The following is a 72,089-nucleotide window of genomic DNA, read 5'->3' on the forward strand; positions in this document are numbered from 1 at the left end:
TTTGTCCCGTTCCCTCCTTCCAAATATTACTCTGAATCTGCACCCTACTATTCATCTGTCTCCACACCTTCCATGCACATGATATCTGCACTTCATACTTGACTATTGCACTTAAACACACGGGCTGATGACCGGATCATGCAGCTTTGTATGAAAATCCCCATTTATTATAATTGCCAGACCTGAAATAACAATCACTTTTCACCTATTGTGTCCCCCCATTTCCTTGTAGATTGTAAGCTTGCGAGCAGGGACTTTACCCCTAATGTCACTGTTTAAATTGTCTTATTCAATTTATTGTCTGTACATGTCCCCGCTTAATTCTAAAGTGCTGCGGAATATGTTGGCGCTATATAAATAAAAATTATTATTATTATTATTATTATGTGGTTTAAATAGCAGAAAAAAAAGTTTCTTGTTTGGATATTGGTCATTTTTGCATCTTTATTTTTTCGTGATATGTTTCTATGTCACCGTCATATTTTCTTTTTTTTATTTGCTGATATCTTTAAGCAAATAATGAAAATAAGTGCTTTTCCTATATTTTAATCTTAATCTTTAGGACAAGTAATTACTTTTAAAAATGTGTCCTCTATTCTGTAATTTTTTTTATATAAAGGACACTTTTTTTTTACAGGGATAGTAACCTTGATTTGGAATGACAGAGGCAATTTTATTTATTTTTTATATTTATTTATCACCTGAAATTCTTTACAATTTATTACACACAGCGATCACATGAAGACTGTCTATGGGGCGCTGTGCATACAGTGATAGCGGAGGCACAGAGGTTAATAAACTATCTGTGTCTTCTCTATGGGGATCCTGCCTCCTGCAGACACATCATCATGTGCAGCTGCGATACTATGCAATGACATTATAGAACATCACTGTAGAGGAGGAGCTGGATCACTGGGACATTTATTAAGGTTTAGGCCGGCGTCACACTTGCGAGTTTTACGGACGTAAGAGCGCAGAAAATACGTCCGTAAAACTCGCAAAACAAACGGCAGAATTCTTCTCTATGCCCCTGCTCCTATCTGCCGTATTTTACTGATCAGTATTATACGGCTTTCTACGGCCGAAGAAAATCGCAGCATGCTGCGTTTGTCACCGTATTGCGCAAAAAAAGCACCAATGAAAGTCTATGGAAGCCAGAAAAATACGGATTACACACGGACCAGCAGTGTGACTTGCGAGAAATACGCAGCGGTGTTAGAGAGAAAAGCCGGCAATTCAGTGCGGTGTACAGTAAAATCACACTGACAGCTTACATTAGAATAGGTAGAATAAATGTGTACACATAGAATAGGTATATATATATATATATATATTTATATATATATATATATGTCAGTGAGACACATATATGTAGATATATTATTACTTCATACAGCGCTAGATAGCTTTAAAGCCGGTAATTCAATTGCCGACTTTTGCTATCTCCTTCCTAAACCCGACATGATATGAGACCTGGTTTACATCTCATATCACCTTTTTTTTTGCATATTCCACACTACTAATGTTAGTAGTGTGTATATGCAAAATTTGTCCGTTCTAGCTATTAAATTAAAGGGTTAAATGGCGGAAAAAATTGGCGTGGGCTCCCGCGCAATTTTCTCCGCCAGAGTAGTAAAGCCAGTGACTGAGGGCAGATATTAATAGCCTGGAGAGGGTCCACGGTTATTGGCCCCCCCCCCCCCCTGGCTAAAAACATCTGCCCCCAGCCACCCCAGAAAAGGCACATCTGGAAGATGCGCCTATTCTGGCACTTGGCCACTCTCTTCCCACTCCCGTGTAGCGGTGGGATATGGGGTAATGAAGGGTTAATGCCACCTTGCTATTGTAAGGTGACATTAAGCCAAATTAATAATGGAGAGGCGTCAATTATGACACCTATCCATTATTAATCCAATACTAGTAAAGGGTTAAAAAAATACACAAACACATTATTAAAAATTATTTTAATGAAATAAAAACAAAGGTTGTTGTAATAATTTATTCTACGCTCAATACAATCACTGAAGACCCTCGATCTGTAACAAAAAAAAAAACAACAATAGCCATACCTTCCGAAGATCTGTAACGTCCAACAATGTAAATCCATCTGAAGGGGTTAAAATATTTTGCAGCAAGGAGCTCTGCTAACGCAGCGGTGCTCCTAGCTGCAAAACCCCGGAGAATGAAGGTAATTTGCGGTGAGGCGCCCTCTGCTGGTTGTTCCTAGATCGTGGGAACTTTCCAAGAAAGCTCACAAGCTCGAGTTCATAAGAGGCACCCTCTGCTGGTTGTCCTCATATGAACTCGAGCCTGGGAGCTTTCTGGGAAAGTTCCCACGATCTAGGGACAACCAGCAGAGGGCGCCTCACCGCAAATGAAGGTAAATATAGGTCATTGACCTACTTTACCTTCATTCCCCGGGGTTTTGCAGCCACGAACAGGGTTGAGCGAAACGGGTCGAAATTTTTCAAAAGTCGCTGACTTTGGCAAGGTCGGGTTTCATGAAACCCGACCCCAGTGTGGGGTCGGCCATGAAGTCGGCGATCTTTTGAATCTAGAATCGGAATTCCGATACCGATTCCCGATATGTTTAAGATATCGGGAATTGGTATCGGAATTCAGATTTAAGTGTAAAATTAAAGAATTAAAATAAAAAATATCGCAATACTTACCCTCTGACGCGCCCTGGTACTAACCGGGAACCTTCCTTCCTTAGAATCAGCCTTCCAGGACCCTGCGGTGACGTCGCGGTGACGTCGCGGCTTGTGATTGGCCGCGCGGCCGCCCAGGTGACCGCTCGCGCGGCCAATCACAAGCCGCGACGTCACCCGCGACGTCACCGAAGGTCCTGGAAGGGCTGATTCTTAGGAAGGAAGGCTGCCGGAAAGAAGCAGGGCGCGTCCGAGGGTGAGTATATTCCTATTAGGTATATACTCACCCTCGGACGCGCCCTGCTTCTTTCCGGCAGCCTTCCTTCCTAAGAATCAGCCCTTCCAGGACCTTCGGTGACGTCGCGGGTGACGTCGCGGCTTGTGATTGGCCGCGCGAGCGGTCACCTGGGCGGCCGCGCGGCCAATCACAAGCCGCGACGTCACCGCGACGTCACCGCAAGGTCCTGGAAGGCTGATTCTAAGGAAGGAAGGTTCCCGGTTAGTACCAGGGCGCGTCAGAGGGTAAGTATTGCGATATTTTTTATTTTAATTCTTTATTTTACACTAAAATATGGATCGCAGGGCCTGAAGGAGAGTTTCCGCTCCTTCAGACCCTGGGAACCATGGAAACCCAATGCACTGCATTGGGTTTCGGGTTTCGTCCGACCCCGACCCCGACCCCGACTTTTTTATAGGATCGGCCGATTTCACTCGACCCGACTTTTTCAAAAGTCGGGTTTCGTGAAACCCGACACGATCCTATAAAAGTAAAGGTCGCTCAACCCTAGCCACGAACAACGTTGCATTAGCAAAGCTCGTGGCTGCAAAATATTTTAACCCCTTCAGATGGATTTACATCGTTGGACATTACAGATCTTCGGAAGGTAAGGATATTGTTGGTTTATTTTATTTTTTTTGTTACAGAACGAGGGTCTTCAGTGACTGGATTGGGCGTTGAATAAAATATTACAACAACCTTTGTGTTTATTTCATTAAAATAATTTTTAATAATGTGTTTGTGTTTTTTTTAACCCTTTACTAGTATTGGATTAATAATGGATAGGTGTCATAATTGACGCCTCTCCATTATTAATTTGGCTTAATGTCACCTTACAATAGCAAGGTGGCATTAACCCTTCATTACCCCATATCTCACTGCTACACGGGAATGGGAAGAGAGTGGCCAAGTGCCAGAATAGGCGCATCTTCCAGATGTGCCTTTTCTGGGGTGGCTGGGGGCAGGTGTTTTTAGCCGGGGTGGGGGAGGGCAATAACCGTGGACCCTCTCCAGGCTATTAATATCTGCCCTCAGTCACTGGCTTTACTACTCTGGCGGAGAAAATTGCGCGGGAACCCACGCCAATTTTTTCCGCCATTTAACCCTTTAATTTAGTAGATAGAACGGCCAAATTTTGCATATACACACTACTAACATTAGTAGTGTGGAATATGCAAAAAAAATGGGGATATGAGATGGTTTACTGTATGTAAACCAGGTCTCATATCATGTCGGGTTTAGGAAGGAGATAGCAAAAGCCGGTAATTGAATTACCGGCTTTAAAGCTATCTAGCGCTGTATGAAGTAATAATATATATACATATATGTGTCTAATGACACATATATATATACAGGTCCTTCTCAAAAAATTAGCATATAGTGTTAAATTTCATTATTTACCATAATGTAATGATTACAATTAAACTTTCATATATTATAGATTCATTATCCACCAACTGAAATTTGTCAGGTCTTTTATTGTTTTAATACTGATGATTTTGGCATACAACTCCTGATAACCCAAAAAACCTGTCTCAATAAATTAGCATATCAAGAAAAGGTTCTCTAAACGACCTATTACCCTAATCTTCTGAATCAACTAATTAACTCTAAACACATGCACAAGATACCTGAGGCTTTTATAAACTCCCTGCCTGGTTCATTACTCAAAACCCCCATCATGGGTAAGACTAGCGACCTGACAGATGTCAAGAAGGCCATCATTGACACCCTCAAGCAAGAGGGTAAGACCCAGAAAGAAATTTCTCAACAAATAGGCTGTTCCCAGAGTGCTGTATCAAGGCACCTCAATGGTAAGTCTGTTGGAAGGAAACAATGTGGCAGAAAACGCTGTACAACGAGAAGAGGAGACCGGACCCTGAGGAAGATTGTGGAGAAGGACCGATTCCAGACCTTGGGGAACCTGAGGAAGCAGTGGACTGAGTCTGGTGTGGAAACATCCAGAGCCACCGTGCACAGGCGTGTGCAGGAAATGGGCTACAGGTGCCGCATTCCCCAGGTAAAGCCACTTTTGAGCTACAGAGAAGCAGCACTGGACTGTTGCTAAGTGGTCCCAAGTACTTTTTTCTGATGAAAGCAAATTTTTTCGGAAATCAAGGTGCCAGAGTCTGGAGGAAGACTGGGGAGAAGGAAATGCCAAAATGTCTGAAGTCCAGTGTCAAGTACCCACAGTCAGTGATGGTGTGGGGTGCCATGTCAGCTGCTGGTGTTGGTCCACTGTGTTTCATCAAGGGCAGGGTCAATGCAGCTAGCTATCAGGAGATTTTGGAGCACTTCATGCTTCCATCGGCTGAAATGCTTTATGGAGATGAAGATTTCATTTTTCAGCACGACCTGGCACCTGCTCACAGTGCCAAAACCACTGGTAAATGGTTTACTGACCATGGTATTACTGTGCTCAATTGGCCTGCCAACTCTCCTGACCTGAACCCCATAGAGAATCTGTGGGATATTGTGAAGAGAAAGTTGAGAGACGCAAGACCCAACACTCTGGATGAGCTTAAGGCCGCTATTGAAGCATCCTGGGCCTCCATAACATCTCAGCAGTGTCACAGGCTGATTGCCTCCATGCCAAGCCGCATTGAAGCAGTCATTTCTGCCAAAGGATTCCCGACCAAGTATTGAGTGCATAACTGAACATTATTATTTGTTGGTTTTTTTGTTTGTTATTAAAAAACACTTTTATTTGATTGGATGGGTGAAATATGCTAATTTATTCAGACAGGTTTTTTGGGTTATCAGGAGTTGTATGCCAAAATCATCAGTATTAAAACAATAAAAGACCTGACAAATTTCAGTTGGTGGATAATGAATCTATAATATATGAAAGTTTAATTGTAATCATTACATTATGGTAAATAATGAAATTTAACACTATATGCTAATTTTTTGAGAAGGACCTGTATATAGACAGTATATATATATATATAATTTTTTTTTTAACACATGGATCCCTTGTATAGCCGTGTGTTGGTTTTGCAAGCCTGCGAAAAAAACACGCAGTACGGATGCCACACGGATTACATACGGAGGATGCCATGCGCAACATACGCTGACACACCCTGCCTACGGAGGAGCTACGGACCACTTTTTTGGGGACTTTTCAGCGTATTACGGCCGTAATATACGGACCGTATTGTCTTACGCTGAGTGTGACTCCAGCCTTATGGGTGTGTAAAGCAGGTAACTGGATGCAGTAACACAGAGGCACAGAGCAAGGGTTAACAGGGGTATATTTAATTAACACAGGAGGGATTCTCCTCGCAAGGAGTAAAAGTGGTTAAACAGATTTTAAGTTGAAGAATGCGAAGAACAGGGTAACTTTAGGCCACAGTCTATGCATTTAACTGCTTCACCGATGCTGATCACTTCTCCAAAAACAACGGTTGAAAGCCGGCTGATGCCGGCGCTGGGCCTCTCTGACCTTTCCCGGCGCCTGCGCACTGCAGTACTTTGCTCTGCCCTCAACAGGGCACATAAGTACGCCTGCGCCAGAGCCGCAGCATTAGGACCAGAAGAGGACGTCATCCTATGAAGATACGAGGCGCTGGACCATACCGCGACGCTCATCGGACCGCAGCGGGACCGCCCCTGGGTGAGTATAATCTAACCTCTTTTTCTCATCTTTCAAGATACATCGGGGGCTTATCTACAGCATTACAGAATGCATTACAGAATGCTGGAGATAAGCCCTGATGCCAGTGGGCTTAGGTCACCTTTGATTTTTGGGGTGACAGGTTCCCTTTACCAGAGGAAACTGTACATGTTCTCATAAATGTTAATAAGTGGTGATGTCAAATACTGATGCCATACAGATGCCACAGGAATTAAATATGGATTGCATACTGACCACCATACTGATAAAAAGAAATCATTTGTTTTTCAGGATGAATTTCAGATTTCTGTACATAACTGTAATCTCAGTCTAAGAGGCAATGACTGAAGAATCTTAAAGGTACCGTCACACTGAACGATATCGCTAGCGATCCGTGACATTGCAGCGTCCTGGCTAGCGATATCGTTCAGTTTGACATGCAGCAGCGATCAGGATCCTGCTGTGATGTCGTCGGTCGGTGCAGAAAGTCCAGCACTTTATTTCGTCACTGGACTCCCTGCAGACATCGCTGAATCGGCGTGTGTGACGCCGATTCAGCGATGTCTTCACTGGTAACCAGGGTAAACATCGGGTTACTAAGCGCAGGGCCGCACTTAGAAACCCAATGTTTACCCTGGTTACCAGCGTAAAAGTTAAAAAAAACAAACACTACATACTTACATTCCGCTGTCTGTCCCCCGCTGTGCTTCTCTGCACTGGCTGCTTTCCGGCCGCTGTGCTCACAGCCAGTGCAGGAAAGCACAGCGCCTCGGTCTCACGGCACGAATCCTACTGGCTCTCCTTTGTGCTTGATCTCGTTTACACTGTTCCACAATATCCTTCCCCTCGTGTCTCTTTCTTGGATACCGCCGCGGGGTGTGCAGGCGCGGTTCCGTTACGTTCTGCTCTGTTCGCTAGGCATCTGCCAGGTTTCCACGCCTGACAGGGATCCCCTGTGTCTTCTCCCTGCAACACCCCCTGCCACGGGATGTTGCCTGAATCCAACCCAGTCAGCTTCTGACTAACTTCCTCCCCAACCCCTAGTTTTACCAGTGTGAGGAGTGGCCCAATAAATAAAGCCTTTTTCTCCCCCCAGTGGCCGGAGTGTCAAGTGTTATGTGTTCTGGTGATACCTGATCAGGAGAACTCCTTTAGTGCCATCAGACGTACCGCCACTCCCCTTAGTGGCAGAGCGTCATACTGCAACGACCAGGTCTCTGGGGCGCTGCACTAGCATTGGCCTTAATGATTGCTGGATTCATCTGGAAATACTTGGTGAGACAGTCATTTGTATTTAGGCAATTTCCCAATGATTGTGAGAGTAAGGCTTGGAAGTCCAATAGGGGGCGCAGATTAGGCAAGCAGGGCAGTATGTGTGAGGAGCCATTTTGAACATTGGACAGAATAGACAGTAGTGGTCTCTCTGCTCTATTGTGTCATGGGAAGAGATATAACAATACAGTTGTCTGTATCTAGGCAATTTCCCAGTGGTTGTACAAGTTAGCTGTGATGTAATGCCTGTGGTAGCAGATGGCGGGTGGGGGCCTCAGCTAGTTACGCCACTGCAAGTAAGATTTGGATTGGACACAATGGACATTTCAGACCAGATGGGTGATAGTGATACAGAGTAGAACAGCTTTTGTGCAGATAACCCAAGAGGAGTGGTGGTGGATAACTCCCCAGTCTTGTAGACACAAGAAAACAATTATGGAAACAGAAACACATGGGCTACTTGCACAGTGAACAAGTCTGTAGGAACATGTTCACACACCACCAAGAAACCTGAAGACACAAAAGAGAATAGTAAAACCAAAAACACTCAGTTTGAAAAAAATTGCAGTAATCCGCAAGTGCTAGTAAAAGATGTAAAAAACAGGGTATTTGGTTGATACGTTTTTTGCAAAAAATGTATACTAAGCTGCTCTACCAAACTTCATGGTATACCCATATCAGAGCAGTCCTAACTAATGTATGCAATCCCTATCTGATGTATTTAAAAACCTGATCATCTGTATATTACCTGTGTGAACAGGGTTCAGAGAGGAAAAATTCATGTGTGCATACAGAGTAGAACAGAGTAGAACAGGATAACTCCCCAGTCTTGTAGACACAAGAGAACAATTATGGAAACAGAAACACATGGGCTACTTGCACAGTGAACAAGTCTGTAGGAACATGTTCACACACCACCAAGAAACCTTAAGGCTATGTTCACACTTTGCAGATTCCACTGCGGATTTTTCCGCAGCAGAATTCCAAAATCCGCAGTGAAAACCCGTCGCGGTTTTTACTGCGGATTTATCGCGGTTTTTACTGCGGTTTCTTCTGCGGATTTTCATCTGCAGTTTTCTATTGGAGCAGGTGAAAATCTGCAGAAAAGAAGTGACATGCTGCGGAATGCAATCCGCAGTGTTTCCGCGCGGTTTTTTCCGCAGCATGTGCACTGCGTTTTTTGTTTCCCATAGGTTTACATTGTTCTGTAAACTCATGGGAAACTGCTGCAGATCCGCAGCGGTCAAATCCGCTGCGGATCCGCAGCAAAATCCGCAAAGTGTGAATATAGCCTAAGACACAAAAGAGAATAGTAAAACCAAAAACACTCCCAAGACTGGGGAGTTCTCCACCACCACTCCTCTTGGGTTATCTGCACAAAAGCTGTTCTACTCTGTATGCACACATGAATTTTTCCTCTCTGAACCCTGTTCACACAGGTAATATACAGATGATCAGGTTTTTAAATACATCACATAGGGATTGCATACATTAGTTAGGACTGCTCTGATATGGGTATACCATGAAGTTTGGTAGAGCAGCTTAGTATACATTTTTTGCAAAAAACGTATCAACCAAATACCCTGTTTTTTACATCTTTTACTAGCACTTGCGGATTACTGCAATTTTTTTCAAACTGAGTGTTTTTGGTTTTACTATTCTCTTTTGTGTCTTCAGGTTTCTTGGTGGTGTATGAACATGTTCCTACAGACTTGTTCACTGTGCAAGTAGCCCATGTGTTTCTGTTTCCATAATTGTTCTCTTGTGTCTACAAGACTGGGGAGTTATCCACCACCACTCCTCTTGGGTTATCTGCACAAAAGCTGTTCTACTCTGTATGCACACATGAATTTTTCCTCTCTGAACCCTGTTCACACAGGTAATATACAGATGATCAGGTTTTTAAATACATCAGATAGGGATTGCATACATTAGTTAGGACTGCTCTGATATGGGTATACCGTGAAGTTTGGTAGAGCAGCTTAGTATACATTTTTTGCAAAAAACGTATCAACCAAATACCCTGTTTTTTACATCTTTTACTAGCATTTGCGGATTACTGCAATTTTTTTCAAACTGAGTGTTTTTGGTTTTACTATTCTCTTTTGTGTCTTCAGGTTTCTTGGTGGTGTGTGAACATGTTTCTACAGACTTGTTCACTGTGCAAGTAGCCCATGTGTTTCTGTTTCCATAATTGTTCTCTTGTGTCTACAAGACTGGGAGTTATCCACCACCACTCCTCTTGGGTTATCTGCACAAAAGCTGTTCTACTCTGTATGCACACATGAATTTTTCCTCTCTGAACCCTGTTCACACAGGTATTATACAGATGATCAGATTTTTAAATACATCAGATAGGGATTGCATACATTAGTTAGGACTGCTCTGATATGGGTATACCGTGAAGTTTGGTAGAGCAGCTTAGTATACATTTTTTGCAAAAAACGTATCAACCAAATACCCTGTTTTTTACATCTTTTACTAGCACTTGCGGATTACTGCAATTTTTTTCAAACTGAGTGTTTTTGGTTTTACTATTCTCTTTTGTGTCTTCAGGTTTCTTGGTGGTGTGTGAACATGTTCCTACAGACTTGTTCACTGTGCAAGTAGCCCATGTGTTTCTGTTTCCATAATTGTTCTCTTGTGTCTACAAGACTGGGGAGTTATCCACCACCACTCCTCTTGGGTTGTCTGCACAAAAGCTGTTCCACTCTGTATGCACACATGAATTTTTCCTCTCTGAACCCTGTTCACACAGGTAATATACAGATGATCAGGTTTTTAAATACATCAGATAGGGATTGCATACATTAGTTAGGACTGCTCTGATATGGGTATAACTTGACGTTTGGTGGAGCAGCTTAGTATACATTTTTTGCAAAAAACGTATCAACCAAATACCCTGTTTTTTACATCTTTTACTAGCACTTGCGGATTACTGCAATTTTTTTCAAACTGAGTGTTTTTGGTTTTACTATTCTCTTTTGTGTCTTCAGGTTTCTTGGTGGTGTGTGAAGATGTTCCTACAGACTTGTTCACTGTGCAAGTAGCCCATGTGTTTCTGTTTCCATAATTGTTCTCTTGTGTCTACAAGACTGGGGAGTTATCCACCACCACTCCTCTTGGGTTATCTGCACAAAAGCTGTTCTACTCTGTATGCACACATGAATTTTTCCTCTCTGAACCCTGTTCACACAGGTAATATACAGATGATCAGGTTTTTAAATACATCAGATAGGGATTGCATACATTAGTAAGGACTGCTCTGATATGGGTATACCATGAAGTTTGGTAGAGCAGCTTAGTATACATTTTTTGCAAAAAACGTATCAACCAAATACCCTGTTTTTTACATCTTTTACTAGCACTTGCGGATTACTGCAATTTTTTTCAAACTGAGTGTTTTTGGTTTTACTATTCTCTTTTGTGTCTTCAGGTTTCTTGGTGGTGTGTGAACATGTTCCTACAGACTTGTTCACTGTACAAGTAGCCAATGTGTTTCTGTTTCCATAATTGTTCTCTTGTGTCTACAAGACTGGGGAGTTATCCACCACCACTCCTCTTGGGTTGTCTGCACAAAAGCTGTTCTACTCTGTATGCACACATGAATTTTTCCTCTCTGAACCCTGATCACGCAGGTAATATACAGATGATCAGGTTTTTAAATACATCAGATAGGGATTGCATACATTAGTTAGGACTGCTCTGATATGGGTATACCGTGAAGTTTGGTAGAGCAGCTTAGTATACATTTTTTGCAAAAAACGTATCAACCAAATACCCTGCTTTTTACATCTTTTACTAGCATTTGCGGATTACTGCAATTTTTTTCAAACTGAGTGTTTTTGGTTTTACTATTCTCTTTTGTGTCTTCAGGTTTCTTGGTGGTGTGTGAACATGTTCCTACAGACTTGTTCACTGTGCAAGTAGCCCATGTGTTTCTGTTTCCATAATTGTTCTCTTGTGTCTACAAGACTGGGGAGTTATCCACCACCACTTCTCTTGGGTTATCTGCACAAAAGCTGTTCTACTCTGTATGCACACATGAATTTTTCCTCTCTGAACCCTGTTCACACAGGTAATATACAGATGATCAGGTTTTTAAATACATCAGATAGGAATTGCATACATTAGTTAGGACTGCTCTGATATGGGTATACCGTGAAGTTTGGTAGAGCAGCTTAGTATACATTTTTTGCAAAAAACGTATCAACCAAATACCCTGTTTTTTACATCTTTTACTAGCACTTGCGGATTACTGCAATTTTTTTCAAACTGAGTGTTTTTGGTTTTACTATTCTCTTTTGTGTCTTCAGGTTTCTTGGTGGTGTGTGAACATGTTCCTACAGACTTGTTCACTGTGCAAGTAGCCCATGTGTTTCTGTTTCCATAATTGTTCTCTTGTGTCTACAAGACTGGGGAGTTATCCACCACCACTCCTCTTGGGTTATCTGCACAAAAGCTGTTCTACTTTGTATGCACACATGAATTTTTCCTCTCTGAACCCTGTTCATACAGGTAATATACAGATGATCAGGTTTTTAAATACATCAGATAGGGATTGCATACATTAGTTAGGACTGCTCTGATATGGGTATACCGTGAAGTTTGGTAGAGCAGCTTAGTATACATTTTTTGCAAAAAACGTATCAACCAAATACCCTGTTTTTTACATCTTTTACTAGCACTTGCGGATTACTGCAATTTTTTTCAAACTGAGTGTTTTTGGTTTTACTATTCTCTTTTGTGTCTTCAGGTTTCTTGGTGGTGTGTGAACATGTTCCTACAGACTTGTTCACTGTGCAAGTAGCCCATGTGTTTCTGTTTCCATAATTGTTCTCTTGTGTCTACAAGACTGGGGAGTTATCCACCACCACTCCTCTTGGGTTATCTGCACAAAAGCTGTTCTACTCTGTATGCACACATGAATTTTTCCTCTCTGAACCCTGTTCACACAGGTAATATACAGATGATCAGGTTTTTAAATACATCAGATAGAAATTGCATACATTAGTTAGGACTGCTCTGATATGGGTATACCGTGAAGTTTGGTAGAGCAGCTTAGTATACATTTTTTGCAAAAAACGTATCAACCAAATACCCTGTTTTTTACATCTTTTACTAGCACTTGCGGATTACTGCAATTTTTTTCAAACTGAGTGTTTTTGGTTTTACTATTCTCTTTTGTGTCTTCAGGTTTCTTGGTGGTGTGTGAACATGTTCCTACAGACTTGTTCACTGTGCAAGTAGCCCATGTGTTTCTGTTTCCATAATTGTTCTCTTGTGTCTACAAGACTGGGGAGTTATCCACCACCACTCCTCTTGGGTTGTCTGCACAAAAGCTGTTCTACTCTGTATGCACACATGAATTTTTCCTCTCTGAACCCTGTTCACACAGGTAATATACAGATGATCAGGTTTTTAAATACATCAGATAGGGATTGCATACATTAGTTAGGACTGCTCTGATATGGGTATACCGTGAAGTTTGGTAGAGCAGCTTAGTATACATTTTTTGCAAAAAACGTATCAACCAAATACCCTGTTTTTTACATCTTTTACTAGCACTTGCGGATTACTGCAATTTTTTTCAAACTGAGTGTGTTTGGTTTTACTATTCTCTTTTGTGTCTTCAGGTTTCTTGGTGGTTTGTGAACATGTTCCTACAGACTTGTTCACTGTGCAAGTAGCCCATGTGTTTCTGTTTCCATAATTGTTCTCTTGTGTCTACAAGACTGGGGAGTTATCCACCACCACTCCTCTTGGTTTATCTGCACAAAAGCTGTTCTACTCTGTATGCACACATGAATTTTTCCTCTCTGAACCCTGTTCACACAGGTAATATACAGATGATCAGGTTTTTAAATACATCAGATAGGGATTGCATACATTAGTTAGGACTGCTCTGATATGGGTATACCATGAAGTTTGGTAGAGCAGCTTAGTATACATTTTTTGCAAAAAATGTATCAACCAAATACCCTGTTTTTTACATCTTTTACTAGCACTTGCGGATTACTGCAATTTTTTTCAAACTGAGTGTTTTTGGTTTTACTATTCTCTTTTGTGTCTTCAGGTTTCTTGGTGGTGTGTGAACATGTTCCTACAGACTTGTTCACTGTGCAAGTAGCCCATGTGTTTCTGTTTCCATAATTGTTCTCTTGTGTCTACAAGACTGGAGAGTTATCCACCACCACTCCTCTTGGGTTATCTGCACAAAAGCTGTTCTACTCTGTATGCACACATGAATTTTTCCTCTCTGAACCCTGTTCACACAGGTAATATACAGATGATCAGGTTTTTAAATACATCAGATAGGGATTGCATACATTAGTTAGGACTGCTCTGATATGGGTATACCGTGAAGTTTGGTAGAGCAGCTTAGTATACATTTTTTGCAAAAAAACGTATCAACCAAATACCCTGTTTTTTACATCTTTTACTAGCACTTGCAGATTACTGCAATTTTTTCAAACTGAGAGTTTTTGGTTTTACTATTCTCTTTTGTGTCTTCTAGTCCCACATAGGCAGGCTCAAAGGGGTTAGAATAGCCCCAAATAGTTTAGCTGGTTCAGTGAGTGAGAATTATCACATCTGTGCAGCGCACAACCAAGAGCTCAAAATGCAGGAAAGCCTTAAAGTATATAATAGTCAAATTGCATATAGTACACAAATTGAGTGCATTTATTAGATAAAAAAACTATATAAATCTCTATGTAAGGAAGGCATTGATACCCCACATTAAGCTCATGGTGTGCACTGATAAGGTAGACATAATGGAAATAAACTTGCCACTCACTGGGGTAGAAGAGCCCACCCGGTCCCAACCGTATCGCTAATCCAAATAGCTTCGTCAGGGGTGGTAGATAGAAGTCAGTCACGTCAGGTATATACATCAGTAAGTGCACTTACATGCGTGCAGCAATCATGGAACTTCGGAACAGCAGTGATCTACCCAAACGGTGGCGCAAAGCGGAATAATAACCAATAGTCTCCACCATTGTAAGTCCCCATGCAGTATTGGTGTGCGTTCCAGGTAACCTGGAAATGTGCGTACCAGCCACCGGGAACAATGTCTGCGCGTGTGCAGAAAGCTCAATTTCCGCTCAAAAGGGCGCATGCGCACACAATATGTGCATTCCACCCACATCTACGAGGTACGTACATCCCAGAAACTATCACAGCACTTACGCAGCAAGTTGGTACTCGTTCAAAGATCCAGATATACAGGCTAAAGCGCTCCAGATAATAACAGGTGAAAACCATATCAACAAACACATTATGCAAATATTTATCACCATCCGAACTGGAGTAGACACAAAATCCCTACAACTTATCGCTCAAATAGACAACCCAAAACCAAATCCAGGCTCCCAAATCAACCAGTAAGATGTATGTGTTAGGTGTGCTTTGCACATACCGTATGTGATAATTTTCATTCACTGGAGTAGCTAACCTGTTTGGGGCTATCTCAACCCCTTTGAGCCTGCTTGTGTGCATCCTTATATACAAAAGGTGTTATTTGGGTATGTTTTTATATGTTTTTAATGTTTTTATGATTGTATGCACTTTGTTTTTTTCAATAAAAGCCTTTTTCACTACTTATGGGTTGTGTGTGCACATTTTTGGCGCCTCTATTTCTTTTCTTTGATATCCCAAATGTCTGACCCAAATCATGCAGCTTAAGTGAAATGGTACCGAATACTAATGAAATGGAGGAAAACTTTTGACTTTGTACTAAGTAATAAAAATGTAGTAAAACATTCTCTCTCTCATTATTCTGGCATTTAGTAAATATTAACAATTATGATAATCCTAATTGACCTAAAACGGGAAAGGTTTATTCTGATTTCATGTCAGATTTTGAGAAAAACCTGCAGATGTGTCTTTCTATATAGTGGACGGAAACTTCTGGTTTGTAGAATACTACTGCTGGTCGTATAATATCATGAGGGAGCAGATCTCAAGGCTGAAGAGCCTTTCATGGTCATAGACAGAACATCCTTGAGCTTACAGATTTTTTGAAACTCTTTCTAGAGAGATATGGCCTACAAAGAGTAGTCAGAACAGGTGTCACAGGGGATATCTGAGCCAAGAGCCTAATATGAGCTCAAACCAAGGGAGCTGCTTTCTTTAGGGTTTGCTTGTTAATTATTTTCTAACTAGATGGTGGTCCGATTCTAACGCATCGGGTATTCTAGAATATGTATGTCCACGTAGTATATTGCCCAGCCACGTAGTATATTGCCCAGCCACGTAGTATATTGCCCAGTGACATAGTATATTGCCCGGCCACGTAGTATATTGCCTAGTGACGTAGTATATTGCCCAGCCACGTAGTATATTGCCCAGCTACGTAGTATATTGCCCAGTCACATAGTATATTGCTCAGCCACGTAGTATATTGCCTAGTGACGTAGTATATTGCCTAGTGACGTAGTATATTGCCTAGTCACGTAGTATATTGCCCAGCCACGTAGTATATTGCCCAGCCACGTAGTATATTGCCTAGTGACGTAGTATATTGCCCAGCCACGTAGTATATTGCCCAGCCACGTAGTATATTGCCCAGCGACGTAGTATATTGCCTAGTGACGTAGTATATTGCCCAGCCACGTAGTATATTGCCCAGCCACGTAGTATATTGCCCAGTGACGTAGTTTATTGCCCAGTGACGTAGTATATTGCCCAGTGATGTAGTATATTGCCCAGCCACGTAGTATATTGCCCAGCCACGTAGTATATTGCCCAGCCACATAGTATATTGCCCAGCCACGTAGTATATTGCCCAGTCACGTAGTATATTGCCCGGCCACATAGTCTATTGCCCAGTTACGTAGTATATTGCCCAGTCACATAGTATATTGCTCAGCCACGTAGTATATTGCCTAGTGACGTAGTATATTGCCTAGTGACGTAGTATATTGCCCAGTCACGTAGTATATTGCCCAGCCACGTAGTATATTGCCCAGTGACGTAGTATATTGCCCAGTGATGTAGTATATTGCCCAGCCACGTAGTATATTGCCCAACCACATAGTATATTGCCCAGCCACGTAGTATATTGCCCAGCCACATAGTATATTGCCCAGCCACGTAGTATATTGCCCAGTCACGTAGTATATTGCCCGGCCACATAGTCTATTGCCCAGCTACGTAGTATATTGCCCAGTCACATAGTATATTGCTCAGCCACGTAGTATATTGCCTAGTGACGTAGTATATTGCCTAGTGACGTAGTATATTGCCCAGTCACGTAGTATATTGCCCAGCCACGTAGTATATTGCCCAGCCACGTAGTATATTGCCTAGTGACGTAGTATATTGCCCAGCCACGTAGTATATTGCCCAGCCACGTAGTATATTGCCCAGCGACGTAGTATATTGCCTAGTGACGTAGTATATTGCCCAGCCACGTAGTATATTGCCCAGCCACGTAGTATATTGCCCAGCGACGTAGTATATTGCCCAGTGACGTAGTATATTGCCCAGCCACGTAGTATATTGCCCAGCCACATAGTATATTGCCCAGCCACGTAGTATATTGCCCAGCCACATAGTATATTGCCCAGCCACGTAGTATATTGCCCAGTCACGCAGTATATTGCCCGGCCACATAGTTTATTGCCCAGTTACGTTGTATATTGCCCAGCCACGTAGTATATTGCACAGCCATATAGTATATAGCAGAGCCACGTAGTACGGTATATTGCCCAGCGACGGAGTATATTGCCCAGTCACGTAGTATATTGCCCAGTCACGTAGTATATAGCAGAGCCACGTAGTATATTGCCCAGTCACGTAGTATATTGCCCAGTCACGTAGTATATAGCAGAGCCACGTAGTATATTGCCCAGTCACGTAGTATATTGCCCAGTCACATAGTTTATTGCCCAGCACAGAGCCATGTAGTATAGAGACTTTAAAAAAATAAACATATACTCACCTATAGCCCATTGAAGTCCTGCTATACTTACCATCCGCTGCCTTTCTCGCTCCTCGCCACGCTCCCTGGATCGCTCCATTGCAAGCGGCAGCTTCCGGTCCCAGGGCTGGTGTGAGCAGGACCTATGATGACGTCACGGCAGGTCCTTGTCGCACACCAGCCCTGGGACGGGACCGGAAGCTGCCGCTTGCAATGGAGCGGTCCCGGGAGCGTGGCGAGGAGCAAGAAAGGCGGCGGAGGGTGAGTATAGCAGGTTTTTTTATTATTATTATTTTTAACATGACATATTTTTACTATTGATGCTGCCTAGGCAGCATCAATAGTAAATAGTTGGGGACACACAGGGTAAATAGCAGCGGTAACGGAGTGTGTTACACCGCGGGTCGTTACCGCTGCCATTAACCCTGTGTGAGCAGTGAGCGGAGGGGATTACGGAGCGGGCGCCGGGCAGTGAGTGCAGGCGAGTAGGGGAGGGACTAATCGGACTGTGCCCGTGGCTGATTGGTCGCGGCAGCCATGACAGGCAGCTGCCGAGACCATTCAGCGAATGGACAGACAGACAGATGGAAGTGACCCTTAGACAATTATGTATATAGATTATTACTATTGTTAGAAGCATGTTGGAAGGACACCATGAGCATTTATGCATAAAGTGAACACCTTTATTCCTACCCCACATTTGTGCTGCCACCTAGAAACATAACATGCAATCACACCATCGATCAGATAGGACTTTATGCATTAAACAGGGATTCAATTCCTGGAACCGTTTGCAAGAATTAGCAAAATGTTTTTACTTTCCGGCACATTTCACACATTCATTACAGTTGGTTGTAAGAGAATTGGATGAGTCAGAGGCGCGGCAGATGGAGCTGAGAGAGCCGCGCGTCAGTCTAAAGTAATCCAGAAGTATAAACGCGGCAGATTTGTGTATACACGTCCAGCGCAAAGGGTCGAGAAGATTAACAGAACTGTGGAAAGAGACGGCAGCCTGCATGGTCTCCTACGGATGCTTACAAGTGCAATTTATAGAGCTGCACCTTGTGTTCACTGCCAGTAATCAGTGGGAATGATGGACAGGGTTTACCCTACATGCCACAAAATCATCATTATTCATATGAAGGTGCCAAAACAATACTTACGTTCTGCATGGCCGCTGCTCAGTCATTGTCTTGTAGGAGAACATGGAATATGTAGATAAAGATACTGTGCAGTGGTCAGATACCAGCCATGGCCATACCCGATGGTCATGTGGCCATGGCGATACCCAATGGACACGTTATTGAATGTAATCTCTCTGATTGTTACTCTCTCTTTGGAAACTGTGCTGATAACTATGGCACATAGCGCACTGTAACTGCAGAATTGCAGCATTATACTGCGCACAGGTATCAGGCAGTGAGTATTCTGAACATATCATCAGTTTTATGCAGATAGTCTATCTCTGCTGTATAAACGTAATGTGGAGCATGGTGGTAGCCATGGGTGAAATACTGGTTGGTCTGTTGCTCTCCGGCACATTACATGCAAGTAAGGGTCCCGACTGGGTGTGTGCACTCGTGTGTGAGAGCCATACACCCCTGCAGGCCGAAAATAACTGATGTTGCTGGTTTGTGAGGACCAGATGTTTCACAGTTCTTGTTGGCATATATGCAACAGATACAGACTTATTTGTGTGCAGGAGGAGTTTACACTTTTCTGACAGTAGATGGCAATGTTGTTACTGTTATATGCTTAGTTGAATGTAATGCATATACTTGTTGTACTTTGGTTTCACTTTCTCTCTGGTAAAAGGTCCTTTAGACTTCCTGTTATGCTGTATTAAGAAGCTGATGCATGCACCTCATGTTCTGTGTAGATAAAAGTTGAATTACCCCATGTAATCTACTCTCACAAGTTTCTTCTGTGACCAAACTATGCAACAGTTCTATGATGGAGACCACCAGTCAAAAATGAACTTTTTACTGAATGGGAACTTAGTAGGGAATATATACAAGAGATAGCTGGTCCATGGTCTTATGGACCTTTCCTTTACAACTCAAAGCTTTTTCCACACAGTTTCTCTCCTTTTCTCTATATTCACCTTTCCAGTTCTCTTCCTCTACTTGTCCTCTGCATCACTTTTTACCTCTACTTCACCACAAACCAGCTCGATACTACTTTTCCATAAGGGTACCAGTATGGCCGTTACATATCTTCGACAATGCTGACTCTCTGAAACTCCCACGCAGGATCCTTTACTCATGGTGCGTGCTCAGTCATGTGTGGCACCCCAGGAGTTCGGGTACCACAGTAGTGCTGCCTTCGTCCCGGGGAGGGTAGTGCTATGCCTGGAGACAAGAGGGATCCTTTGGCAGGTAATCTCACACACAACACCTTCTCAATCCAGGCCAAGAGGGGGAGCTCAAAACCCGGTTTTAGGGCAGCTTCCCTGAATAAGGATCCTGGTCTGGAGGAGGAGTTAGCCAGTCTGAAATAGACAGTGGACAGAGACAGTTGGTCCAGAGAGACCAGAGAGTTCAGTTCAGTCTGGAGCAGACAGGAAAAGAGCAGAGGAGAGATTGAGGGCTTAATGAGGTGACAATTAGGCCCCTGTGACGCCCAGGAGACCGGGGTACCCAGCACCGGACCAATGGAGTCTGTCTCTTGAGGGGGATGTCACGGATGGCTTGACCCGGTGCTGTGGCCTCAGGCAATACACAGTGTAAGGGGTATCGTGAGGGAACAGGCACTTACTTGATCAGCAGCAGGTTCTCCCAGCGGTGATGATCCCGATCCTGGATAGATGGCTATTATCCAAATGAAAGACTGAGGCACTGAAACATTTAACCAGTTTACTTCAACATAAAGGGATTTACAACCAGTCCTGTCACTGGAGTCTGTATGGGAACTCTGAGTTACTTTGACCCTGCCGGGGTCTTCGCCTCTTATTGTACGCAGTTTCTGTGTGGCCCTGCTGCTGTATGTGAACTGGCTGCCGGCCCAATCTGTCCCCTCCGGGTCCTGGTTCGACGGGCAACCCGAGTCCTTTTATCGGTTTACCCCCTACGGGAGTACCGCTGAACTCTGTGTCTGTTGCTGCGTCCGGCCCTAGTGAAGCTGATATCACCTCACGTTTTTCCGGTTGCTGTATTATATATAATGAATACAGCCACGGATCCGGTATCCGTCTTTGCGCCTGTTCTGGGTAGTGATTAATGCTACCCGGTTCTCACAATGTCCTTTTTCTCTGTCCCTCTTCTCCTCAGGCCGGTGATTTGGGCCTGGAAACCGTCATAGGGCTGTTAGAAATTCAGCTGTATGACCTCTCACTTTCAGCTCCTTAGCCCAACTGCCATTTCTTCTCTCAGACCAGAATGGATCAAGGGGAGTCTCTGGAGCTCCCCCTTCTGGCCGGAGGTGGTAGTGCAGTTTTGCTATCTTGATATTTGTATTTAGTGTCAGTAACTATTTTTGTGGCAAATACCCCTAGGGGTGCCACATTCCCCCTTAGTTAAGAACAGTACTCCGGGACTGTGGGACGATAACATTTTGAAATAACAATTAATATGTACAGAGTCTTAAAAATGAAAAGTTACAAAAACCACTCAAGGAAACAAAAATAGAGTTCTGTAAAAAGTCACTTCAAATAGCGTCTATTAATACAGTCCTATCCTTGAAGGTACTAGGAAAGGCACTGCACTTTGTGTCCAGGAATTTAGTTCCATTTTTCCAACGGAGTTGTCAATATAAAGTATAAAGAAAGTTCAAAAAGAGCAAAAAGCAAAGTTCAAAAAGCAGTCTTTACAGAGCTTTGATTTAGTGCCTCCGGGCTGATAACAAGTTCAAGAATATGCAAGAAGTTCATACAGACAAGTCTCTGTAGGCACTGGGCTTAAACGTTGCAGACTGATAACAATGACTATACTACATTTTCTGTTTAACTATATACGGCATAACATATATACAATTCACATTATGAGTTTTATAGTTGGTAATCTGCATACCTGGCTGGTAATTGACCCTGGGTACTACGCTGTGATCTACGTAATAGCGGTGTCTCTTCATGTGGTGTACTACTGTCTACTGCGGATGTAGTATCTGCCCGCTCTGCTAAAGATAATTCCACGACTATGGAGTTGGCAAGTCCACCGTGGATGGGATTACTCTGACCAGGAATCTGTTCTTCCTGGCCTGGAACCTCCTGTAGTACGGGGTCAGCCTCTTCCTGTCTTGGGACTTCTGGTATTGGGTTCGGTGTTGGGTAAAAGGCCACCATGGGAACCACTACTGCACCATGGTATGTTAGTAGGGTTTTGGGAAAGTCTCCTATACAGGTGTGATACATTTCCTCTTCTTTTTCCTTTACTGGTTGAACCTGTATGGGTTGAATAACTTCTGGTTCTGGCTGGACAACTTCTGGCTCTTTCAATGCTTCCGGACATAATTTAAGATTGTCTCTTGACACCAGTACAGATGTTAAGCCTCCGTTTTTGCTAATGAGACACATTTTAGGATTATCCATTCTTGTTGGTAAAACTGTGTAGGGTACGGCTTCCCACTGATTGTCTAGTTTATTGGTTCGACGATTTCTCTTGAGCACTTGGTCACCCGGTCTTAATGGGGTCGCTAGAGCATTCTGGTTGAAAGTTCGCTCTTGTCTTTCTCTAGTTTGCTGAAGGCTTCTTTCCACACTCTCTTGCACTTGGTGATACTGCTTTTGCCGTATGATATCCCAATTGGAGTCTTGAACTTCTGTGTCTGGTTTCAGAATTCCCATTTCTAGATCGATTGGTAATTGGCCGGGTCTTGCACGCATAAGATAAACTGGGGTGCAGTTGGTGGAGCTCACCGGGACATGATTATACAGATCCACCAAGTCAGGCAATTTCTCTGGCCATTGATTCCTTTCTGTCTCAGGTAAAGTCTTTAGTAGTAAACCAAAAAACTGGCCTAATGAAGGCACTTCCAATTAAGCAAATCCTACACAAAACCACGGAAGTAATGCCACAGTAGAAGATTTAAAATGTCATTTTATTACGTATATGCGAACATTACAGAAATTAACAAAAAGGAAGGGGGGGAAAAAAACAACACAAAATAGCCGCAATACCAAAAATATAATGCACTTCAAAGTGCTAAAGGGGATGTTTAGAAAATTAATATCCCATGCTACTCTTACTCACTCCAGCAGTCACAGTGTAAGTTCCAAATATAGATTATACTAATAAATAATATAAAATCATAATGAATATAAATCATATATCAAAGTGAAACAAAACACTGAGCTGCAGCCTATATCATGACACTATTGCACTATACAAAAAGTCCTAATGTATACAAAAATATATATTTTTTTGTTATTTTAAGGACACAAAAAAATTAATACATAACTAGTAAAGTGCAAAGTGCTTAGTATAAAAAGGATTTTTTTATATTGGAAAAGATTTTCAAATAAATGCCCTTAATACTGAGGTAGCAAAGAAAAGTGCCATATGCCAGAAACTATATAGCAGCTAAATAGTAATTGCAAAAAGTGCATAGTGCTATCCAGAATAGAGCTACAAACCAATACCTATATTACTGAGATTCAGAAAAAGTGCCATGTGCCAAGACACAGTAGCAGCCAAATGATAAGGGCAAAAGTGCACCGTGCAGACAGGAGTTAAAGAGAGCTAAATATAAGAGTAATACATGACCTGTTTGGGCGGCTCAAAAACCCGCAGAACCCGACGCGCGTTTCGCGTATAGCTTCTTCGTTGGGGAAAGTGAATATCATTCACTTTGATATTCACTTTCCCCAACGAAGAAGCTATACGCGAAATCTGAATCTCAGTAATATAGGTATTGGTTTGTAGCTCTATTTATTTGAAAATCTTTTCCAATATAAAAAAATCCTTTTTATACTAAGCACTTAGCACTTTACTAATTATGTATTAATTTTTTTTTGTGTCCTTAAAATAACAAAAAAATATATATTTTTGTATACATTAGGACTTTTTGTATAGTGCAATAGTGTCATGATATAGGCTGCAGCTCAGTGTTTTGTTTCACTTTGATATATGATTTATATTCATTATGATTTTATATTATTTATTAGTATAATCTATATTTGGAACTTACACTGTGACTGCTGGAGTGAGTAAGAGTAGCATGGGATATTAATTTTCTAAACATCCCCTTTAGCACTTTGAAGTGCATTATATTTTTTGGTATTGCGGCTATTTTGTGTTGTTTTTTTCCCCCCCTTCCTTTTTGTTAATTTCTGTAATGTTCGCATATATGTAATAAAATGACATTTTAAATCTTCTACTGTGGCATTACTTCCGTGGTTTTGTGTAGAAAGTCTTTAGTAGGTCTATTACAATATGGTTCATCTTCTCACATAAGCCGTTTGTTTGTGGATGATAGGCCGTCGTCCGGATCTTTTTGCAACCATACATATTACAGAATTCTCTGAAGATCTCTGATTCAAAGGCTGTACCTTGGTCGGTGAGAACCTGTTCCGGATATCCATGGGGTCTACAAAAGTACATTTGGAACGCTTTGGCTGCTGTTTTTGCTGTCAGATCTTTTACGGGTACTACTACCAAGAAGCGTGAATAATGGTCCACGATGGTCAAGGCATAGACATAGCCGGACCGGCTTGGTATCAACTTCATGTGGTCTATGGCTACAAGTTCAAGTGGTTGTTTGGTGATTATGGGCTGCAGTGGTGCTCTTTGGTTCTTTGATCGTTTCTTCTGAGGTTGCACGGGCCACAATTTCTGCACCACTGTTCGACTGATTTTCTCATCCCGACCCAATAAAATCTTTCTCTTAGAAGTACTTCTAACTTTTTCCAACCAAAGTGACCAACACCATTATGGTAAGCTTCGAGGACCATCTTGACATCTTGTTTAGGCACGATAATCTGCCAAACCAATTCATGTGTTTTCGGATTGGTGTACCTTCTACAGAGCTTCCCTTGATACAGGAACATTTTGCCTCTCTCTTTCCAGAGTTGATGCGTCTCTTCTGGGGCATCCTCATCGGGATATGCACTTTGCTCAGTTAACAGTTCCTTCACCAACTTCACAGCCGGATTGCTGTCTTGGGTGTCAGCCCATCTATGGTGTGCAAACGGATTAAAATTCACCTCTTGTTGTTTCTGATAGGTACTTGACTGATGATGTTTTGCCTTGGGATGATGGAAGGCTGGTAGTTCAATTTCTTCAAGCTCCCCCGTTTCTTCTTCTACATCTCTCAAGTGTGGCATCCGGGATAGGGCATCGGCATTTCCATTCTTGCGACCTGCTCGATACTTTCTAAAGTTGAAGTTGTAATTAGATAACCGGGCTATCCATCGCTGTTCTAACGCACCTAATTTGGCTGTGTCCAGGTGGGTCAACGGATTGTTGTCAGTATAGACAATAAATTCTGCAGCGGCCAGATAGTGTTTGAAACGTTCCGTCACAGCCCAAACTACTGCCAGTAGTTCCAATTTGAAGGAGCTATAATTTTCTGGATTTCTTTCAGTAGGCCGGAGCTTTCTACTTGCAAAGGCGATGACTTTCTCCCGACCTTCTTGCTTTTGTGACAGCACCGCTCCTAGTCCCACATTACTGGCATCGGTGTAGAGGATGAAAGGTTGATGGTAATCTGGGTATGCCAGAACCTCTTCTCCGGTTAGTGCCTTCTTTAGTTGTTCAAAGGAGTCTTCCCTTTCGTCGTTCCACTGGAAAGGAGGGTTTCGGTTTGAAGGTTTCTTCGTCTGCCCTACCAAGGCGTCTTGCAAGGGTGCTGCCAACTTGGTAAATCCTTTTATAAATCTGCGATAGTAACCCACCAATCCCAGGAATTGCCTCACTTCTTTTGCGCTGGTAGGTCTCGGCCAATCCCTTATGGCGGTTATTTTCTCGGGATCCGGTGCTACTCCCTCCGAACTCACGATGTGTCCCAGGTACTGTACCTTTGGCTTGAGAAGGTGACATTTGGATGGCTTGATTTTCATGCCATACCTGGATAAGGCTTCGAACACTTCTGCCAAGTCTTTTAAGTGTTGTTCGTAAGTCTTTGAGTAGACGATCACATCATCTAGGTACAGGAGGACGGTCTCGAAGTTCTTGTGTCCGAGGCAGCATTCCATCAGCCGCTGGAAGGTACCGGATGCATTGCAGAGTCCGAACGGCATGCGATTAAATTCACTTAGACCCATTGGTGTGGTGAATGCCGTCTTTTCCTTATCTCTCTCAGCCACAGGGACTTGCCAATACCCGCTTGTTAAGTCTAAGGTGGAAAAATAATTAGCAGATTTCAAAGCAGTCAAGGACTCTTCTATCCTAGGCAAGGGGTAGGCATCTTTATGGGTGATGTTATTAATCTGCCGGTAGTCTATGCACATTCTCATGGTTCCGTCTTTTTTTTTGACAATCACTAGAGGGGCTGCCCAGGGGCTACAGCTGTCTCTTATTACCCCGGCCCGTTTCATCTCCCTCAGCATATCTTTTGCACATTGATAGTGAGCGGGCGGTATGGGTCTATATCTTTCTTTTATTGGGGGATGGTCACCGGTGGGGATTGTGTGTTCTACCCCTTCTATCCGTCCGAAGTCCAATGGGTGTTTACTGAAGACTTGTTCATATTCCGTCACTAGCCTATACACCCCTTGTTTTTGATGGGTAGGTGTTGAATTTATGCCCACGTGTAGCTGTTGGCACCAATCCTCCAATTCTCCATCTGAGCCGTTGCCTTCCACCTGACAGGTTGGTTCTAAGGGCTCAATGGTTGTGATGGCATTGTTGTCAACAGTATATAGCTTTGCCATTGTAGCATACCTTGGCAAAGTGACCTCTTCCTCTCCACAGTTCAAAAGTCGTACCGGCACTCGTCCCCGGTGTACCTCGACTATCCCTCGTGCTGTGAGTATTGTGGGCCTGCTGTCGGTGTACACTGGTTCTATTAAGGCTTGATAATCTCGTCCCTTAGTACCAATGGCTGCTCTACACCATACCAGCATTTCTGTTTTTGGTGGGATTACAATAGACGTTGGATCACTTACCCTCACACTGCCGATTTCTCCACCTGCAACTTCTACCTGTTGCCTTAACATCAATACTTTTATTTCCCTCCGGAGAACTCTCTGCTGGCAGGATTGGGCAGTTTCAGCAATTTGCTGTAAGACAGAAATGACTTCGGAAAAGCAGTTCTCTAATACATTCATTCCTATCAATACAGTTGGTTCACAGTTCCGCCGGTCAACATCAACAACAATTATACCCCGTTTCTTCAATTCTACTTTACCAATCTTTATGGTCATCTCCCTAAATCCTAGTTTCGGTACCAACTTACCATTACTGGCCCATATATCTAGTTCAACATCAGAGGGCCCTTTATCAATATCTGCATCAGCCCAGTACCTCTTATAAAGGATATACGGTATAGATGAAATCTGGGAACCTGTGTCCAGCAAAGCGTTGAGGGGCATTCTGTCCAGCACGATAGGGATAATGGGTCGTCCTCCGATGTACCTGTCGTGCCAGGGTGTTGGGCCTTGAAAGTTCATTCCTGCGAAGCGGCCCGCATTCCCAGGGGATTCCCGTTTAAATCACAATCTCGTGCAAAGTGGCCTGGCTGCTGGCAACGGCGGCAAATGGGCTGTCCATCCGGTTGGTAGCGGTCGCGGGGTCGTCCTCTCCATGTCGGGTATCTCCGGGGTCTCATCCATGGAACATCTTCTCTACGGTTTGCCAACTCCATCTTGGGTCCTCTCATCTCCTGCATGGTTTTAGCCATTGAAGCAACAACATCAGTTAAAGAGTCAAGCTTTTGTTGAAGAGCCTCATTAGTACTGGGCCCCAGGGGCTTAGCAATAGCCCCGGACATAGCTGATGTCACTGGCACTCCCTGTTGTTGAGGAGCCTCTGCCATGGGTTGCGCAGGCTCCTGATCCCGAGGTGCCTCTGCCAGCTGGAGACGTATAGCGCTCTCCTTTAATTGGGCAAATGTCAATTCAGGGTTCTTAAAAACAAGCATGCTCACATGCCCCCGGTGAGAAGGGGTGTAGAGTCCCTCAATAAATTGATCTCTTAGCAGTTTATCCGCTCCGGTGTTAAAAATGGGTTGAGCCAGTGTAAGTGATTTAAGGGCTTCCTGCAGGTTTAAGGCAAAGTCTCTCACGCCCTCATTAGCTTTTTGTTTGCAATTAAAGAATCGTACTTTAGCTTTGCTGCTGGCAGTGGTTTCAAATGTAGCTTTTAATCCAGCAAATATGCGTTCAACAGTGCCTTTTAGGTCAGCTGCCCATGCTGTGACTTCTCGCTTAGCATGGCCACTTAACTGCATCATCAGGAGACTAACACGCTGAACTTCACCCACGGGGAACATGTCAAAATGGGCCAGCATCTTTTCTCTGAAATCGTCAAGGGTATTAGGCTCACCTTCATACATTGGAAGCCATGGGCCACCCGGGGTATATGGCATCAGCACCGGCATGATGGGTGCCACTCCTTGCACCGCTGCGCTGCCGGACTCTCTATCGACACTCTGTCTTTCAGCTGTATTAGCGTCGCCGGGTGCTGCGGCGTCTCCGTGCTGCGACATACTGTGCCCCCTTAGTTAATCCGGACCCTTCCGGTCCTCCGCTTCCTTCGGGATAGTGTAGATTTGTTCCGCTGTGCAGCAGGATTGGTTTTCCCCTTGCTCTGACGTCAGAGCGCTCAGCTTGGTGCCGCCCACAATGACACGCCCCCTGCTGCTCCCGTCCGCCGCGCGCTCTGTAATGGCGGATTCTGAAGTTTTTCAGTCAGACTGGGGCTCAGGTAATGGCGTAGCTCAATTAACAGTCTCGTGCCTAACGGTTATGAGGTGATTACCTCAGGGGATGGCGGCCATCTTTACTCCATTATAACCAATAGGGAAAAGTCACTTTCAATAGTTTTCAATGGGGAATGGAATTTTCTTTAATAAAGTCAATTTTCAAGATTTTTCATCCAAGTTTTCACAGTTTTGGACTCCATTCACGGCACACAATACCCGGTATACGGGCTGGCTAGATCCTGTTCGTGACGCCAATTGTGATGCCCAGGAGACCGGGGTACCCAGCACCGGACCAATGGAGTCTGTCTCTTGAGGGGGATGTCACGGATGGCTTGACCCGGTGCTGTGGCCTCAGGCAATGCACAGTGTAAGGGGTATCGTGAGGGAACAGGCACTTACTTGATCAGCAGCAGGTTCTCCCAGCGGTGATTATCCCGATCCTGGATAGATGGCTATTATCCAAATGAAAGACTGAGGCACTGGAACGTTTAACCAGTTTACTTCAACATAAAGGGATTTACAACCAGTCCTGTCACTGGAGTCTGTATGGGAACTCTGAGTTACTTTGACCCTGCCGGGGTCTTCGCCTCTTATTGTACACAGTTTCTGTGTGGCCCTGCTGCTGTATGTGAACTGGCTGCCGGCCCAATCTGTCCCCTCCGGGTCCTGGTTCGACGGGCAACCCGAGTCCTTTTATCGGTTTACCCCCTCCGGGAGTACCGCTGAACTCTGTGTCTGTTGCTGCATCCGGACCTGGTGAAGCTGATATCACCTCACGTTTTTCCGGTTGCTGTATTATATATAATGAATACAGCCACGGATCCGGTATCCGTCTTTGCGCCTGTTCTGGGTAGTGATTAATGCTACCCGGTTCTCACAATGTCCTTTTTCTCTGTCCCTCTTCTCCTCAGGCCGGTGATTTGGGCCTGGAAACCGTCATAGGGCTGTTAGAAATTCAGCTGTATGACCTCTCACTTTCAGCTCCTTAGCCCAACTGCCATTTCTTCTCTCAGACCAGAATGGATCAAGGGGAGTCTCTGGAGCTCCCCCTTCTGGCCGGAGGTGGTAGTGCAGTTTTGCTATCTTAATATTTGTATTTAGTGTCAGTAACTATTTTTGTGGCAAATACCCCTAGGGGTGCCACACCCCTAAGAGCCAAAGTGCAGAAACAGGGCACCGGGAGCCCGAGGTAGTGCATAGCTGTAAGGTCCACAGCAGAGCCGGAGGGCTTAGGACTATAAGTATACTGCCCATGCCATACCTGAAGCAAAGCAACAGATAGAGCCTGGAATCACCGCGTCAGAGACCCCCAAGAGTACAGCTCAAGCTGCCTGCTGTGCAGGTTCTTTCCCAGGACAGGAGAGAGAAAGGAGTACTTTGTCAGCAAACTACAGGTAGCAAGGTACGAGAAACCAAGCGCATAGTGGAAAGCTCCCAACCTGACCTGCCAAGGGGATTTCCGCTTGTTTCTGGGCTGCCTGGTCTCCTTCTGGATCTGTTGCTGGTACCATGGACTGTGGCCTGCTACCACCAGTAAACCAGGTAAAGACTGCAACCCTGAGTCCTCTGTTATTTACCGGCAACACATCCTCCCTGCCATATACCTTGGGAGCCCTGGGGACCCCGCTTCACCTGTGGGAAGTGTCACTATCCAGCTGACATACCTTCTCCCCTGAGGACCCCTTTAAGCGGTGTCAGTCCCTACTGACCGAGAACCACAGGTGGCATCACGAACAATAGACTTTATACCATATTCCTTTTAAAGACCTTTCCCCTTTAATTGGGCACCCAGGGCCACGAACTGGGTTGCAATAACCGTGACATCCCCTTTAAGAGCGACCGATCCCGATACCGAGTACCCCATGGCCCTGGTAGGGCATTCCACTTACACTCTACAGGAGAGAGAGGACCCCACTGAGCATCAGAGCTTACACTCTATAGGAGAGAGAGGACCCCACTGATCGTAAGAGCTTACACTCTACAGGAGAGAGAGGACTCCACTGACCATAAGAGCTTATGAAGCGATGGCCGGGGGAGCACCACGGTGCAGGAAGACTACCATACTCAAGATGAGGTGCAAACAACAAAGGGTAGATTTATTGTAAGGCAAGGAATGAAGTGGATGAGGAAGATGCAAACAGGGGTATGCAATGGCAAAACATAATTTGCAAGAGTTCTATTCTTTAGCTTGTCCGTAAAATAGCACAGTGCTCCAACTGTTACAGAATCAACATACGTCACACAAGTAAACACAAACAATAAACAAATAATGATGCTACTCTACGTATAACCTCCTGGGCTTTACTAAGCAGACCACACGGCTCCCGTGTACTGACTACTGGAGCCTACACTATAGGCCCTAATTTGTGCACAAAACAGGAACAAACTCACGGTGATGTTGGGCACTCAGATCCAGTCCTGGGGGCCCCCAACAGTCTAGTACGATGGTGTGCACAACTTTCTGCCAGCTCCTTGAAACGTGGTCCTCTCCTTTCTTATGAGTCCTGGAGGTACTCCTGGAAACTGTAAATCCCTTGGCGTGACGGGTGAATGCAATATGTGCACAAAACAGGAACAAACTCACTGTGATGTTGGGGACTCAGATCCAGTCCCGGGGAGCCCCCAACAGTCTAGTACGGTGGTACGCACGGCTTTCTGCCAGCTCCGTGAAACGTGGTCTTCTCCATGCTTATGGGTCCTGGAGGTGCTCCTGGAAACTGTAAATCCCTTTTTTGGTATCTTCATGGCTTCTCAAACTCAAACAGGACAGCCACTTTCGCTGCACCCGGAAAAGTCTGTCAAATTTCACAACTCTACTCCATTACAGGCTGTTGGTCTTCTCTTGCAGAAAACAGCACAAAGTTCTCTCTGCAGCAGCTTCAGCTCACATAGGCTGTTCAGGCTCCACCCCTGCCATCTGCACAGTCCAGCTCATTCACACAATCTATTGCAAGGGAGAAGCAGAACATTCCAAAAACACCAAACAAGGGGTGCAGTCTCTTATAGTGACAGCGTGTTCCTTACTGTCCATAACAGCACCACCCTCTTACACTTACACTTAACAAGAGAGAGAGGACCCCCACTGACCATAAGAGCTTACACTCTACAGGAGAGAGAAGACCCCACTGCCCATAAGAGCTTACACTTTACAGGAAAGAGAGGACCCCACTGACCATAAGAGCTTACACTCTACAAGAGAGAGAGGACCCCACTGACCATAAGAGCTTACACTCTACAAGAGAGAGGACCCCACTGACCATAAGAGCTTACACTCTACAGGAGAGAGAGGACCCCACTGACCATAAGAGCTTTGACTCTACAAGAGAGAGTAACCTGCTGACCATAAGAACTTACACTCTACAGGAGAGAGAGAGAGGACCCCACTGACCATAAGACCTTACACTCTACAGGAGAGAGAGGACCCGGCTGACCATAAGAGCTTACAATCTACAGGAGAGAGAGGACCCTGTTGACCATAAGAACTTACACTCTACAGGGGAGAGAGAGGACCCCACTGACCATAAGAGCTTACACTCTACAGGAGAGAGAGAGGACCCCACTGACCATAAGAGCTTACACTATACAGGAGAGAGAGAACCCCACTGACCATAAAAGCTTACACTCTACAGGCGAGAGAGGACCCCACTGACCATAAGAGCTTACACTCTACAGGAGAGAGAGGACCCCGCTGACCATAAGAGCTTACAATCTACAGGAGAGAGAGGACCCTGTTAACCATAAGAACTTACACTCTACAGGGGAGAGATAACCCCACTGACCATAAGAGCTTACACTGTACAGGAGAGAGTGGACCCCTCTGACCATAAGAACTTACAATCTACAGGTGAGAGAGGACCCCGCTGACCATAAGACCTTACACTCTACAGGAGAGAGAGGACCCCGCTGACCATAAGAGCTTACAATCTACAGGAGAGAGAGGACCCTGTTGACCATAAGAACTTACACTTTACAGGGGAGAGATAACACCACTGACCATAAGAGCTTACACTGTACAGGAGAGAGTGGACCCCTCTGACCATAAGAGCTTACACTCTACAGGAGAGAGAGGACCCCACTGACCATAAGAGCTTACACTCTACAAGAAAGAGAGGACCTCCCTGACCATAAGAGTTTACACTCTACAGGAGAGAGAGGACCCCACTGACCATAAGACCTTACACTCTACAGGAGAGAGAGGACCTCACTGACCATAAGAGCTTACACTCTACAGGGGAGAGAGAGGACCCCACTGACCATAAGAGCTTACACTCTACATGAGAGAGAGGACCCCGCTGATCATAAGAGCTTACACTCTGCAGGAGAGAGGACCCCACTGACCATAAGAGCTTACACTCTACAGGAGAGGACCCCACTGACCATAAGAGCTTACACTCTACAGGAGCGAGAGAGGACCCTGCTGATCATAAGAGCTTACACTCTACAGGAGAGAGAGAACCCCACTGACCATAAGAGCTTACACTCTACAGGAGGGAGAGGACCCCGCTGACCATAAGAGCTTACACTCTACTGGAGAGAGAGAACCCCACTGACCATAAGAGATTACACTCTACAGGAGTGAGAGGACCACACTGACCATAAGAGCTTACACTCTACAGGAGAGAGAGGACCCCACTGACCATAAGAGCTTACACTCTACAGGAGAGAGAGAACCCCGCTGACCATAAGAGCTTACACTCTACTGGAGAGAGAGAACCCCACTGACCATAAGAGATTACACTCTACAGGTGTGAGAGGACCACACTGACCATAAGAGCTTACACTCTACAGGAGAGAGAGGACCCCGCTGACCATAAGAGCTTACAATCTACAGGAGAGAGAGGACCCTGTTGACCATAAGAGCTTACACTCTACAGGAGGGAGAGGACCCCGCTGACCATAAGAGCTTACACTCTACTGGAGAGAGAGAACCCCACTGACCATAAGAGATTACACTCTACAGGAGTGAGAGGACCACACTGACCATAAGAGCTTACACTCTACAGGAGAGAGAGGACCCCACTGACCATAAGAGCTTACACTCTACAGGAGAGAGAGAACCCCGCTGACCATAAGAGCTTACACTCTACAGGAGAGAGAGGACCCCACTGACCATAAGAGCTTACACTCTACAGGAGAGAGAGGACCCCACTGACCATAAGAGCTTACACTCTACAGGAGAGAGAGGACCCCACTGACCATAAGAGCTTACACTCTACAGGAGCAAGAGAGGACCCCGCTGATCATAAGAGCTTACACTCTACAGGAGAGAGAGAACCCCACTGACCATAAGAGCTTACACTCAACAGGGGAGAGAGAGGACCTCACTGATCATAAGAGCTTACACTCTACAGGAGAGAGAGAGGACCCCACTGACCATAAGAGCTTACACTCTACAGGAGAGAGAGAGGACCCCACTGACCATAAGAGCTTACACTCTACAGGAGAGAGAGAACTCCACTGACCATAAGAGCTTACACTCTACAGGAGAGAGAGGACCCCACTGACCATAAGAGCTTACACTCTACAGCATAGAGAGGACCCCGCTGACCATAAGAGCTTACAATCTACAGGAGAGAGAGGACCCTGTTGACCATAAGAACTTACACTCTACAGGGGAGAGATAACCCCACTGACCATAACAGCTTACACTGTACAGGAGAGAGTGGACCCCTCTGACCATAAGAGCTTACACTCTACAGGAGAGAGAGGACCCCACTGACCATAAGAGCTTACACTCTACTGGAGAGAGAGGACCTCACTGACATAAGAGCTTTAACTCTACAAGAGAGAGGACCCCACTGACCATAAGAGCTTACACTCTACAGGAGAGAGAGGACCCCACTGACCATAAGAGCTTACACTCTACAGGAAAGAGAGGACCTCCCTGACCATAAGAGTTTGCACTCTACAGGAGAGAGAGGACCCCACTGACCATAAGACCTTACACTCTACAGGAGAGAGAGGACCTCACTGACCATAAGAGCTTACACTCTACAGGGGAGAGAGAGGTCCCCACTGACCATAAGAGCTTACACTCTACAGGAGAGAGAGGACCCCGCTGATCATAAGAGCTTACACTCTGCAGGAGAGAGGACCCCACTGACCATAAGAGCTTACACTCTAAAGGAGAGGACCCCACTGACCATAAGAGCTTACACTCTACAGGAGCGAGAGAGGACCCTGCTGATCATAAGAGCTTACACTCTACAGGAGAGAGAAAACCCCACTGACCATAAGAGCTTACACTCTACAGGAGAGAGAGAACCCCACTGACCATTAGAGATTACACTCTACAGGAGTGAGAGGACCACACTGACCATAAGAGCTTACACTCTACAGGAGAGAGAGGACCCCACTGACCATAAGAGCTTACACTCTACAGGAGGGAGAGGACCCCGCTGACCATAAGAGCTTACACTCTACTGGAGAGAGAGAACCCCACTGACCATAAGAGATTACACTCTACAGGAGTGAGAGGACCACACTGACCATAAGAGCTTACACTCTACAGGGGAGAGAGAGGACCCCACTGACCATAAGAGCTTACACTCTACAGGAGAGAGAGAACCCCGCTGACCATAAGAGCTTACACTCTACAGGAGAGAGAGGACCCCACTGACCATAAGAGCTTACACTCTACAGGAGAGAGAGGACCCCACTGACCATAAGAGCTTACACTCTACAGGAGAGAGAGGACCCCACTGACCATAAGAGCTTACACTCTACAGGAGCGAGAGAGGACCCCGCTGATCATAAGAGCTTACACTCTACAGGAGAGAGAGAACCCCACTGACCATAAGAGCTTACACTCAACAGGGGAGAGAGAGGACCTCACTGATCATAAGAGCTTACACTCTACAGGAGAGAGAGAGGACCCCACTGACCATAAGAGCTTACACTCTACAGGAGAGAGAGGACCCCACTGACCATAAGAGCTTACACTCTACAGGAGAGAGAGAACCCCACTGACCATAAGAGCTTACACTCTACAGGAGAGAGAGGACCCCACTGACCATAAGAGCTTACACTCTACAGCAGAGAGAGGACCCCGCTGACCATAAGATCTTACTATCTACAGGAGAGAGAGGACCCTGTTGACCATAAGAACTTACACTCTACAGGGGAGAGATAACCCCACTGACCATAACAGCTTACACTGTACAGGAGAGAGTGGACCCCTCTGACCATAAGAGCTTACACTCTACAGGAGAGAGAGGACCCCACTGACCATAAGAGCTTACACTCTACTGGAGAGAGAGGACCTCACTGACCATAAGAGCTTTAACTCTACAAGAGAGAGGACCCCACTGACCATAAGAGCTTACACTCTACAGGAGAGAGAGGACCCCACTGACCATAAGAGCTTACACTCTACAGGAAAGAGAGGACCTCCCTGACCATAAGAGTTTGCACTCTACAGGAGAGAGAGGACCCCACTGACCATAAGACCTTACACTCTACAGGAGAGAGAGGACCTCACTGACCATAAGAGCTTACACTCTACAGGGGAGAGAGAGGACCCCACTGACCATAAGAGCTTACACTCTACAGGAGAGAGAGGACCCCGCTGATCATAAGAGCTTACACTCTGCAGGAGAGAGGACCCCACTGACCATAAGAGCTTACACTCTAAAGGAGAGGACCCCACTGACCATAAGAGCTTACACTCTACAGGAGCGAGAGAGGACCCTGCTGATCATAAGAGCTTACACTCTACAGGAGAGAGAAAACCCCACTGACCATAAGAGCTTACACTCTACAGGAGAGAGAGAACCCCACTGACCATTAGAGATTACACTCTACAGGAATGAGAGGACCACACTGACCATAAGAGCTTACACTCTACAGGAGAGAGAGGACCCCACTGACCATAAGAGCTTACACTCTACAGGAGAGAGAGAACCCCGCTGACCATAAGAGCTTACCCTCTACAGGAGAGAGAGGACCCCACTGACCATAAGAGCTTACACTCTACAGGAGAGAGAGGACCCCACTGACCATAAGAGCTTACACTCTACAGGAGCGAGAGAGGACCCCGCTGATCATAAGAGCTTACACTCTACAGGAGAGAGAGAACCCCACTGACCATAAGAGCTTACACTCAACAGGAGAGAGAGAGGACCCCACTGATCATAAGAGCTTACACTCTACAGGAGCGAGAGAGGACCCCGCTGATCATAAGAGCTTACACTCTACAGGAGAGAGAGAGGACCCCACTGACCATAAGAGCTTACACTCTACAGGAGAGAGAGAGGACCCCACTGACCATAAGAGCTTACACTCTACAGGAGAGAGAGGACCCCACTGACCATAAGAGCTTACACTCTACAGGAGAGTGAGGACCCCACTGACCATAAGAGCTTACACTCTACAGAAGAGAGAGGACCACACTGACCATAAGAGCTTACACTCTACAGGAGATTGAGGACCCCGCTGACCATAAGAGCTTATGGTCTGCAGGAGAGAGAGGACCCCACTGACCATAAGAGCTTACACTCTACAGGAGAGAGAGAGGACCCCACTGACCATAAGAGCTTACACTCTACATTAGAGAAAGGACCCCACTGACCATAAGAGCTTACACTCTACAGAAGAGAGAGGACCCCACTGACCATAAGAGCTTACCCTCTACAGGAGCGAGAGGACCCCGCTGGCCATAAGAGCTTATGGTCTGCAGGAGAGAGAGGACCCCACTGACCATAAGAGCTTACACTCTACAGGAGAGAGAGAGGACCCCACTGACCATAAGAGCTTACACTCTACATTAGAGAAAGGACCCCACTGACCATAGGAGCTTACACTCTACAGGAGAGAGAGGACCCCACTGACCATATGAGCTTATGCTCTGCAGGAGAGACTTACCCAGTGAGTCTGGAGATGGAGAATAAATCTGCTGTACAAACTGGGCTTCGCTGGGAACCGCTGATCAGTGATGGCGTCCATACTGACCACCACTGTACAATGATAGTAAGATGTCATAGCTGCAGAGCATTGCAGGGAAGTCCATGTGGCCATGCAAAATGACACTAGCCTGATCTCTGCAATCTGGGAAATGCTACCAGGCAAGTTTTTTGTTAGCTGCAAATCAAATCTCGAAGTGCTCGAATTTGAGTGAAATCACGAATTTCATGATATTTGTCTGGAACTTGGTTCTCCGCTGATTGCTTCACTGATCTCTAACAGTGACCACAAGATTATTTATTCACAGCAAAATTCCATTAAAGTGCATTTTATCAGAGCAGATGACACAATATAATGATGTGCAGACAGATACACAACAGTTTGGTGTAATTATTCTTCTAATAACTGAGGATGCGGCTGTGTGGAATACACTGAACACTGAAAGCCCCAGAAATCCGAAGAGAACAAGATGTTCACATACTTTCATGGCAACTCCCTGGTGCTAATTGTGAGAAGTGTGACGGTTCAGGAAGGCATTAGGCAATTCAAATGGATTCTAAATAACAAGAACTAATTCCTGATATACTGATGTTAAATATGGGAGCGTCACTCTCTGGAGTGGTTAATATTTCATGGTTGCTCCAGATTAACCCAAGCTTAGTCATGAACAGGGCTGGTGCCGTGACCTATATTTTTGTTTTACCTGTCTGATAAGTGACTAGTGATGATGGCATAGAGACGCATTGTTTAGCCATTGGTTTCTCTGCAGGTAGAAAAATCAGAAATGTTGTTGTTGAGCAGCATGATAAGAGTTTATTAAAAAAAAAAACACGACTTCTTAAATAAAAAAGTTTTTTTGCTTCTATGTATTTTTTTAAAAAAAACTTTTGTAAAGTTTTTCTATGTGGCATCGAGTATTCTAGAATATGTATGTATGTATGTATATAGCAGCTACATAGTATCTAGTACAGGCTACGTAGTATATAGGAGCCATGTAGTATATAGCAGACAAATACTACATGGCCTGTGCTATATACTATGTGGCTGCTATATACATACATACATATTGTAGAATACCCGATGTGTTAATACAGGCCACACAGTATATAACAGTGGCCATGCAGTTTATAACACAGCCCAAACAGTATATAACACAGGCCACCCAGTATATAACACAGCCCACGTACTATATAATACAGCCCACGCAGTATATAACACAGCCCACGTACTATATAACACAGCCCACGCAGAATCAAGCAGCCGCGTAGTATATAACACAGGTGACATAGTATATAACACAGGCCACGCAGTATATAACACTGGCCACGTAATATATAGCACAGCCCACGCAGTATATAACACAGCCCACATAGTATCTAACACTGGCCAGGTAGTATATAGCAGCCACACGGTATATAACACAGCCCACGTAGTATATAGCAGTGTGGGCACCATATCCCTGTTAAAAAAAATAATTAAAATAAAAAATAGTTATACACTCACCCTCCGGCGTCCAGCGAAGCTGTGCCGATGCGCGCGCGGTTGCCGCCATCTTCCGTTCCCAGGATGCATTGCGAAATTACCCAGATGACTTAGCGGTCTCGCGAGACCACTAGGTTTTCTGGGTAATTTCGCAATGCATCTCTGGGAACGGAAGCTGGCGGCAGCCGCGTGCGCCTGGGCAGACTACGGAAGGTGAGAATAGCAGGTTTTTTGTTTTTTATTATTTTTAACATTACATCTTTTTACTATTGATGCAGCATAGGCAGCATCAATAGTAGAATGTTGGGGTCACACAGGGTTAATAGCGGCGTTAACGGAGCGCGTTACCTGCGGCATAACATGGTCCATTACCGCCGGCATTAACCCTGTGTGAGTGCTGAGTGGAGTGGAGTATGGAGCGGGCACTGACTGGACGGAAGTAGGGATGGACTAATTCTCAGCCGGGCTGTGGCCGTCGCTGATTGGTCGCGGCAGCCAGGACAGGCAGCTGGCGAGACCTATCAGCGACGTGGGATTTCCGGGACAGACAGAAAGACAGACAGACGGAAGTACCCCTTAGATAATTATATAGTAGATGATTAAATCTGTAATTTTCATACCGGCCATCATATTTCCTGTAATTTCAGGAAGAATTTTCAGCAGACTCATTATTAGCAGAGGCAGGATTAAGGCCCCGTCACACATAGCGACGCTTGAGCGATTCCGACAACGATACGACCTGTCAGGGATCGCTCAAGCGTCGCTATGTGGTCACTGGTGAGATGTCAAACAGTGAGATCTCACCAACGACGCAGAAGCGATGCGGCGACCTGTAGCGACGCTATTTCATGACGATTCAATGGGACGTCCTGTCAGCGAGGTCGTTGGTAAGGTGTCAAACACAGCGATGTGTGCTACCCAGCGGGACCTCAACGATCAAAAAATGGCCCAGGCCATTCCGACACGACCAGCGATCTCACAGCAGGGGCCTGGTCGCTGCTACGTGTCACACATAGCGAGATCGCTACTGAGATCGCTGTTGCGTCACAAAACTTGTGACTCAGCAGCGATCTCGCTGTGTGTGACGGGGGCTTTACTGTGTCAGGTAACATCTCCTTATACAGCTGATAACACAGGAACTGGCCACCACAATATCTGATGTCACCTCTGACCCTACTGCTCCACAATCACTATGCGCACGCTCATTAAGTGAAGAAAGAATCGTAATAAAAGTTTCCAGGAACAAAGTGACCCTCAGCTCAGCTGCATTGTATGGTAGATGTCACATGTGTCTAGAGACAACTATCTCCATAGCTTGTAGAGAACGAGACAAGTAAAGGTACCTTCACACTCAGCAACTTTACAACGAGAACGACAACGATCTGTGACGTTGCAGCGTCCTGGATAGCGATCTCGTTGTGTTTGACACGCAGCAGCGATCCGGATCCCGCTGTGACATCGCTGGTCGGAGCTAAGAAGTCCAGAACTTTATTTCATCGTCAGGTCGGCGTGTATCGTCATGTTTGACAGCAAAAGCAACGATGCCAGCAATGTTTTTACATGGAGCGAACAACCAGCTACAACGATAAGTGAGTCGCCGTTACGTCACTGGATAGCTCCTGCATCGTTCTGGAGCTGCTGTGCTTGACGTCTCTACAGCGACCTAATCAGCGACGCTCCAGCGATCGGCTCGTTGTCTATATCGCTGCAGCGTCGCTGAGTGTCACGGTACCTTAACTGCCAAAGTGAGCGGTGTAAGAGAGGGAGACATGGAGAAGTGAGAGGGAATGATGGAAGGTGTGATGACAAATGGAAGGGAAAGAATGAAAGTGAAGGGGAAGAGGGGTAGGAGGTTAAAGAGAAGTAAGAGGTTGAAGTGTCAAAAAAGGTCCACTCACATAATATCCAATCATGATACAGAGGAGATGAACTGTTCATCCAGCAAGACCAGGGTTCCTTCTTCATGTTATACTGCATAGCATCTTCAGCTCGTGAATTGACTGTACCACAGACTTCAGAAAAAGGCAGAACTCCTTGAGATTTCCATTTGGAGGCCAATTATTATGTAGACGATGTTAGGATATGTACAATGGACCTTTTATGGATGAAGAATGGCTCTGATAGCCCAATACTTAGTAAAGCTAAAGCAGGGTCAGGGCTGAGCTGATACATTAGAAGAAGAAGTTGAAAGATAATAATATATAATAATAATAATTTTTATTTATATAGCGCCAACATATTCCGCAGCGCTTCACAAATTATAGAGGGGACTTGCACAGACAATAGACATTACAATAGACATTAAAGATCTCATGAAAGGACCTTTGTAGTTTGGGACCAAACCACCAAGTATTGCTCAGATAACCGGTCTCATCACATCTCTTACAGTATAAAGGGGAAAGCCACCTCGGGGTCAGGTAGGTACCATGAGAGATGGACTTTGTGACTGTTCTACGTGATTGATACAAGAAGAGCATTTAACACTCCAAGACATGGCCTGAATCCACTTTCATAAATAGTATTTTCATCCTATATCTTCCATCCCATTTTAACATAAAGGGTCTTAACCCTGCGGCAGGCGCAATAGGCCGGACAGGCACAGCGCACACATTTTTGTTTCCCCCTCTTCTCTGAGGCTGGAGGGCATCCTGCCCCTGCCAGGACATTACTATCTTTAGATGCTGCTTGAAACCCCCCACTCAGTTTTACCAACCATCCTTGTAGAGAGCAGATGTGACCTCCGTGGCCTCTCAGGCTCATAGCGCCTGAATGTTCTCACTTTTGAAGATTCATACATTTTTTTTACTTTTTTCATCACAATTGTTTATTTTGCTCATTTTATGAATGAATAATGCAAATTTGTAGTTATTTCGTAGAAATAAGTAGGGCTTTCTTACAAATAAGAGTTTTAGTGGTAGTTGTGAAATTTAGGCAAATTTTGTTTTATTACATTTATTGTTATTAAATGTTTTTTGGCATCCGATTTTGTGTACACTGATTTAGTACATAACTATGAAGGTCACTGACTACTTCTAGAGCCAAGAAATTGAGATAATTGGGTATTATAGGCAGTTTCCTAACCTGTGCCTCTCAGGAGCACTGCGCCTGAGCTCGGGAGTGCCAGAGATACGCCAGAATCAGGGTTGAGGAAGGGAGGTGAAGAATTTAGCATATTGTAAAAAGATGAAACATCCCAAGCAAATCTCTTTCCAAAAAAAAAAAGTTCTTCATGTCAGAAGGTTCACACATCAGTCTATAGGAATATACATGAGTGTAACATACTTCTGATCTGCAGAAATTGATAGAAATTCTGCACAGGTAAGGAAAACGCCCAACTAGGATAGTGAAAGATGATGAAGAGCCATTATCATGATATACTGTATGTAACTGTGTAAGAATTTAATAGATGTATATGCAGGTTATACTGTGACTAGGATTGCTTGATCCGATCATGTAAAATCGGATCGAAAATCGGTCGAAAATGGCGGAGACGTCGCACAAAAAAAGTTACATTGAACGTTATTTTGTGCCGACGGTCCACCAAAACACGACGCATCCGTCGCACGATGGATGCGACGTGTGGCCATACGTCGCAATACGTCGCTAATGCAAGTCTATGGAGAAAAAAGGCATCCTGCGGGCAACTTTGCAGGATGCGTTTTCTCCCCAAAACAACGCATTGCGACGTAGCCCAAACGACGGAAGTGTGAAAGTAGCCTTGTTGGAATCACCAGAATACTTCCAATTAGTGTCGGTTTACACCTCTGTGCAGCAGTCGAGGTGTAATCACACTATCGTATTTTTGTTGTGGGATTGTGCCGCCTTGCACATTCTCACCTAGTATTCGCAGAATATTTGTAGATTCCACTTTTACACCATAGATTATGCCCCCGCTGTGCAACTGCTACAAAAACTCTGTGATACTTTCAGATTTTGATAAATACAGTTCACACAACACCAGTTCATATTCGTTTAGGCCACACCAGTTTCTATTAAAGTTTACGCCAAACTAGATCCAATTAGTGTTTCTTACTCCTGTCTGCAGCTTTACAGGTTTAGGCACACTAAGTAGGAGAACTCTTCTGCCCTTCCGCCCATCTAAGTCTAAAGAGATGAGGAAGGCAGGGAGTAAGGGACGTGGTCGTGGTCGCGGAGGTGTTGCAGGGAGAGGACGTGGAGAATCTTTGCCTGCTGCGGGCACAAGTGACTCAGCCACTAGCTATTCCCGGGAACTGTCCTTCATGCGCAGCTTTGTTGAAGGTCGCGGTATCCCATTGCTGTGGGAGGAACAAATTGAAACCGTTGTTAGATGGATGGCAGCTGCGGTATCGACTTTAATTTGTTCCTCATCCTCATCCTCCCAGATACAGAGCACAGAGTCCGCTCATGTCAGTGTAGAGCACCGCTCTGCTTCTTCACCACCACCTGCCAAATTACCCAGGCAGTTAGAGGGACCAGTACAGGAGCCATCTTTACTTCTGTTTGAAGAATCTGTTGGCTGTGGATCAGGGGGCCAGTCAGGCAGTATTCGACAACAGGAAGAAGGGCTTTTAAGCAGTGATGCCCAACTTTTATTTCTCTCAGAAGAAGAAGAGGCAGGTAGTCCTGTGCACACAGTCAGCTGACCACAGTAAGCATCAGATGAAGATGAAACTCAGGTGGCATTAGCTGGTGCATCCTGCAGTACACAAATGACCCAGGAGGAGCAATCGTTTGAGGTGTTGGAAGAGGGTCCAACAGATGATGAGGTCCTTGATCCATGGTGTGAAGGACAGCTAAGTGGTGGTAGCAGCCCAGAGGAAGAGATTCCCACAACAGTACAGCAGCAGAGGGCCAATAAAGGGAGTAGAGTGAGGGGCGAGAGTTGGTTGCCTGTAGCCTCCACTTCAGCACCCAGAAAGAGCAGGACCCACGCAAAAACTAGTGCAAGGGGTGCTCCAAAGAGATGTGGTGCCTGGGCCTTTTTTGACCAAGTTACCGATGACATTACAACAGTCAGATGCAATCTGTGTCATCTAACTCTGAAGCGAGGGAAAAACGTCCACAACCTCAATACCACCAATATGTTGAGGCATTTGAGGAACAAGCTTGTTGCGGAATCACATAAAAAATCTTGCCCAACCTGCAGCTCTATGTGCCACCTCTTCCGCTAACGTTGTAGCTTGTTCCTCCCAGGAGAGAGAGGGAACGTCCTCCTGCAGTAGTGTACAGACAGCCATCGTCACTGTCACACCGCCACCAACCTCACAATCCCAGTTATCCTCACAGTCCCAGTCTAGCCTGCAGCCATCCGTCCCACAGTTATGGGCTCAAAAAAAGGAAATTCCCAGCAAGCCACCCCTGAGCACAGGCCCTAAATGCAAGCACTGAAAAACTGCTGGCCCTTGAAATGCTATCATTCAGGCTGGTGGTCACGGACGCCTTTCGCAACCTCATGGAATTGGCAGTCCCACAATACTGTGTTCTTAGCCGCCACTATTTTAGTCAAAAAGCCATCCCTGCCCTGCAACAGCACGTGGAAAAAAAAATTAAGCATCTGCTACTTAACGTCACTAGCAGCAAGGTCCACCTGACCACTTATGCGTGTGCCAGTAAGCACGGTCAGGGATGCTACATTTCCCTCACTGTCCAGTGGGTAAATGTGGTGGAGCCGGGTACAGAAGTGGATAGTGGCACTGCACAGGTCCTGCCAACGCCAAGGATTTCAGGGCTTTCGTCCGTTCGCATTGCCTCTTCCTCCTACTCCACTTCCTCAGATTCCTCCGCACAGCAGTTGGCACATCTACATCCACAAGGATTGGTGAACTGTCCACTGACATGACCAAGTTGAGCACTGCCGTGGCCAAGCGTCAACAGGCCATGTTGAAATTAATTAGTTTGGGGGATACCAGCCACACTGCAGAGCAGATGTGGAATGCCATCAAGCAGCAGAGCGACCAGTGGTTTGGGCCGTTCAACCTCCAGCCAGGTATGGTGGTGTGTGATAATGGGCGAAACCTGGTAGCAGCTCTGGGTCTAGCCAGAGGTGTAGCTAGGGGTTCAGCTCAGGGGGGGCGAAACTTCTCAGTGGGCCCCTAACCCCTGATTACAACTATGATGGTGCACTCTAATCGTGGGTATAGTAGAACGTCAGCAGATGATCCTGCTGTAGGTAAAAAAAGATCTCCAAAAAGACCAACACTGAAATTACCGCCATACAGTGACCATATAGTGGTGGATACTAGGGTTGAGCGAAACGGGTCGGCCATTTTCAGAAGTCGCCGACTTTTGGCAAAGTCGGGTTTCATGAAACCCGACCCGACCCCTGTGTGGGGTCGGCCATGAAGTCGGCGATCTTCTGAATCTGGTATCGGAATTCCGATCCCGAGTTCCGATATGTTTGCAATATCGGAAATCGGTATCGGAATCCATATTTCAGTGTAAAATAAAGAATTAAAATAAAAAATATCGCTATACTCACCCTCTGACGCGCCCTGGTACTAACCGGCAGCCTTTCTTCCTTCGAATCAGCGCTTGCAGGACCTTGCGGTGACGTCGCGGCTTGTGATTGGTCGCGTGACCGCCCATGTGACCGCTCGCGCGACCAATCACAAGCCGCGACGTCACCGCAAGGTCCTGCAAGCGCTGATTCTTAGGAAGGAAGGCTGCCGGAAAGAAGCAGGGCGCGTCCGAGGGTGAGTATATACCTAATAGGAATATACTCAACAGCAAATAGGTGCGTATAGGAGATCATATATCGGTGCAGGACCCTGAACAAATACTCTGTCTAGACAGCAAAACCCCCAAAGGGGGAGAAGGGGAAAAGGAACAGACGAACCAGGGGGTGTACTTCTTTAGATTGGTAATATTCTACCTCCCTCTCTTTCTTCTGGTTGCCTTCCTTTCTATTTTCCTCTTTTGGTTCTTCTCCAGACAAGAGTATTGTTTTAAGGTTACCTGGATACATTCAGGGAGCTATTCCCATATGCTGGACTCTATATGCACCTACTAGCTCTTGCTATTTTCTTCTATTTAGCTCTTTGTCATATATATCAGAGCTGTGCAAGTATCATTGCGGGGGTCATTATACAACATGGGAGCTATTGCGGGTACCAATATACAGCGTGAGAGCTAATACGGTCATTATTCTATAAATTATAGAATTTGCTGTTTCTATTTTCTTCTGTCTTGCTATTTATCATATACTAGATGGTGGCCCGATTCTAACGCATCGGGTATTCTAGAATATGCATGTCCACGTAGTATATTGCCCAGCCACGTAGTATATTGCCCAGCCACGTAGTATATTGCCCAGTCACGTATTGCCCAGCCACATAGTATATAGCACAGCCCACGTAGTACGGTATATTGCCCAGTCACGTAGTATATTGCCCAGCCCCATAGTATATAGCAGAGCCACGTAGTATATTGCCCAGCCACGTAGTATATTGCCCAGCGACGGAGTATATTGCCCAGTCACGTAGTATATTGCCCAGCCCCATAGTATATAGCAGAGCCACGTAGTATATTGCCCAGCCACGTAGTATATTGCCCAGCGACGGAGTATATTGCCCAGCCACGTAGTATATTGCCCAGCCACATAGTATATAGCAGAGCCATATAGTATATAGCAGAGCCACGTAGTATATTGCCCAGCACAGAGCCACGTAGTATAGAGACTTAAAAAAATAAACATATACTCACCTATTGCCCAGCGACGGAGTATATTGCCCAGTCACGTAGTATATTGCCCAGCCCCATAGTATATAGCAGAGCCACGTAGTATATTGCCCAGCCACGTAGTATATTGCCCAGCGACGGAGTATATTGCCCAGCCACGTAGTATATTGCCCAGCCACATAGTATATAGCAGAGCCATATAGTATATAGCAGAGCCACGTAGTATATTGCCCAGCACAGAGCCACGTAGTATAGAGACTTAAAAAAATAAACATATACTCACCTATAGCCCGTTGAAGTCCTGCTATACTCACCCTCCGCCGCCTTTCCCGCTCCTCGCCACGCTCCCGAGACCGCTCCATTGCAAGCGGCAGCTTGCAGTCCCAGGGCTGGTGTGAGCAGGACCTATGATTATGTCGCGGTCACATGACCGTGACGTCATGGCAGGTCCTTGTCGCACACCAGCCCTGGGACCGGACCGGAAGCTGCCGCTTGCAATGGAGCGGTCCCGGGAGCGTGGCGAGGAGCGGGAAAGGCGGTGGAGGGTGAGTATAGCAGGTTTTTTGTTTTTTTTATTATTTTTAACATGACATTTTTACTATTGATGCTGCATAGGCAGCATCAATAGTAAATAGCTGGGGACACACAGGGTTAATAGCGGCGGTAACGGAGTGCGTTACACCGCGGGCCGTTACCGCTGCCATTAACCCTGTGTGAGCGGTGAGCGGAGGGGATTACGGAGCGGGCGCCGGGCAGTGACTGCAGGGGTGTAGGGGAGGGACTAATCGGACTGTGGCCGTCGCTGATTGGTCGCGGCAGCCATGACAGGCAGCTGCCGCGACCAATCAGCGAATGAATAACCGTGACAGAAGGACAGACAGACAGACGGAAGTGACCCTTAGACAATTATGTATATAGATATTCAGCCTCAACTTTTTTATTTTTAATACAAGGTTTCATAATGGGGTTTTCATGTTTACTACCTTGGATTTACTGATATGAGATCATGCAGACACTGTACTGATAAGATCCTGACCTTGGCTATAGGATGGACGGATAGATATCCTATAGCCGGGATCAGGGTCCTATCAGACCAGTGTTTGTGTGATCTCATATCAGTAAATGCAGTGTGTGTATATATATACTAACAAGACAGGTCAGCAATGTGCACTTATAGATTTGACCCCGGCTGCAGGACCCCCACAGAGAAGGATGTGACACACACACACACTCTACAGTGCCTCAGATACAGACTGCAGATATACAGCACAAGGCCGGGTCTTATCAGGGAGGGAGCCGTGTTCTGCCACATCCTCCCTGCACGGTGCAGACATCTCCGGCCAGTACCTGCAGAAATCTGTACTGTTACTTACAGCACCACTGTCCTGTGACTGTCTGCCTTGTTCTTCTCTGGACACTCACAGAAGCCGTGCCGTGGTCCTCCTGACTTCTCTGCAGCAGAGCAGACACCTCACACAGCGTGCAATGTGGGTGTGACTCTGCTGTATGCTGGAGTCAGCCAGGAGACAGGTACAGTGCCGGCACCTATCCTCCCTCGTGCATGAGTTCCTCTGGCTCTCCCCAGTCACTGCCCGCAGTAGAGCAGGGAGATCGTGTCTCCCTGCTCTACAACGGAACATGGAGATTAACTATATCGGCGGGCTGTGCACGCTGATATAATTAAGTGTAGTGTAGCTCCAGGTGGGCCCCTGTGAGCGGTGGGCCCGGGGCGGCCGCACCCTCTGCCCCCCTGGTAGCTACACTACTGGGTCTAGCCAATCTGACTCACATCCCGTGCCTGACACATGTGTTAAATTTGGCAGAGTTTTCTTAAAAGCTATTCGGATCTTGAAGATCTTCTGCACAAGGTCCGTGGCGAGTGCGCTCACTTGCGCCGTTCGAGCGTACACAATGCGCACATTGCAGCTCTGCAGCGAAGATTTAACCTGCCTGAACACCGCCTCATATGTGATGTCCGCACTAGGTGGAATTCCACGTTGCATATGCTGGAGAGGTTGTGTGAGCAGCAGCAGGCAGTAATGGAATTCCAGCTGCATCAGGCGCAAACGAGTCTCACAGCTCGCAGGCCACACTTCACATGTGCCGAGGGGGTTTACATGAAGGACATCTGCTGTTTTTTGTGGCCCTTTCATGATTCCACTCTCATGTCGAGCGAGGATGATGCCATAGTCAGCATCACTGTACCCCTCATATGCCTCCTTGAAAAAGCTATGCTAGGAATCAGGGATGCAGTTTTGGATGAGGAGGAGGAGGAATAAATGCTAACAATGCCTTCTGTATCTGGACAGTCTACCCACAGCTCTACGGGTGGGTTGTTAGCCAGGCAACACGGCAACTCACAAAGGTCCAGACAGGGGACACTTTTTGATGAAGAGGAGGAGGAACAATTGGAGGAGGAAGTAGTATGGCCGGAGGAGGGTGGTACACCACACACTCGTAGTCATCATTTACAGCGAGGATGGGGGGATGCAGAGGAGACAGAGAACATGCCTCAAGCAGGGGACAGTGGGGCAGTCTGCAACACATGAGTGATTTCATGCTGCAGTGCCTTCGAAACGACCGCCGTATCGCTCGCATTCTCAACACTGATGATTACTGGGTGGCCAGCCTCCCGGATCCTCGCTACCGGGACAACCTACAAACCCTGATAACACCGTTGAACCGGGATCATAAAATGCAAGAGTTCAAAGACACACTGGTACATTTGGTGATGTCCTCATTTTCACCTGAGAGGACTACTTTGAGTGTTTCACATGGCAGCTCAGTGCCTCCAGGACGGGGAGGAAGCCGTCCACAGAGCAGAAGCAGCACCTCTGCAGAAGGCCAGTTCAGTCTTGCCAAAATGTGGCAAGTTTTGTGTGCCCGCAACCACGTCATGCACCATCCCATATGGTTCCCTGACGAAGGTGTTCCGAAACGCGCGTTGGGGCGGACACTGAGACGCTGCACTTGCCAAGTACCATTTTTGGGGTGATGTATTAACTCTTTCTCTTACTGTTTTGTACAGCCTTTAATTACGATGCTATGCTGAATGACATGTTTAATATCGCATTACTATGTATGACATATGGCGTTTTTTGCACATTGGTCTATTGTGACATAGGCTTTGCCCCCTATTGGTCTCATAACTTTGACCCTATATGCTAATGATTGTTAATTTTTTTACTATGGGTTGGCAGGCAGATTTCTTAGTGTCCCGTACGTACCTATTGTTTTTATGCACTATTGGATGACTCTGTTGTCATCACTGTCTTCTTGCCTTGCACTTTAATAAAGCAATCTTATTATAAAGACAAAAGGTTATCTTTTTTGGATTTATTTCCTCCCCCCTTTTCAGTATATGTTCTTGATAACCGTCTTGATCCGACACTTGGGCAGAATAAGTTCTACTGGGAACACTTTACTATATATATATTTTTCTTATTATATTTTGATTATAACCTTCCCAGATGCGATTTTATAGATACTCTCTGCCTGTGGCTACCCCTATTCTTTTTCAATGAATCCTGTCTGCCTGGGCCTCAGCACTGCTAGCTGTTGCTCGGAAGTGCACGTAGCACAGTGAACACCCGCTGCCGTGTTGTCGGGGTTCAGCAACGCAAGCTGGACTCTGGCTGTGCTACTGGCAATTCAAATTCTGCTGTCCACATACAATGAATCCTGTACCACTGGGCCTCAGCACCACCTGCTGTTGCCCTGCACTGTTTCCTCTGTTAGCTGGTTCTCAAGAGTGATGGCAGGACAGTTGCCTCCTAGCTTGGCTCTGGGTTCCTGTAACATAGACTGGTAATCGGGGAGATGCACAACTTGATCTGCTTCTGCTCCGTGCCCCAGTAGAGTTAGCTGAGTCTCCAGAGTGCAGGTAGTCCAGGTGGCTCCTGCTGTGGCTCCAGGTTCCAGTAACAAAAGCTGTCCTTTATTTTGGGGGTTAGTAACACATGTTAATCCTGCAGTCCAATGCCAGTTCCAGAACCCCCAGATGGTTCTCGCTAGTGCCAATGGCACTTATACCTTCTGCTTAGTAACAGAGTTCCAGCAGCACCAGATGGTTCTCGCTAGTGTTATACCTTCTGCTTAGTAACAGGGTTCCAGCAGCACCAGATGGTTCTCGCTAGTGCCAATGGCACTTATACCTTCGGCTTAGTAACAGGGTTCCAGCAGCACCAGATGGTTCTCGCTAGTGCCAATAGCACTTATACCTTCTGCTTAATAACAGGGTTCCAGCAGCACCAGATGGTTCTTGCTAGTGCCAATGGCAATTATACCTTCTGCTTAATAACAGAGTCCCAACACCACCAGCTGGTTCTCGATAAAGCACAGGCTGTAGTAAGCGCTCCTCCTCCACGCGGCGCTAAGCAAAGGCCGCCATGACAGGGGTTTGGAGAAGGGGGGTGAGTCACATTATAGGGGTGGGTCTATTTAGATGAGGGGGGGGTTTATAGAGCTAGTTGGGGGTGGAGCGGGGCACTTTCCCGCTCAGAGCGCAGCGAGTAGCCCTGCCCGCCCGCCCGCCCTGGTATTTATTTTCTTGGGGGGGTTTCTAGTTTATTTCGGGTCATAGTGGCTAGAGGTTGGGAGGGGTCCTTGAAGTTGGTGCTAAATTGCGCTGGGGGGTCCGCGGGTATATGGATTCCTCAGTTGGTCTTAAGTGGTGGTTATTTGGACTGGTGATTATGGGAGGATTTGGCCCAGCGTTGGCCTGATCCTCAGGGGTTCAGTGGACGATGGCACCCTTCGGGGTGATTTGGTGCTCCCGAGCCAGGGGGTAACGGCTGGGAGTAAGTTACGGTTGGTTCGTCCACTGCTGTTACGGTTTGTTTAATCACCAGATTTCAAGCTTCAAGGACCCATCCCCGATTTTATTCATGGTTATTTATGTAATGTTAATATTGTTTGTTTAAGTAAAGGCTGCTGTGGCCAAATTTATCCAACATTGGCTTTGGTGTCGTTTCTGGGGTCAGAAAAGGGACCATCCGGTACGGGGAGAGGTTGGGCAAAGCATAGGCACCCTCCTATGATCGACTATACCAATGTCATGTCTTTGCCACAGGTTCCTTCTACTGTGTATACGGGTTCCATTAACATCAGCTGGTCCATGAATGTGCTTTCGGACACTGGTACTTCTTGCTGCTCCTCCGTGCACCTGAAATACATGCTTCACAAATTACAATTATAAATACAAGTAGCAAAAGAAGAAGAACAAGAAGAACTAGAAGAAAAAGAACCAGACGAAGAATAATCGGAAGAAGAAGAACTGGAACCAAAGGAATATGATCAACCGGAAGAAGAAGAACCGGAACAAGAGGAAGAAGAACCAGAGGAAGAAGAAGAACTGGAACCAGAGGAAGAAGAACCAGAGGAAGAAGAACCGGAACCAGAGGAAGAAGAACCAGAGGAAGAAGAAGCGGAAGAAGAACCGGTACAAGAGGAAGAAGACCCAGAAGAAGAACCAGAGGAAGAAGAAGATGAAGCAAAGATTTAGGCACCAGAAGCACCAGTACCCAAAGCACCAGAACCAGAAGAACCAAATACCATAAGACCAGGAAAAAAAAGAATAAGCAGAATGATAAAATGCAGAAGAAGAAAAAAAAAGTCTAAGCAGAAGAAGACGAAACAGTTTATGGGGGTGAGTCCATTCCTCCTCGTGGTACTCCTGGAGACTCCCTGCTGCTGCGGGGCAAGCTGAACACGGACCCCTCTCGGTGAGAGTCCCCTGAGACAGGCCTCCCGGAAGGTGTATTTTTCAAATGTCGCTAAACCATGCAAAGTTCTTAAATTTAAACCTACTCCGACACAACAGAGGAATAGGGCAAGCAAAATTATTATTATTATTTTTAACAATAAACACATTTTCTTAACAAAGCTATCAGAATGAGCTATTTAAAAACGAAGGATGAAAGGTAATAAAAAAAAAAAAATTGAAATTAATAGTGGGTAGAACTCGGTACCATTTATTGTACCCAGGGCAAGGAACAGCAAACATGGCATCAATGCTGCTGCCGCGGAATGATGTGCAGACAAAAATGTAGGCAGGACTCTTGCTACATTGCACTCTATTTTGGATTGTGGTGCGCAGCTTTAGATCTCTACAACATTTTTATTGACTGTGGCGATTGGGCGTTTGCTGTAGACTAGAGCCTTCCAGCATCTTGTCGTGTGCGACGTGGGTCAGAAAGATGTTGCTGTGATTTCGGGTCATCGGTATCTATAGTGAATTTTGTGGTTTTCCCCACTGGTTCCAGTGTATGGCCTCCCTGCATCTCAGGCGTAGATTGCAGCGGAAGCGACAGACAATCATTTAAGAACCGTTTTTGCCCTTGATCTTAGCGGAAAAAAGAGCGAAGCAGGCACCTCGGCCTGGGAGATCCACAGTCGTGATAATGGTATCTGCAACGCCGTGCCCACCGTTGAAGAATAAAATGAAATAAATGAAGAAAAAGTTAATTCCAAAGAGTTTGCCAAGCATTATGTTATTATTTTGACCCGTAGACCAAATGTGCCCCATTATAACCGCTATTCATACTAAAAACAGTGCTCATTATTATTTGATTTCTCTGGCTCCGCTGCCTCCGTTTACCAATTCTACATGTTATTTTGGTGTTTTTAGTCATTTAGAAAACACCACAATGTAAAATAGGTGTTTTAGGAATTCCGATTTTTTTATCCTTATTGACTTCAATGAGGATCGGAAATCGGAATTCCCGATCGCCGATTTTCAAGTGTGATCGGACCGATCCTTTCCGATCCAATTTTTAGGGTGTTCGATCAACCCTAACTGTGACATGTAAAAGTTTGGGCACCCCTGCTCAAAATTACTGTTTTTGTGAACAGTTAAACAAGTTGAAGATGAAATTATCTCTAGGCCTAAAGTTATAGATGATACAATTTCTTTGTATTTTAGGAAAAAAATATATGTATATACACTGCTCAAAAAACAAAGGGAACACTAAATACCACATCCTTGATATCATTGAATGAAATATTCCAGTTGCAGATCGTTATTCATTACATAGTGGAATGTGTTGAGAACAATAAAAATATACAAAGTATCAATGTAAATCACAATTAATATCCTAGTGAGTTCTGGAGTTGAATTGATACTCAAAATCAAAATGGAAAATCAAATTACAGGCTGATCCAACTTCAGTGAAAATGCCTCAAGACAAGGAAATGATGCTCAGTAGTGTGTGCGGCCACCACGTTCCTGTATGACCGCCCTATAATGCCTGGGCATGCTAGTGGTGAGGTGGTTTATGTTCTCCTGAAGAGTCTCCTCCCAGACCTGGGTTAAAGCATCGGTCAACTCCTGGACAGTCTGTGGTGCAATGTGACGTTGGTGGATGATGCTAGACATGATGTCCCAGATGTGCTCGATTGGATTCAGGTCTGGGGAACGGGCAGGCCAGTCCATAGCTTCAAGACCTTTATCATGTAGGAACAGCTGACACACTCCAGCCACATGTGGCCTAGAATTATGTTGCATCAGAAGGAACCCAGGGCTCACTGCACATTCATATGGTCTCACAAGGGGTCTGAGTATTTTTTTCCGGTACCTAATGGCAGTCAAGCTACCTCTGCCGAGCACATAGAGGGCTGTGTGGTCTTCCAAAGAAATGCCTCCCATACCATTACTGACCCACTGCTCAACTGGTCATGCTGAAGGATGTTGCAGGCAGCAGAATGCTCTCCATGGCGTCTCCAGACTCTGTCACGCCTCAGTGTGAACCTGCTCTCATCCATGAAGAGCGCAGGGCGCCAATATAGAATCTGCCGATCTTGGTGCTCTCTGGCAAATGCTCATACTATTGTACAGTACCTCTAGGGGTGAGAGCAATGACAAAATGCAAAAATGACCAAAACAGCCAAAAAGGGTGAGAACAAAGAAATGGTCTGTGGTCCCCCCTGCAGAACCACTTCTCTATAGGGAATGTCTTACTAATTGTCGATCATTTCTGTCTGTCTGTTCCATTTGCACAGCGGCAGGAGAAATTGATTCACAATCGGTGTTGATTCATGACTGGACAGGTTGGTTTCACAGAAGTGTGATTGACTTGGAGTTACATTGTGCTGTTTAAGTGTTCCCTTTATTTTATTTATGAACACTGTATTTTCATTTATTATATTTTAAAAATTACAAAAAGGAATATGGGCCTCTCTAAACTCACAAGCTTGCAAACTTTATCAAGGGTACTCATTTTTTGCCAGTCTCTATACTGAAATCAAAAGTAAAGTCGCAGAAAGAGGCAATAAAATTCCACAAAAAATCAAGAACTGTTATGAGCTTGCATATTTTGGCCAAAATACCAATACCTCATTTATAATATACTAGATGGTGGCCTGATTCTAACGCATCGGGTATTCTAGAATATGTATGTACAGTGGGACAAAAAAGTATTTAGTCAGTCAGCAATAGTGCAAGTTCCACCACTTAAAAAGATGAGAGGCGTCTGTAATTTACATCATAGGTAGACCTCAACTATGGGAGACAAACTGAGAAAAAAAAATCCAGAAAATCACATTGTCTGTTTTTTTATCATTTTTTTTTTTGCATATTATGGTGGAAAATAAGTATTTGGTCAGAAACAAACAATCAAGATTTCTGGCTCTCACAGACCTGTAACTTCTTCTTTAAGAGTCTCCTCTTTCCTCCACTCATTACCTGTAGTAATGGCACCTGTTTAAACTTGTTATCAGTATAAAAAGACACATGTGCACACCCTCAAACAGTCTGACTCCAAACTCCACTATGGTGAAGACCAAAGAGCTGTCAAAGGACACCAGAAACAGAATTGTAGCCCTGCACCAGGCTGGGAAGACTGAATCTGCAATAGCCAACCAGCTTGGAGTGAAGAAATCAACAGTAGGAGCAATAATTAGAAAATGGAAGTCATACAAGACCACTGATAATCTCCCTCGATCTGGGGCTCCACGCAAAATCCCACCCCGCGGGGTCAGAATGATCACAAGAACGGTGAGCAAAAATCCCAGAACCACGCGGGGGGACCTAGTGAATGAACTGCAGAGAGCTGGGACCAATGTAACAAGGCCTACCATAAGTAACACACTACGCCACCATGGACTCAGATCCTGCAGTGCCAGACGTGTCCCACTGCTTAAGCCAGTACATGTCCGGGCCCGTCTAAAGTTTGCTAGAGAGCATTTGGATGATCCAGAGGAGTTTTGGGAGAATGTCCTATGGTCTGATGAAACCAAACTGGAAATGTTTGGTAGAAACACAACTTGTCGTGTTTGGAGGAAAAAGAATACTGAGTTGCATCCATCAAACACCATACCTACTGTAAAGCATGGTGGTGGAAACATCATGCTTTGGGGCTGTTTCTCTGCAAAGGGGCCAGGACGACTGATCCAGGTACATGAAAGAATGAATGGGGCCATGTATCGTGAGATTTTGAGTGCAAACCTCCTTCCATCAGCAAGGGCATTGAAGATGAAACGTGGCTGGGTCTTTCAACATGGCAATGATCCAAAGCACACCGCCAGGGCAACGAAAGAGTGGCTTCGTAAGAAGCATTTCAAGGTCCTGGAGTGGCCTAGCCAGTCTCCAGATCTCAACCCTATAGAAAACCTTTGGAGGGAGTTGAAAGTCCGTGTTGCCAAGCGAAAAGCCAAAAACATCACTGCTCTAGAGGAGATCTGCATGGAGGAATGGGCCAACATACCAACAACAGTGTGTGGCAACCTTGTGAAGACTTACAGAAAACGTTTGACCTCTGTCATTGCCAACAAAGGATATATTACAAAGTATTGAGATGAAATTTTGTTTCTGACCAAATACTTATTTTCCACCATAATATGCAAATAAAATGTTAAAAAAACAGACAATGCGATTTTCTGGATTTTTTTTTCTCAGTTTGTATCCCATAGTTGAGGTCTACCTATGATGTAAATTGCAGACGCCTCTCATCTTTTTAAGTGGTGGAACTTGCACTATTGCTGACTGACTAAATACTTTTTTGCCCCACTGTATGTACGTCGCGCTGTGAGTGGGGGATAAATTCCGCGCCAATATCGCTGATTGGTTGCGCCCGCCTGGCCGATCAGCAAAGCGTGGTTCAAATCTGGCACCAATTCGCGGCCGGACTGCTCCTGCTGCTGATTGGTCGCGGCCGGCTGGGTACGACCAATGACTGAAGTGGTGCTTAAATACCGCGCCAATATTGCAGATTGGTCGAGGCCGGCCGTGCGTCAATTTGCGGCTAGACTGCGTGTCGCTGTTTGGTCTCAGGATGTCGGGGGTTCGGGGCGCTGGACGACGGGGGGTCGGGGTGCAGTATATAGTACTGCCACGTAGTATATAACACAGCCACATAGTATATAGCACAGCCACGTAGTACAGTTGTGGCCAAAAGTATTGACACCCCTGCAATTCAGTCAGATAATACTCAGTTTCTTCCTGAAAATGATTGCAAACACAAATTCTTTGTTATTATTATCTTCATTTAATTTGTGTTAAATTGAAAAACACAAAAAGAATTGTCCTAAAGCCAAATTGGATATAATTCCACACCAAACATAAAAAGAGGGTGGACAAAAGTATTGGCACTGTTCGAAAAATCATGTGATGCTTCTCTAATTTGTGTAATTAACCCCTTCATGACCCAGCCTATTTTGACCTTAAAGACCTTGCCGTTTTTTTGCAATTCTGACTAGTGTCCTTTTATGAGGTAATAACTCGGGAACGCTTCAACGGATCCTAGCGATTCTGAGATTGTTTTCTCGTGACATATTGGGCTTCATGTTAGTGGTAAATTTAGGTCAATAAATTCTGCGTTTATTTGTGATAAAAACGGAAATTTGGCGAAAATTTTGAAAATTTCGCAATTTTCACATTTTGAATTTTTATTCTGTTAAACCAGAGAGTTATGTGACACAAAATAGTTAATAAATAACATTTCCCATATGCATACTTTACATCAGCACAATTTTGGAAACAAAATTTTTTTTTGCTAGGAAGTTATAAGGGTTAAAATTTGACCAGCGATTTCTCATTTTTACAACGAAATTTACAAAACCATTTTTTTTAAGGACCACCTCACATTTGAAGTCAGTTTGAGGGGTCTATTTGGCTGAAAATACCCAAAAGTGACACCATTCTAAAAAATGCACCCCTCAAGGTACTCAAAACCACATTCCAGAAGTTTATTAACCCTTCAGGTGCTTCACAGCAGCAGAAGCAACATGGAAGGAAAAAATGAACATTTAACTTTTTAGTCACAAAAATTATCTTTTTTATTTTCCCAATGGTAAAAGGAGAAACTGAACCATGAAAGTTGTTGTCCAATTTGTCCTGAGTACACTGATACCTCATATGTGGGGGTAAACCACTGTTTGGGCGCACGGCAGGGCTTGGAAGGGAAGGAGCACCATTTGACTTTTTGAATGAAAAATTGGCTGCACTCTTTAGCGGACACCATGTCACGTTTGGAGAGCCCCCGTGTGCCTAAAAATTGGAGCTCCCCCACAAGTGACCCCATTTTGGAAACTAGACGCCCCAAGGAACTTATCTAGATGCATAGTGAGCACTTTGAACCCCCAGGTGCTTCACAAATTGATCCGTAAAAATGAAAAAGTACTTTTTTTTCACAAAAAAATTTTTTTGCCTCAATTTTTTCATTTTCACATGGGCAACAGGATAAAATGGATCCTAAAATTTGTTGGGCAATTTCTCCTGAGTACACCGATACCTAACATGTGGGGGTAAACCACTGTTTGGGCACATGGTAAGGCTCGGAAGGGAAGGAGCGCCATTTGACTTTTTGAATGAAAAATTATCTCCATCGTTAGCAGACACCATGTCGCGTTTGGAGAGCCCCTGTGTGCCTAAACATTGGAGCTCCCCCACAAGTGACCCCATTTTGGAAACTAGACCCCCCAAGGAACTTATCTAGATGCCTAGTGAGCACTTTAAACCCTCAAGTGCTTCACAAATTGATCTGTAAAAATGAAAAAGTACTTTTTTTTCACCCAAAAAAATTTTTTGCCTCAATTTTTTCATTTTCACATGGGCAATAGGATAAAATGGATCATAAAATTTGTTGGGCAATTTCTCCCGAGTACGCCGATACCTCATATGTGGGGGTAAACCACTGTTTGGGCACACGGCAGGGCTCGGAAGGGAAGGCGCGCCATTTGACTTTTTGAATGGAAAATTAGCTCCAATTGTTAGCGGACACCATGTCGCGTTTGGAGAGCCCCTATGTGCCTAAACATTGGAGCTCCCCCACAAGTGACCCTAGTTTGGAAACTAGACCCCCCAAGGAACTTATCTAGATGCATATTGAGCACTTTAAACCCCCAGGTGCTTCACAGAAGTTTATAACGCAGAGCCATGAAAATAAAAAATAATTTTTCTTTCCTCAAAAATGATTTTTAGCCTGGAATTTCCTATTTTGCCAAGGGTAATAGGAGAAATTGGACCCCAAATGTTCTTGTCCAGTTTGTCCTGAGTACGCTGATACCCCATATATGGGGGTAAACCACTGTTTGGGCGCACGGCAGGGCTCGGAAGGGAAGGCACGCCATTTGGCTTTTTAAATGGAAAATTAGCTCCAATCATTAGCGGACACCATGTCACGTTTGGAGAGCCCCTGTATGCCTAAACATTGGAGATCCCCCACAAGTGACCCCATTTTGGAAACTAGACCCCCCAAGGAACTTATCTAGATGCATATTGAGCACTTTAAACCCCCAAGTGCTTCACAGAAGTTTATAACGCAGAGCCATGAAAATAAAAAATAAAAATTATTTTCTCAAAAATGATCTTTTAGCCTGCAATTTTTTATTTTCCCAAGGGTAACAGGAGAAATTTGACCCCAAAAGTTGTTGTCCAGTTTCTCCTGAGTACGCTGATACCCCATATGTGGGGGTAAACCACTGTTTGGGCACATGCCGGGGCTCGGAAGTGAAGTAGTGATGTTTTGAAATGCAGACTTTGATGGAATGCTCTGTGGGCGTCACGATGCGTTTGCAGAGCCCCTGATGTGGCTAAACAGTAGAAACCCCCCACAAGTGACCCCATTTTGGAAACTAGACCCTGAAAGGAACTTATCTAGATGTGTGGTGAGGACTTTGAACCCCCAAGTGCTTCACAGAAGTTTATAACGCAGAGCCATGAAAAAAAAATATATATATTTTCTCAAAAATGATCTTTTAGCCTGCAATTTTTTATTTTCCCAAGGGTAACAGGAGAAATTTCACCCCAAGAGTTGTTGTCCAGTTTCTCCTGAGTACGCTGATACCCCATATGTGGGGGTAAACCACTGTTTGGGCACACGTCGGGGCTCAGAAGGGAAGTAGTGACTTTTGAAATGCAGACTTTGATGGAATGGTCTGCGGGCGTCACGTTGCGTTTGCAGAGCCCCTGGTGTGCCTAAACAGTAGAAACCCCCCCAAAAGTGACCCCATTTTAGAAACTAGACCCCCCAAGGAACTTATCTAGATGTGTGGTGAGCACTTTGAACCCACAAGTGCTTCACAGAAGTTTATAATACAGAGCTGTGAAAATAATAAATACGTTTTCTTTCCTCAAAAATAATTATTTAGCCCAGAATTTTTTATTTTCCCAAGGGTTACAGGAGAAATTGGACCCCAAAAGTTGTTGTCCAGTTTCTCCTGAGTACGCTGATACCCCATGTGTGGGGGTAAACCACTGTTTGGGCACACGTCGGGGCTCAGAAGGGAAGTAGTGACTTTTGAAATGCAGACTTTGATGAAATGGTCTGCGGGCGTCACGTTGCGTTTGCAGAGCCCCTGGTGTGCCTAAACAGTAGAAAGCCCCCACAAGTGACCCCATTTTAGAAACTAGACCCCCCAAGGAACTTATCCAGACATGTGGTGAGCACTTTGAACCCCCAAGTGCTTCACAGACGTTTACAACGCAGAGCCGTGAAAATAAAAGAATCATTTTTCTTTCCTCAAAAATGATGTTTTAGCAAGCATTTTTTTATTTTCACAAGGGTAACAGGAGTAATTGGACCCCAGTAATTGTTGCGCAGTTTGTCCTGAGTATGCTGGTACCCCATATTTGGGGGTAAACCACTGTTTGGGCACACGTCGGGGCTCGGAAGTGAGGGAGCACCATTTGACTTTTTGAATACAAGATTGGCTGGAATCAATGGTGGCGCCATGTTGCGTTTGGAGACCCCTGATGTGCCTAAACAGTGGTAACCCCTCAATTCTACCTCCAACACTAACCCCCCCACACCCCTAACCCTAATCCCAACTGTAGCCATAACCCTAATCACAATCCTAACCCCAACACACCCCTAACCACAACCCTAACCCCAACACACCCCTAACCCTAACCACAACCCTAATTCCAACCCTAACCCTAAGGCTATGTGCCCACGTTGCGGATTCGTGTGAGATTTTTCAGCATCATTTTTGAAAAATACGCGGGTAAAAGGCACTGCGTTTTACCTGCGGATTTTCCGCGGATGTCCAGTGTTTTTTGTGCGGATTTCACCTGCAGATTCCTATTGAGGAACAGGTGTAAAACGCTGCGGAATCCGCACAAAGAATTGACATGCTGCGGAAAATACAACGCAGCGTTTCCGCGTGGTATTTTCCGCACCATGGGCACAGCGGATTTGGTTTTCCATAGGTTTACTTGGTACTGTAAACCTGATGGAAAACTGCTACGAATCCGCAGCGGCCAATCCGCTGCGGATCCACAGCCAAATCCGCACCGTGTGCACATAGCCTAATTCTAAAGGTATGTGCACACGCTGCGGAAAACGCTGCGGATCCGCAGCAGTTTCCCATGAGTTTACAGTTCAATGTAAACCTATGGGAAACAAAAATCGCTGTACACATGCTGCGGAAAAACTGCACGGAAACGCAGCGGTTTACATTCCGCAGCATGTCACTTCTTTGTGTGGATTCCGCAGCGGTTTTACAACTGCTCCAGTAGAAAATCGCAGTTGTAAAACCGCAGTGAAATGCGCAGAAAAAACACGGTAAATCCGCCATAAATCCGCAGCGGTTTAGCACTGCGGATTTATGAAATCCGCAGCGGAAAAAACCGCAGAGGACCAGAATACATGTGCACATACCGAAACCCTAACCCTAGCCCTAACCCTAGCCCTACCCCTACCCCTACCCCTAACCCTACCCCTACCCCTAACCCTACCCCTAACCCTAACCCTACCCCTAACCCTAGCCCTAACCCTACCCCTAACCCTAACCCTACCCCTAACCCTAGCCCTAACCCTAACCCTATTCTAACATTAGTGGAAAAAAAAATTCTTTATTTTTTTATTGTCCCTACCTATGGGGGTGACAAAGGGGGGAGGGTCATTTATTATTTTTTTTATTTTGATCACTGAGATAGATTATATCTCAGTGATCAAAATGCACTTTGAACGAATCTGCCGGCCGGCAGATTCAGCGGGCGCACTGCGCATGCGCCTGCCATCTTGGAAGATGGCGGCGCCCAGGGAGAAGACGGACGGACCCCGGCAGGACCGGTAAGTATGATGGGATGGGGGGGAGCACGGGGGGGGGGGGGGGGGGTTGGATCGGTGCACGGGGGGGTGAATCGGAACGCGGGAGGGGTGGTACGGAGCACCGGGGGTGGAACGGAGCACGGGGGGGGGGGGTGGAACGGAGCACGGGGGGTGGAACGGAGCACGGGGGGGGGGTGGATCGGAGTGCAGGGGGGTGATTGGAGCACGGGGGGTGATTGGAGCACGAGGGGAGCGGACAAAAGCACGGGGGGAGCCGGAGCACAGGACGGAGGGGAGCCGGAGCAGTGTACCGGCCAGATCGGAGGGCTGGGGGGGCGATCGGTGGGGTGGGGTGGGGGCACATTAGTATTTCCAGTCATGGCCGATGATATTGCAGCATCGGCCATGGCTGGATTGTAATATTTGACCCGTTATAATAGGTGAAATATTACAAATCGCTCTGATTGGCAGTTTCACTTTCAACAGCCAATCAGAGCGATCGTAGCCACGGAGGGGTGAAGCCACCCCCCCTGGGCTAAACTACCACTCCCCCTGTCCCTGCAGATCGGGTGAAATGGGAGTTAACCCTTTCACCCGGCCTGTAGGGACGCGATCTTTCCATGACGCCACATAGGCGTCATGGGTCGGATTGGCACCGACTTTCATGACGCCTACGTGGCGTCATGGGTCGGGAAGGGGTTAACAGCACCTGTAACTTACCTGTGGCACCTAACAGGTGTTGGCAATAACTAAATCACACTTGCAGCCAGTTGACATGGATTTAAGTTGACTCAACCTCTGTCCTGTGTCCTTGTGTGTACCACATTGAGCATGGAGAAAAGAAAGAAGACCAAAGAATTGTCTGAGGACTTGAGAAACCAAATTGTGAGGAAGCATGAGCAATCTCAAGGCTACAAGTCCATCTCCAAGGACCTGAATGTTCCTGTGTCTACCGTGCGCAGTGTCATCAAGAAGTTTAAAGCCCATGGCACTGTGGCTAACCTCCCTAGATGTGGACGGAAAAGAAAAATTGACAAGAGATTTCAACGCAAGATTGTGTGGATGGTGGATAAAGAACCTCGACTAACATCCAAACAAGTTCAAGCTGCCCTGCAGTCCGAGGGTACAACAGTGTCAACCTGTACTATCCGTCGGCGTCTGAATGAAAAGGGACTGGATGGTAGGAGACCCAGGAAGACCCCACTTCTTACCCCGAGACATAAAAAAGCCAGGCTGGAGTTTGCCAAACCTTACCTGAAAAAGCCTAAAATGTTTTGGAAGAATGTTCTCTGGTCAGATGAGACAAAAGTAGAGCTTTTTGGGCAAAGGCATCAACATAGAGTTTACAGGAGAAAAAAAGAGGCATTCAAAGAAAAGAACACGGTCCCTACAGTCAAACATGGCAGAGGTTCCCTGATGTTTTGGGGTTGCTTTGCTGCCTCTGGCACTGGACTGCTTGACCGTGTGCATGGCATTATGAAGTCTGAAGATTACCATCAAATTTTGCAGCATAATGTAGGGCCCAGTGTGAGAAAGCAGGGTCTCCCTCAGAGGTCATGGGTCTTCCAGCAGGACAATGACCCAGAACACACTTCAAAAAGCACCAGAAAATGGTTTGAGAGAAAGCACTGGAGACTTCTAAGGTGGCCAGCAATGAGTCCAGACCTGAATCCCATAGAACACCTGTGGAGAGATCTAAAAATGGCAGTTTGGAGAAGGCACCCTTCAAATATCAGGGACCTGGCCGCAACCAATCAGCGACTGGGGATTTCCATGACAGACAGACAGACAGACAGACAGACAGACGGAAGTGCCCCTTAGACGATTATACATATAGATATTTTTCTGCTCACCATATTTATTTTTATGGAAACAGGAACACATGGGCTACTTGCACAGTGAACAAGTCTGTATGATCATGTTCACACACCACCAAGAAACCTGAAGACACAAAAGAGAATAGTAAAACCAAAAACACTCAGTTTGAAAAAATGTTGCAGTAATCCGCAAGTGCTAGTAAAAGATGTAAAAAACAGGGTATTTGGTTGATACGTTTTTTGCAAAAAATGTATACTAAGCTGCTCTACCAATCTTCACGGTATACCCATATCAGAGCAGTCCTAACTAATGTATGCAATCCCTATCTGATGTTTTTAAAAACCTGATCATCTGTATATAACCTGTGTGAACAGGGTTCAGAGAGGAAAAATCCATGTGTGCATACAGGGTAGAACAGCTTTTGTGCAGATAGCCCAAGAGGAGTGGTGGAACTCCCCAGTCTTGTAGACACAAGAGAACAATTATGGAAACAGGAACACATGGGCTACTTGCACAGTGAACAAGTCTGTATGATCATGTTCACACACCACCAAGAAACCTGAAGACACAAAAGAGAATAGTAAAACCAATATTTTTATGCAGGATGCAGCGAAGCTCATCAATGTTGTCCAATGTTACCTGTCCTTGTGGGGTGCATTTATATAGTGCCTCACAGCAGCTTGATCTAATAGTATGAGCGTCACTAATAGGCTATAAGACAGACACTGTGCAGTTCCTGTGTGTGACCTGCGTCCTACACAAGCTTTATCATCTTGAGCAAATTCAATACTAAGCAATCACCGCCTCCATGATCCGGTTGGTTTGAAGTGGTCATTTCATCAGTTCTTTGCACCTGTGTTGCCACCATCTTTATCATGGGGGCTGCGGCATCCTGATTGTACATTAGTTTATCTGACCTGAACAGGTAAACAAGGATGAGCAGACCCATGGATGTTCAGGTTCGTCAACCTCACTTTAGTCTAAAGTTTTTAGTGGTACCAGAACTCTACCCAAACTTGAACCTGAACCCAAATCCTATAGAAGCCAATGAGGACCTGAACTTTGGAACTGTGAAATGGTCGTAGTAATGGCTTAGGGGGCTGTCAGAGGAAGCAGAGTCTCTCTCTCTCTCTAGGCACAAATATAACATCTTACTATCAATAAGAAAGTTGTCTATATGTGAATATGAAACAGGACTTGCAGAGAAATAGGTATAGTCTTCTTTATCATGGTGATAATGCCAAATGTCGTGTAGCTGAGCCATCTTCATTGACCATGTTCCTCAGCTCAATAAATCTTAAATGAGACCTAGCCTTGCAGTCTAGATACTTAGAATGTCACAATTAGATTTTACTGCCTCAAGCCAAAAGAATGATGCTTTTAAAAGGAGAATTCAGACCCCGAGTATTCGTTTTATAGCCATCATTACTGTAAAAATTGAGTAAGAATACAACCTACAGTATATATAAATGATTCATGGGAACAGACTGTGCAGACCTGAAAAACATTAGCTAGAAGCAAAAAGCAAAGCAACCAGAATATGGACATATACCAGCTATCCCGGCATTACAGCGCCCAAGGGTGACAAGTCACTGAGACACGCAAGATAGAAAAATGTGAACACTTATCAGGCACAAACATACCGTGAGTGGAAAGATTTCTCCTCCAGACTCAACTGTTTTCCAAAACATTCTTCATTGAATCTTAGTCTTTACACCAATCAGGGGTAATTACTATATCAGGATGAAGTTTGGTTTCTTGACCAGACACAGACTTCACATTCCACTTGTCGGCCACTTGGTCTGGGATGTTGCGGACATGAGATGTGCCAAATCTCAACTTGTAAGGTGTTTTGATCTCTAAGAACTTTGGTAATGGTGGGAAATTTGTGTCTTCTAGATAATGTCACAGCAGAAACGTCGGGAAAGTTTCATATTCCTTGAAAATTATCTGTCAGTCCCGGTTTATACCTGAGTTCTTGCAGGAATGCTTCCGTTGCTTTCTCAAATGGATCTGGATAAGAGTGTCTACTTGGATGACAAGATTTAAGTTTTTTGGTTTTGGGACCCTGTGGATGCCGACCACCCTCAGATCCATCTTGTCTGCATCAGGCATGACATTCTGTATAAGCTTTTGAAAATTGGCCTCAGTAGGGATGAGCGCACGTGCTTGGTGATCCTTGGATATCACTTGAGTATCTGGGTGCTCGAATGTACTCAGCGCTCTAAGAGCATTGGATGATGCTTGCATTATGAGCTTGAATCCCTGCCTCTAGTGTTTGTGCCTGTTACACAGCCAATAAACATGCAGGGATTGCCTGAAGTCACTGTAATTCCTTAGCCATCTTGGTAGTGGCATTATTGTGATTGGTTGGCCTCATTAGAGGTTATAAAAAGACAGACACTGCCTCACTCAGCTCTCTGACGCCATTGCAGAGCTCAGAGACACTCCTGATTGGAGAGAGAGAGCAGTTATCCAGGACTGTTTGATGCTGGTGCTCATGAAGATCCATCATACTAGCACTCTTTCTAAGGGCTAATATTGTGCTTTGCTGTTTGTATCAGATACATTCTGCATTTAGCTTAGCGACAGTTGCAGGCGCAGGGAAAGTGGCAGATTTCAGACTCTAGGCAGGGCTTAGGACTTTGCAGTCCGTTGCTAAATACATAGCTGCAGCATGTGACCACATTCTTTTTTGGGGGTGAAAAATTGACTATATTGTCATCAATAGTGTTTAACGTGCTACATTATTACATTAACATGGAATACAAAAATTAAAAAAAAGTTCAACTTTTTTTGATGGTTTGATTTAGTCATCCATAAAGTTTAACATGGTTAGTTTTACATTACGCTGGTATATAAAAAACTCTACAAAATGCTCACGTTTTGTCTCTGGATTCAATTAATCATCCATAGAGTTTAACGTGCTTAGTGTTACATTACAGTGGTATGTAAAATGCAAAAAAAGTTAAAAAAAAATTCTGGATTGAATTAGTCATCCATAGAGTTTAAAGTGGCTAGTGTTACATTACAGTGGTATGTAAAACTCCAAAAATAGTGTTACAGTACGGTAATATATAAAACTCCAAACAAAATTCACTTTTTTTTTGGATTCAATTAGTCATCCATACAGTTTAACATGGTTAGTGTTACATTATAAGGGTATATCAAACTGCCAAAAAATGTTCCAAAAAGGTTATCTGGATTCAATTAGTCATCGATAGAATTTAACATGTTACATTATGGTGGTTTAAAATTTGTAAAAAAAAAACACTTGGCCTGCTGTAGTTGACCAAATTGTTTTGTTCATTAAATTTTTTTTGTTTCAATTATTAAAAGAAACTTGGTTTCCAGAGACCTGGCAATTAGAAAATGCATAAGGTGTGTGGTAAGGGACAGTGAAGTGGAAGTACTGATGATGATGCACACAGATGCCGAAGACCTGGGGCAAGTGTGACTACGCCTGTTGTAGCACAAGAAACACGCTCATCCACAACCCATAGCTTTCTGTTCCACTTTAAAGGAATGTACGGGACACCACTTCTGAAGACATATCACTGCAAACAGGTGGTGGGTTGGATACAGATAATGCTTCTAGTATGCTTGCCAGCACCACCAAGTCTTCCATACGGTCCAGTCACACCAGCCAACATTCTGGATCACTTCAACCTCACCCTGATTCTCCTTCCTCCCACCATGTTAAGTCCCAGGAGACAAGTGATCCATCAATACCCTTGGCCTAGGACAACTCATGAAGTCCCATGTTTTACAGTACCACCTGTATGCAGACGACACTCAGATCTACCTCTCTGGCCCAGACGTCACCTCTCTGCTGTCCAGAATCCAGGAGTATCTGTCAGCCATATCCTCCTTCTTCACCTCTAGCTTCCTAAAACTCAATGTAGACAAAACCGAACTCATCATCTTTCCCCCATCTCGCCTATCCCCCCTACCTGATCTATCTATTATGGTAAACGGCATCACGCTCTCTCCCGCACCTGAAATATGCTGCCTCGGGGTAACTCTCGACTCTGCCCTGTCCTTCAAACCGCACTTCCAAACTCTTGCCACCTCCTGTCACCTCCACCTCAAAAATATTGCCAGAATCCGTTTCTTCCTCAGCATACAATATACCAAAACTCTTGTGCGTGCCCTCATTATCTCCCCCCTCGATTACTGCAACACCCTCCTCTGTGGCCTTCCCAATAACTCTCTTGCATCGCTCCAGTCTGTCCTCAACTCTGCTGCCCGGCTAATCCACCTCTCTCCTCGCTACTACCCTGCATCTCCCCTCTGCAAATCCCTCCACTGGCTACAAATTCCCCTACAAATCCAGTTCAAACTACTAACACTGATCTACAAAGCCATCCATAATCTGTTCCCTCCCTATATCTCTGAACTAATCTCTCAATATCTTCCTTCACGTAATCTCCGATGCTCCCAAGACCTCCTACTCTCCTTCACACTTATTCGTTCCTTACACAACCGCCTCCATGATTTCTCCCGAATATCCCCCATCCTCTGGAATTCCACGCCTCAACAAGTCCGATTATATACCACCCTCAGATCCTTCAGACGGAACCTGAAAACCCATCTCTTCAGGAAAGGCTACAGCCTGCAATAACAATTCTGCCGCCTCACCACCACCCGAGCTGCCACCTCACCACCACCCGAGCTGCCTCCTCACCACCACCAGAGCTGCTGCCTCACCACCATCAGAGCTGCCACCTCACCACCAACTGGAGCTGCCGCACCCCAACCTCCTGTCTCTTCCCCATTATCCCATAGAATGTAAGTCCGCAAGGACAGGGTCCTCTCCCCTCTGTACCAGTCTGTCATTGTAAATTTGTTTACTGTAAACGATATCTATAACTCTGTACATAACCCCTTTCTCATGTACAGCACCATTGAATTAATGGTGCTATATAAATAAATAATAATAATCCCACACTAGGACACTCCAAGGAGTTCTTTACAACATAATTTCTTGATTATGGCCTCTCAACCTGCAGGTTCCAAAAGGGACAAAACTTAGAGCAGCCACGTTCACAAGAAGATGACAGTGATGAACAGTAAATTTAGTCTAAGAAGGAAGATGATGATGAGACACAGTTGCCAATAAATCAGGTTGTTGTTATCAAGTCAGGAGGACCAGCATGCGGCATTGGTAGATGAGGTAGTGGATGACGAAGTCACTGACCCAACCTTGGTTGCTGGAATGCACAGCAAGGCCAGCAATGCTGAGGAGAGGGATCTACAACACCAAAACAGGCAGGAAGACGGAGTGGTGACCAGAGGGAGAAGGCAGGCAACTGTTCCGAAGAGCACCGACACTCTTGAATTTCTACATCAAAGAGTTAGGTGTTCCCCAGTCTGGGATTATTTTGAAGAGAGTTCTGAGACAAAAAAATGGTCATTTTCAATCTGTGCCATGCCAAGAACAGCAGAGGCCTTACCACCACCAGCATGACCAGGCACATGTCACCTCAGTACCCGACTCGATGGGCAGAACACCTGATTCCATGACTGATGCTAGTGGGTGACACCACTGCCTCTTCCCCTTGGATAAGAGCTTCCCAATCCCTTGTCCATGACACTGGCACAGAAGCCTCCAACCCTGCACTTGTCTTTGTGTGGCACCTCAGGAGTTCAGGTACCATAGTGATGCTGCCTTCGTCTCGGGGAGGGTAGTGCCATGCCTGGAGACAAGTGGGATCCCTTTGGCAGGTAAATCTTACACACCACATATTCTAACGCCAGGCCAGAATGGAGAGCTCACAACCCTGTTTTAGGGGAACTTCCCTGATATCCATCCTGGTCTGGAGGAGGGGTCAGTTCAGTCTGGAGCAGACAGTGAAGGGAGAGGAGTGATTAGGAGCTCAGGGAGGTAGCAATTGGGCCTCCTGTGAGCCAGAGCGCAGAAACCCTGCACCAAGAGCCCGAGATTGTGGATAGCTGCAAGGTCCACAGTAGAACCAGAGAGCATAGGACTGTATGTTAATTGCCCATACCATACCTTAGGCACAGCAGCATATAGAGCCTGGAGTCACTGTGTCAGAGACCATAAGAGAACAACTCAAGCTGCCTGCCGTGCAGGTACTGTCCCAGGACAGGAGAGAGAAAGAGGTACCTTGCCAGCGAACTAGAGGTAGCAAGGGACCAGAAAACGAGCACATAGAGGAGGGCACCCAACCTGCCCTGCCAAGGGAGATTACTATTGTTTTCAGGCTGCCTGGACTCCTTCTGCACCTGTTGCCGGTACCCTGGACTGAGACCAGTTACGTCAGTAAACCAGGTTGTAACGGGGTCTACCAAGCTGGAGTACCTCTTTCTGTACCACCCCGTGTTTCAGGAGGTCCACTGTTGTGAATTCTGCTCTTGGGCTCCCTCCGGTGGTTGTTGATGGTAATGCAGTTGTGCCTGGGCGGCAGTCCTGGACAGGTGTTTCTGCTAATTGCAATTCTGACTGGGGTATTTAGCTTTGCAGGACTCATTAGTCCTTGCCAGTTGTCATTGTTCTATTGGAAGTATTGGTTCTCTGCCTGGCTTCTCCTGCTTGCTGCCATTTCAGCAAAAGATAAGTGTCTGCTTTATTTTCTTAGGCACACAGGCTGTGTGTCTATTTTCTGTGCTGTTCATAGTTTCTATTTTGTTCCAGCTTAGACTGTCCTGTTGTTTTCTCAGTCTGGTTGGATTCGCTGGAGGGAGCGGAGGGAGCCCAAGAGCAGAATTCACAACAGTCCACTCTGCTTTTGCTGGATTCTGAATGAAGGACGCTGGCTGGAATTCCTTGGTTACGTGAGAGCATATAAAAGCCGACTGCTACCCCACATATTTCCAGTCTAAAAGCACAACCTTTATTTACAGCACACAGAATATATAACACAGATATACAGGGCAGGCCAATAGGAACACAGCAGGCCAGACCTACATTACAATAGCCGCAGGGGGCCGGAGCCTGCCAATATTTACTGTGGGAATTACAAAGGTGGGGGGAGGTCAGAAAGAGAATATCTTGTCCAGGGGCGCAGCCGGTGGACTGATGCATTTCACTTGGGAACTATTATACATACATATACTGCATAACATTCTTGGTGCTGGGGGTGTTCTGTAACACGGCTCCCCTTTTCAGCGACGCGATCGGCATACACAGTCTGATCCTTAACGGATCGGTTTGGCGATGACCGAAGTTTATGGGGTTGGTGCGAGTTCCGTTTGTCGACTTAGTCCATCGGCATTACCGTTTTGTTTGCCGGGTCGGTAGTGGATGGTGAAGTCCAGAGATTGTAGGGCTAAACTCCACCGCAGTAATCTGGCGTTGTCTCCAGAGACCCGATTAAGCCAGACTAGGGGATTATGGTCCGTTAGGAGGGAAAACTGTCGTCCATACAAATATGGTTGTAACTTTTTGAGTGCCCATACTATTGGCACTCCTTCTCGATGGCCGCATAGCTCACTTCACGGGGCAGTAGTTTCCGACTCAGGTAAGCTACCGGGTGTTCTTGGCCGTCCGGCCCGACTTGGCTTAGTACTGCCCCCAATCCAAACATAGAAGCGTCTGTGTGGACAAGGAAACGTTTAGTTGGATCGGGTGCGGCCAATACAGGGGTATTGGTGAGGGCGTCCTTTAGCTGGCGGAAGGCTTCCTCACACTCTGGGGTTCAGGTTACCTGGCGGGGTTGGTTCTTACGGGTCAGATCAGTGAGGGGCTTGGCTACGCTGCTGTAATTGGGAACTAATTTCCTGTAATACCCCACTGTCCCTAGAAACGCTATGACCTGGGTTTTAGTGCGTGGAGTGGGCCATTTGGCTATGGCCTCAATCTTGGCTGGTTCTGGTCTCTGTTTCCCACTTCCCACCCAATGCCCTAAATACTGAACCTCTGCTTTGCCCACTTGACACTTGTTTGGGTTCAGGGTGATTCCGGCCTTGTGGATCCTGTCTAATACTGTCTCTAGGTGATTTAGATGATCTTCCCATGTCGCGCTGTAGATGGCGATGTCATCCAGGTAGGCACACGCATAGTCCTGGAGACCATCCAGAAGCCGGTCAGCCAGCCTCTGGAAGGTCGCCGGGGCAGTCTTCATCCCGAATGGCATAACTCGAAACTGGAATAAGCCAAACGGGGTGACAAATGCCGACTTGGGAATAGCATCAGGACTAAGGGGAATCTGCCAGTAGCCTTTGCATAGACCGATGGTGG

Source organism: Ranitomeya imitator, chromosome 2 (assembly GCF_032444005.1).
Source record: "Ranitomeya imitator isolate aRanImi1 chromosome 2, aRanImi1.pri, whole genome shotgun sequence".
Lineage (NCBI taxonomy): Eukaryota > Metazoa > Chordata > Amphibia > Anura > Dendrobatidae > Ranitomeya > Ranitomeya imitator.